The sequence below is a fragment of the Miscanthus floridulus genome, chromosome 5, assembly GCF_019320115.1.
Source record: "Miscanthus floridulus cultivar M001 chromosome 5, ASM1932011v1, whole genome shotgun sequence".
NCBI lineage: Eukaryota > Viridiplantae > Streptophyta > Magnoliopsida > Poales > Poaceae > Miscanthus > Miscanthus floridulus.
In genome coordinates, this window is record NC_089584.1 from 19,654,469 (window position 1) to 19,723,132 (window position 68,664).

A 68,664-nucleotide genomic window follows, 5' to 3' on the forward strand; every position below is an offset into this window, starting at 1 on the left:
GTTAACTCTTCTGTGGGTACAGATCACAGTGGATTCATTTACTCAAACTCCTCCCTCCCTCGTGAAGTTGTCTGACAGCTCTTCCACGAATACATATTAGTCCCTAGTGCTGGTATGGGAGAAGATTGAGGAAAAGGACAAAAACACCTCGCAAACTGTTGCTGAAAGCAGATCTTTCAAAGAAATATATAATAGCGATTCAAACATATTTTGCATCTCTGTATCGAGTATCAACAAAGAGTTTATAGCCATTAGCCCATTACATCTTTACTTTCTGAGCTTCTGTATTTGTAAGTTCATGTACAGAAATGACAAATTTGTAAGTTCATGTACAGAAATTATAAATCATGTATTTCATTTCATAAGGTTCAAGAAAAGATGCATTAACATAACATGACAACAAGATATAACTTCAATAACAATACGAAATAAAGTGACAATTAGAAGAGCGTAAAAAGTTATTCAAATGGGTAACATACCACTAGGAAAATCAGACCCCGCAATCTAAATACAAACCAAACCTAGTATGATTAACAAATGCCCTACAAAAACGACCTAGTATTATGTATTGCTCCACTGCTCCACGCTACTTATCATGTGCTAATTCACACCTAAGCATGTTCCTGTTTATGACTCATGACAGTAAAAGTATATGGTCCCAGGTCAAGAGCTACTCAACTAATTTCCAGTATATTCTGTTAGCATTTAATAGAAGATAAGCACATAGCCATATACATAAGTTTAGGTATAGGTAAACCAGGCATGAGATCTAAAGGTGATCCAATTATTATCTCCACCATTTGCTCTATCAACTAGGAAGTCCAACAATTCTGTCAGAGGACATAAAAGTCTAACAGATTTCACCACCTTAGATTATCCAAGACAATTCAAGACCTAGTTTAAAAAGTTAATCTATAAATTGATTGCAAGATTGTTGTAGGTAGCGTTTAACCATGAGAAAACCTATTCAAGCTGAATCACCGCAGCACTTCACTCTGGTTCTTCTAGATGGTAGTACAGGTTAACAGATGCAAGAAGTTATACTGCCTTTTAAATAGTAACACACAAGTTTTCAATCCTTTGCCAGAAATGTTCAGACTGGCATACCAGAAGAATAAGAAAATAATAATTATATTTCACTTTCATGTCCTTATCAAAGACGTTCTGGGGATCTCCTAAAATAGTTTTCTAAAGGACGACATAACGTAGAGGTTTCGACATCTCTAACCATAACATGTCACACTACTAAACAACTTTACCACATCAAGTTGATGAAAACGAGTTGTACGGACTGAGATAAAAAAATATAGATATGTTATCTCTTTGCTGGGAAACTATCCGAACCAACAAGGACAGATGGTATGTATTTCCAAGGATAAAACCAGAGTTAGAAAATGGGAGAATCAAAATGGTCTATATTTCATATTTTACATCAAACTCAAATGCCTTATCATCAACTTACATAAAAAATGAATATTTTTACAGGGCCTTGATCACAATTAGCCTACTATATATTCCAGTTTCAGTCAATCATATGTTCTCGTTAGGAAAAATATGGATAAAATACTACCTTATGTACACACTGATGAATACTTAATATCCCCAAAACTGCAGGAGCCTTTTGGAAGAAACTAAGTACACTTGCGTGCGTAGTTCAAAACTGCAAATCACCACATCCAACACTTCAAATGATATTGGTGCGTATCAGGTTTCTTGCAGAAGTAAACCCAACCATTTCACGGATCCTCAAGCATTCAAACCCTGTGGAACTTGTACTTCTGCACAAGGTTGAATCTTTCAGTACTCCCACTAAAACCCTTAAGCACAAGGGTTCTCACAGCGTCCACCCCTTGCTCCAGAGCAGCGTCGATCTTCATCAAAATTATAAAGCAGGTTTAAATCAACTATCCAAGAGCAGCTATATCACATAGTTCATACTAAAAAAGGGTGCACCACTACAGAATGAGTAACTCGAGGCTTAAGCAAACAACATTTATCCTAGGGTGATAAAGTAAAGTTTGAGAATCCTAATATTCTCTTTTCCAAAACCAACTTTGCAACCCCCCCCCCCCCCCCCACCACCACCATACACACACACACACACACACTTATTAACAGCAGTTTGATTTGGTATTGTTGCGGACAGGCCTCTAGCTGAGTTGGTTAGGTGGCTCTAGTAGCACTCCTCAGATCCTGGGTTCGACTCCCCGTGCGAGCAAATTTCAAGCTGGGGTTAAAAAAAATCTCCTCGTCTGTCCCACACCAAAGCACAGGTATAAGGTCTGGCCCAAGGTCGTGGTTGTTCTCACATGGGCTATGGTGCCGCTGTGTATGGGTGGGCCAGGGTTCAAGGGTTTTGTTGACCTATGGAGAAGGTCTTCTTAGCAAAATGTCCCGGCACTGTCTTACCCCCGTAGGTCTTTTTTTTTTTGTATTGTTGGCACATGTAAATTAGGATAGTGCTCTGCGCTAATGACTCTTGCAGCACTAATCCAAACAGTGGAGTCTATCCAACATGGAACCAAGTCCTTGTTCTCTGTATAGAAGATATGTTTACTGCCAACGTTTAGCATTGCCTATAGCCAACATTTATATACACCAACTATGATAGCTCAGCCAAATGGTGGAAGTTCTTTTGCTGGAGCCGAGTGAAGATAAACAGAAGATGGTTTTAAATTTTGTCCTATCTTCTTTAGAATAAACAAAAATGTAGCAAAGGCAATACCTGGACTCGTTCCTCTGAACTGAACTTCTGCAGAAGGAAAGCTCGTGGATCCATTTTTCCAGGTGGGCTACCAATGCCTATACTCCAGCAGCCAGCAACAAAATGTCATGAACTTTCCATCAAGCATAGAAGAGTCAGGACACGAATATAGTAGTGTACCTATAGATAAACGAGGAAATTCTCTGCGACCATCCAAATTCTCAATCACATTCTGTAGCCTGTTTCAAGAAAAAATGTTTTTGTGAAGGTAATGAATGTATACTATGGTGATCATAGAGACAGCTACTTCAAAGGTATTATGTCCATAAGTAAATTATAGCATTCCAATCACAAAATGACAAAATTATGAAGTTCCATGACAATCAATTAAATTAATCTTGAGTAGAGAAACTCAAGACTGTTACATAAGCGATGCACCCACATATTCAAGTACCAGAGTTTGATACAATACTGAATTATTAGTTCTTCAGAGTCCAAATAAACATCTCTACACAAATTATCTATCAGATCATACAGGTTCCAATATTAATATTAAGATAAGTATTGCAGCTTACATTTGAGTATTTGGCAAGTAAATCTATGTGTTACATTCGGCAAATACATCAGGCCAATTATTAGTGCATTAAATTATGTCTCAACTTGGTTCTTCTTGATCTCTTACCAAAGAGTGTCACTAAATGACGTGGCTAACCAAATCTTATGTGTTCTGTATGTGAATGACAACAGCATGTTTCTTTTGAGTTTTGACTAATAAGGTAGCCTATATGAATTGGTCAAATGATTTGAAAATCTAAAGACTACCCGTTGTGGCGACCATGGCCACCTTTCTTTTGAAGCCGTAGTACACCATTGGGCAGGCTCATATCATCATAAATCTGAAAAATAAAGGAACTTGCAGCAGTCAACTTTTGAATTTATGATAATAACTGAAAGCTGCAGACCATCAAAAGAACACTGATGATGAGTACCAAGAGGATGTGTCGCAATGGTACTTGATAATAGGCTGCAAGAGGTCCAATCTTCACATGACAACAGATCAGGTTAGGATAGTTAACTGTAAACTCATTATAAATGATAACAGATCTCAACTGGTCTTGACATTTTCTAGTAGCACATTGCAAGACATGAAGTGCTGATGCTTTAGCAAGATTGCAAGAATGAGGGAAACGAGAAATTGTATGTGTAGGCAAGTCAGGATGAAATCATAAGATTATCAACATAATAGCCATGCTTTTTCTGTACTGTGCATTCAACCAAACTAACTATACAAATGATTTCTCATTAATGAATAATATATCCATACAATGGAATAAGCTAAACCTCAACTTCAATCCAATATATAAAGAGCCAATTTGCCTGTTGTGCACTTCATATTAATACTCCTAACAGGCAGTATTTCGTATCAACAGGCATCAAATGTCCACTCCTTTACCCAAAAAAATAAACAAGTTCACAATTGTGCTCATGTTGTATCCACTACTTTCTCAAAGGTTACAAATACCAAAAAAGAATGAAATGAATGTAAATATATTGCAAGTTTAAGCAGTAAGGAATGCAACTATCCCCACAAGTAATCAATCTCCCATAGAAGCATTTATTTAAGTAACTAAAACATCATTGCCCCCTTATCAAAAAAAGAACATCATTGCCCCTTACATTTCACAAGCTAATAATGTCATCTAGAAAGACTAAGAATAACTCACTGCCTCTCCACTGTAGTTCATGTATGATTGCGGTTTTACTACCAAGACTGGCACATCACCAATTGAACCTGCACTAAAATCCAACCCAATGATGGGTTAAACAAATTAATAACATGAATACACAATTGTGAAAGTTACAGTCAAACAGCCTGCAAATTGTACTTATCCTTCCAACAAGAAAATGTTCCGGGACTGGCCATACATCTATGAAGATAGCTTTATTTCATTTTGAAATACATCGCACAGACGCCATTATGCATACCTAAAATCTCTATATTGTACTTTTCTGATGGGATGAATCGACAGACCAAGTTTTAAATTTCAACCAGTACATCAGGGCATTTCCTGTGATGGTCTTGGCAGTACAATAAGGACTAAGTAAACTGCACGGCTTCTCACTGGATTGAATATAACAATAATGGAAACCAAATGGCAATGAACATGAGAAAAAGATATCTCGTTTTCTCTGGACCAACATTATATTTGTCATTTTTAATAAACTTTTAGTTTATATCACCAAGCAATTTGTTCATTATATACGATCTAACCAAATAATAATAACTTGAAGTTCATTTTGCTAAAACTTGCACAAAACAAGTTTCTACAGAGAAATCAAATAATAAAACTTGTCAACCTAATGGTTGGCTGAGTAGAGGTACATGGAGAAATCTCCACAGATTCATCCCTCCAACCACTACACTCCAGCTCAAATCTAAGTTAAAGTTGCTGACTTGCAGCAACTGAAATAGACAACTACACAAAGAGTACAACCGAGATTGATGTCCAATTATACCAATACAATGCTCACCAGCATGGCAAAATGATTGCAATACATATGTTTCCTTCATCACTGTCAATCCCCAAATTATGCGGTAAGGAAACTAAAGATAGAACACAGGCATAAAGAAGGAACGTACAACCTAAGCACACACAATCCAGGTGATAAGGGTTTTAGTTACCAATTCCCAGCAGCGACTTGGACTGGATTGTGTTCATCGTGATCCCCTCCTCCCCCGCGATGCGATCCTACCATCTCAAACCCCACCTAATCAATGACACGAGCACGCGCACAAGGGAACGGAGGAGAGCGAGAAGTGAGAACCACCATACCGAAGTTGCGGGAAATGGGAATACGAACGAACAAGGGTGGCAACGGTTCTAACATTGTGCCGCGTGCCGTAGTACTTGTTGCCTGGGTTGCCGAGGCCGGCGAAGAGCCAAGGCGTGTATTCCACAGGCCCCGCCGCGGGGTCGGGGACGGAGGCGACGACGGTCAACAGCCGCGAACGGCGGATGCGGTGGACTGGGGCGGTGAGGTTCCTGCGGGGCATGTGGAAGGGAGAGAGGGGGTGCGGGGAAGTGGGAGGAAGTGGTGGGAGTGGCCGTGGCGAGCAACGACATGGCGAAGGGGCGGCCGAGCGGTCCAGAGGAGGCGGCGACGGCACCGGCCCCGAACCCAAACGATAGGAAACGCGGAGGCCAGAGGATTTGATTTAGCTTTTTGTTTCTTTTTTTTTTCTGATGAGGAATGAAATTTGGAAGGAGGAACATGAAAAAAAAAATCGATCAGTGAGTCCGAGTAAGGCCGGAAGCACAGAAGTACGGGTCGGACTGAAAGGGAGAGTAGAATGCCAATGGGCCTGAAGCCCTGAAGGAGGCGAGTCATGTTGAGCTGGGCTCTTTTAGTTGTGGGCTAAACTGCTAGGCTATCCGAATCCTAGACCTGTTTGACTCGTGATCAAAATTTGTCGTGCCAAAGATTTGACAGCCAGAACTTGGGCAAAAAAAAAAAGTTGCCAAAGATTTAGCAAGCTAATTGTGAGAAGTTGGTAAGTTTTCATAGCCAACCAAATACTAACCAAAATCATGGCTCATCAAATTCTTGGCTTAGTAAATTTGGAAATGAACCAAGCAAGCCCTTTGTCTTGTAGGTTGACCACCCACTTGAAGCCATTGCTCCCCTTCACACAACTTCTGCGCAACAGTATCTAAGCATCTAGTCACATCCATCTCCAAATTGGAACTCTTCTCCTTTAACCTCTTCTCCATGCGTGGGAATCCTTCAAATTCTTTTGTTATTGTCCTCCTTGTATCCCACTTCCCCATTAGGAGTTGTCTGATTTTATCCATCAAATCATCCAAGTTCATTGCCTTATAATTGTTAATCCAGTTATTGAAACTCTCAACTAGACTGCACATAGTCCAACTTGCAATGAGTTAGGAATTAGCATCTTGTCCATATCCTTTCATGCCATTCCCTTTATGTAATTCACTACGTCCGGTCTAGCTTCATCCATTGCTTGTCAATGCTTCTCAAAACAATTATGGAGACTCATCTAAAGCTTGATCATTTCACATTAACAATCACTCATCATCCTTGACATGGGCACCTGTCCACCATGTCATCTCAGAGGGCCTTATGTGTGCCCTATCCTCATGTAAGACCCACTAGTCAAGACCTGAGCTATGAGAGATCTATCATGGCATACCACATTAAGGTCCAAAACAAGTCGGACACCGTTTGGACATGGATGACACTGTGTGACAAGTTCAGGGACCTAAAAATTCATATTTTGAGAGTTTAGGACCTAGATAACACCCCGACACGAGTTTAGAGACTTGAAATTACATTTTGAGAATTCAGTACCTGTATAACACCATGAGACAAGTTTGGGAACCACCCAAGTGTTTTACTCAAAATACATTAACATATACAATACCATGTAAAAGAACTATCCATACAAATTAAATGGAACTGACTTGACTGTAGATGTCAGTGAATTTTTCTTAGTTGTAGTTATAGAAGTTTGGGTTATGACAAAAATAAAATGACCTATATTTTAAAACAGATAGAGTACCAAGATGCCTCATGTTAGTCTCTTGTTCCTATAATTTCCTATATCCATCCCGTCTCCCCACCCATTCACACACTTGCCTTCACCACCCTATGTTGTGCTCGTCTTCTTCGTTTGGCGGTGTTCTTGCCACTCCCTCGCTAATATAAGGAAAGTACAAAAACTGCGCCTACCACTCCTCGCTAATATAAGGAAGTGGGAAAGTTGCACTTGATGTCAACTATGTCCATCCACTGATATTCAAAATCATGCCATTTCCGTGCACAAGTGAGATTACTGTACAAGTGTATAATAAAGTGTCATGTTCGCTTGGCTGATAAGCCATGGCTGAAAGTACTGTTGGCTGATTTGTTGTGAGAGAAAAATATTGTTCGTTGGCTGAAAAAATACGGCTTATAATCCAAGCGAACAGGGCAAGATCATTCAACCATGACCTTGTGTCAACTCGCACTGTTGAAAACAATGGCAAAGCTAGAGAAAATTAGAGAGGTGCATAGACATGTCTTGTAAGGGATGCATATAGGAATTTTAATCAAACTTACTGTTTTTGTTTTCTTGGGGTGTATTTGCACCCCTACACACTACATACCTTCGCCCCTGGCTAAAAAGCTCCACGATGGCGTAGCCTTGAGAAGGCAACAAACCTGCCCGCACAAGGAAAGCAGAGCAAGCGAAGGAAACGAAAAGGTCAAAGCGAACTCATCCATCCATCTTCAACTGAACTCGTACTAGTAGAAGCATTTCCCTTGATTCCACACGCCACTACTCCATCGTCTTCCAACCCTCGATTGTTTCTTCTACGCCCTAAATTCCCGTGGTGGCGTAATGTCTACCTGCAGCCTGCACGTTCAGCCGTTCAGGTGATCAGATCAGTGATCACTGATCAGCTATGCTATGCTGCTCCCGTGTTTCGTCCGACGGGATGCAACAGGGCTAAAAACCGCTCCGCTGGTGTATTTAAGAGGAATCTTACATGGCAGATGACACGGTCCGTGTGTGGAACCCGAGGCGCACCACGACTTGGCTGCTGAGTGCCGACAGCTGAGAGTGAGACCTACGAACTACGATGATAGCTATTGGGTACAGAACTCCAGCTCCAGCTCACCTGGTCAGTAACATACCTGGCTCGAAACCTGCATGGCCTGTGTTTGTGGACGCAACGTGGTTTTTTCTTTTTTTTCTTTCACGCCTTCTTTTTCTTCAATCAGAAACGTGTGACGCAGGTATCGTCACTCGAGCAAAGCTTCTTTGCCGACGTAATGAAAAAGGACGGAAATGACAGGATAATGATGTGATCGTGGTATATGCATGAGCCTTGGGGAGTGGTGGTGGTGGGGTGTGGGGTGTGGGGGGGGGGGGGGGGGGGGGGGGGGGGGGGGGTGGTACTCGCCTACTTGGTCGATTAGAGGTAGGGTGTGTAAGGTGATTGACTCGACTCAAGTTTATCCAATCAAACAAATTCAGATGTCAGAACCTTTTCTTTTTTGGAACGACAGTGAATTAAAATGGTGGTCCCAGCTTTTCACCCCTCGGCCAAAAGAATGATTGCTGAAAACATTTTCTCGTCCTTGCCTACTCGGACATGGTGGCCATGCCCTTACTAACCGCCCTTGGCCCTCACTTGCGTCCGAATTCGGCGCCGCCGAGTCAACTGTAGCGAAGCATTTCGTTTTTATTTGGTAATAATTGTCCAAACGTTGACTAATTAGGCTTAAAATGTTCGTCTCGCAAAGTACAACCAAACTGTATAATTAGTTTTTTATTTCGTCAACATTTAGTATTCCATGCATGTACCGCAAGTTTGATGTGACGGAGAATCTTTTTTTTGCATAGTGTCAAAGTTGGTATTTTGGATGAACTAAACATGCCCTTGGCATATACACCTGTAAAACTGATCCGGACCTTGAGAAAACTACTCATATAGTATTATGTAAAGCATAATAGCTGAGCCATATGCCGGTTCGGGGAAGCCAGAAGCCCGTACAGCAGGTTTGATCATGCTTGCTGCAAATGACTGATTCATCATTGGACCCAACATATATATAGACGACGACACCCCTGTGGCCTGCCGGCCAGGCCGAGAAGGGAAGTACAAGGTTAGCACATTACTGTTTTCTAGATACTACTCTCTCCGTTCAAAAAAAAAAAAAGCATAACTAGCTTTGAACCTGGACAAACGCTCGTTTGTGTTGTTTTTTAAGATGAAAAATGTACGGATATTTTCTGACCGTATTCGAGACCGAATTTATTTAGAGGGGTTCAAATTTATTCGTATTCGAGTCCGGATATTCAACATCCGATACCGTATCCGTATCCGAATACTCAAATCGCATATTTATAATGTTGATATCCAATCGTATTCTATTCGGCATGATTAACACTATCTGCATTCGAATCCAAATTCAAAAAAATATAAAAACAAATATAATATCGATGATATCCGTATCCGTTTTCATCCACCTTCCGTACACGAGAGGACGGTAACGGCGCTGTCCGGGGTCCGGTATTTTCCAAATTTCCAGACGCGGCGAGCGGGCCAGGAGTAGCTGAGTGGCCCGGAGGCCGGAGCTCTCTTGTCCTGGACCGTGGCTGGCTGACGAGCGACGCGACACGCGAGCATGCCTGCACTCCGACCCAGGGGCGGATCCAACGGTGGGGCGGGGGGCTCGAGCCCCCCTATCCATACCGGAGCAGTAGAACCCCTGTAGAACCCCCATGAATTTTTAGATAAAGTTCTATAGTGTAGGGGGTGCTGAGACTTAAGATCAAACAGCAGTGTTGTTCAGCCCTCCTAAAATATTTTCTGGATCCGCCGCTGCTCCAACCCGACCCAGCGTGTTGACCATGTCCGCTTGATTACTCACTCTCTCTCCAATCAACGTGTAATAGTAATATATAAATCTGTCAGCCCGCCGCCACGGTACCGTCGGTACAACATGGAACGAGACGGAGTTTAGCACGTGCCGTCGTCTCCGAAATCCATACTTAGCCCTTGTTTAGTTCCACCCCAATTTCCAAAAAGTTGCTACAGTACCTGTCGCATCGAATGTTTGCGGCCCATGCATGGAGCATTAAATGTAGACGAAAAGAAAAACTAATTGCACAGTTTGGTGAGAAATTGCGAGACGAACGTTTTGAGCCTAATTAGTCCATGTTTGAACACTATTTGTCAAATAAAAACGAACGTGCTACAGTAGCTCCAAAATCCAAATTCATGGAACTAAACAAGGGCTTAGGGTCATCTCGGTCGGTCTGTCTCTGAACCGAGGTCCGTTCGTCTAAACTTATTAGCTGGCTTATTAGCTGCTATAATATTTTTCTTTTATAATAAAACAGTCTCAGCCGACTTATCAGTCAGCTTTAATACCAGCCGAACAGATTAAAAAAAAATGTATGCACTTTGCCGTGCATACTCAACCATCTTGGCCTTCCTTTCCTTCAGCTGGATTATAGTACAACAAAGGTTTTGCATAGAAGCAGACTTTTCTGTCTGTATATATTAAAAAAAAAGCGCAACAGTAGAACTGTGGATGTGAAGGTCAACCACGCACCCTGCGGTCGTACTGCTACTACAAGACCCAAGTGGCATTCACAGCCAAGACCCAAGTGGTATTCAGCGCTGTAAATTGCCTTGCCTGAGAAGAAAGAAACCTGACAGCCAGACTGCCCGGTAGACTTCTGTTCGTACTCTGGCCAAGGTCGCAAGTGCAGGGAGGCACAGCACTCCCGAAAGGCCGAAAGGGAGCAAGCGGTTGCTGGGCAGAGCGGGGTAACAAGGATCCTCCTCCTCCTCTATATACGCCTAGGCATCAGGCATGATGTCCCAAGGTCGTCCAACCACATCTGCGTGCAAGTGGTCCAGAGCTTTCAGACCAGGTAGGTGCACCGTACGACCGGAACCGTGCACGGTGCACCGCTGATCGGACGGCGGCGGAGGATCGATCACGGGCCATCATTCAAGGGTACATGGAACTCCTCACCACCACTCCACAAGTGATGGCCAGCAAGTTCACGAACAGTTTGGTCCAAAACCGTGGCCACCCAACCCAAAATAACTTTTTCTTGACAAAAAAGACGCCCAACCCAAAACAACTTCTTATCTTATAATTAACAGCTCGTTTAACACATGACAGCCCCCCGCCCGCACGACGTAACCGCCACCGCAATCGCATGGGGGGCGCGTGGACCCGGCCCATGGACCGGCCAGGGGGGGGGGGGGGGGGGGGGTGCGGCGCACGGCCGAGAGCAAGCGTACAAACCGGAGAGGCTTGGACGGTCCACGGCCGGGACCACCACCATGGATCGGATTAGGAGTATGTGTCAACTAACTCTGCCTCCCTGACGCGCGGGCCCTCCCCGGGTGCTAAAAACAAACAGGCAACGAAAAGGCCCTGCCCACTGGCCACTGGGCGAGCGGCGCCAGGTTTTTCTCCAAACTGTTCGGTTCCCGGCGCTGGTCGGGCCCGCGTGTCAACCGAACGGCCGTGAACTCCTCGTGCTCAAAGGGGCCGTGCCTTGCGTCACTGACCATGTGGCTGGCCCGTCAGCAACGTAACCCATACCACCCTAGCCGTTGCCGGTAAAACCTCACCCGGTATGTGACCAAAAACCACCGCTGTCATGAGCCTAATCGTGGTCGTATTTGGTTTATAAGCCACGACTTATCATTCAACGAACGGTATTTTTCTCTCACACCAAATTAGCCAATTGTACTTTCAGCCATGGCTTATAAGCCAAACCAGCCCAAACGAACAGGACGTCGTATTAATCATCTCCAGCAAAACTACAGGAAACTACGAATCAATGTAGGAGCATCAACATCACAGATGAATGAACATATATAGCAAGTATGAGTCAGTTTTCGCCAATTTTGCGCATGCAACGTTGCAACTTCATGGGCACGAAACATCCATGTGTGAGGAGAAAGATTAGCATTAGCATTTTAGATAGAATCCAGATGGTAACAAAGGTACCGTACCATCGAGGGCAAACCAGCACGCACCAAACAAAAGTTACCAAACTATCCCTTACGTACTTATGCTAAAGAAGATAACAAGCTGATACTACAGTCACTTGCTGCTTCCTGCGACTGCTACTAGCATCCTATTCAATCAATTAACAATTACTGATAGCTACTAGCAGCTGATTAGCTCATTAACATCACCAGCAGAAGACGAGTTAAAGAAAGAATGAACAGCACCGGATTGTGATTGGCCAATTTGCCTTTCTTCAGGGTTCCTGCGTCCTCGTCGACGGGACGACGACGGCTCCACGGTGCTTGATTCATGGGCCGGCGACGACGCAGTCTCTCACCGGTCGTCCGGCACCCGGTAGGTCTCGGCGGTGATCTCCGACAGCCACGAGCCGGGGAATAGCATCTGGGGACGCAAGATTTTACGAAATTACAAACGGGTCCCTGGAACAGGGCAAAGGGACGGAGCGGAGGAGGCCGGAGGGAGGAGGGAGCGGGGACTCACATCGAGCTGCTTCTGCACGGGGCGAGGCCGCCGCCTAGGGCGGCGGCGCGGCCGCGCGCCCGTCACGGCGTAGATGTCCTCCTCGATCTCCTCGCTCGTGAGCGTCACGGAGAACCGCGCCCGGTCCAGGGCCTCCGCGCAGGCCCGCGACGGCCTCCGCTCGTGCGGCGGCGGCGGCGACATGCTCGCGGACGGCGCCGCCACCTTGGGCTTGGGGCGCCGCCGGGTGCGCAGCTTCCACGGTGGCAAGGCGGGGGCGGCGGCCTCCGCCTCCGCCGCCGCCACGTGGTCCGCGTCGGCGGCGTCGCTGCTCCCTGCTTCCACCTCGTGGTGATGGCTCAGCGCCGCCTTCTCCTCGACCACGGCGAGCTTCCCAGGGGAGCGCCTCGCGGTGGCGGTGGCGTCGCCGGCGCGGTTTACGTGGGCGCAGCGCAGGGCCCGGTGGCTCCCCCACGTCTTGAGCGACGGGAACGCGGAGAACGCGGCGGCCTGGCGGGCGTTCGACGTGGCCGCGGCCGCCGCCTCCACTGCCGCGGCGTCGGAGGCGACGGGATCCGGGGGAGGCGGCGGGGGCGGCTCCGCCGAGATCACCATGGCCGTGGGCGGCGTGGCTGCGACGCGCTCGGATGCGGGAGCAACCCTTGGCGGCGGCGGGCTGCGGCGTAGAGAGGAGCGTGTGGGACGTGGTGAGGGGGGAGGGAGGAGGCGAGGAGACGAGACGAGAGGGAGGTGCGTCGGCTCGTCCTCGGCTCGGCGATGAAAGTGTGGGGGAAAGGAAAAATAAATGGAATAGTGGGTGTTGGTGATGAATAAATATTGAGGGCGTGTGCGTTGAGGGCTTGACGGTCATTTCGTATTTCAGTGTTGTTGTCATTTTCTTTTTGCTTCTGCGATTTTAGAAGAGACGATGCATACTCTCATTTCTTTTTTACCGGTGCGTGCTCTTGATGTTGACGTAGATCATTGGATGGACGGTGAGTTGCACTCAGCAGCTGTCTCTTTGTTTTTCTATTCTTTGTTTTAGACTTTTTTTCTTAAAAATATTGTAGTCTAAGTTTCATGGTAAGGATGATTTTAATTTTGATGATTAGGTTTTAGAGTTATAGAATCTTTCCAAAATAGGGAAAATCGTCTAAGGAGCCAAGTTTACTCGACGACAATAATAGTGAAGTGTAGCGTAGCATGCTAAGGTGCCACGTGTCGTTGGTGGCATATTATTAGCGTGGGAAGCACGTAATAGAGGATTTGATAATAAGAGTAGAAAGATACAAGATAGAAAAGGGAAGCAATGCGACAGCATTAGGTCACGAGAAGATGATGAGCAAGTTGGAATACATGTCGAAGTAGAGCTCGAGTCACATTATGATGTTTTGGCTTCATTACATTGTAACATTTACTCTTTTATTAGAATTCTATGTTTATCATTTTCCCCTTGCTTATGTGAATTATCTTTTTTTAGAAATTGCAAGTAAGTTTATTTAGTCGCAAGGGACTTTGTTGCTCATTTATTGGTCACAACTCACAAACAAAGAAGTGGGTTTTGGAGTACACAAGAAGAAGTTTTTTGTACCATCGTGACACGTAAAGTTTAGCAAAAGCACGTCTCTTATTATTACTTACCGGGCACAAGCGTAGCATATAGCACATCAAAATGGAAAAAAAAAATGAAAGGGACAATGTTCTAATAACGTAGAGGTACAGTACTACATGGATTACTCATAGCAGTATTGGTTTCCTCGTGTAAGGTGCAAGAATTTCTAGCCACGGCCGCTTGTTTTCGTAACACCAGCCGCCCTGGATGAATAGATCGAGGACGCAACAAAAAGAGAGCGTGCTTGGTATGATGACGGAAAGCGATATGCCCCTGAGGCCTGAGGGGATTCCTTGATGATTGTTGGCAAAGTACCGTGGTCTTGTACGCAAAGAAGCCCAGTGTGAGAGGAGCAAAAGGGGTAAGGAGATTATTCATTATTACTATACTATTATGCTCTGGCCGAGTGGCCGGCTGGGCGGCGCGGTGTGGCGCTCGCTGGCTGAGTTGGCGCTGCCACACGCAACGCGAGCTGCGGATCCATCTGCGAGCGCGCGCCCCGCACAAGCACAACCACCTGCACGTTTATTAATAACGCCGTCACTTCCGGACGGGATGCCCAACCAACTGGCTGACATGTGGGACCAAGGAAACAACAGGCATTGCCTGGCCCCACATGTTGGTTTCGCTTGTACGCAGCGCCCCGTACCGTTTGTGTCGCTGTAGCCCTGTACCAGTAAGCACTTGCAATTTGCATCACCATCATCGAAGGCCAACGGGTTTGGGAGACGGGAACGGAACGACGCGGCGTGCGGGTGATGCCACTGACGCGTGGGCCCTAGGATTCGGGCCCCCCGTGTCAGCATGTATGATGCATGGTGCCATGCTGGTCTGGACTCTGGACGTCTCAGCCAGCCAGCCAGTCTCAGCTTCGAATGTTCACAAATCACAAGGCCGCTGCCGCTGCGGGCGTTCACGTGAGTGACCCGCTCGCCACCGGGCGAGTCGTTGTTGAGGCTGCTCGCGACTGCGTGGCTGTCAGCCAGTCGGTCGCGGCTGCCATGTGGGGGCCCGGCAGCGGCCACCTCATGGGATGCAGAGCACGGGGAGCTTTCGCGATGCGACTGACCGACTGTTGATTCTTCTCTGATTTCTGCCTTTCTGGCCTGCCTGCGTGCCTGTAGTCTGTAGATTCGTTCGTGGTCAGGACTGTTCAACCAGCGTGTGCTTCTCTGCTTGGACGTGTTGTGATGCGACAAACCCAACAACACCTTTTACGAGAAGATCTCTACGGTTGTCCTTGCCGTGTTGCGTGCTTCGGTGCTTGCGTTCTGCTGTTGCATGAAACGGATTCCTCGGCGGCATCAACGAGCAACATCGAATCGCAAGTCGCGGTTTGTGTCGTTCGCTAGGTTGGCCATAGTAACTGATCCTCTTTGCCCTGGTCGCTTGAATTAGAACAATATTTTTCTTTCATAACAAATTAGTTTTAGCATCAGCCAAATAACTTATGTTTACAGTACAGTCAAATAATTCACATCTACAGCCTGTTCGTTTGGCCGTGGCTTGTCGTAAACGATCATAAATTTTCAGTCAGAACAGTATTTTTCTCTCACACAAACCAGCTAGCAGTACTTCTTCACGAACCAGCAACAATACGAACCAGCCAACCGAACAGGCCGCTAACCATTACCCTTATTTCTCAACACCATTTACTGCTCCCTCGCGAGGCCACGTCACCGCCTTCCATGTCCATTCGATTTCGCATCTACGGCCACAGGCGCATCACCGGCCTAGGAACTCCCCTAAACCTTCCAGTAAAAAGGCACAGTCCTCTCTCTCCCCGTCGTCACAATTTCTCCCCACGCAGCGTCAGCCCCCGCCGCTCCCACCCCCGTCCAGCGCCGCCACTGCCTCCGCCGCCGTCCCCGGCTAGCCCGTGCTGCTGAGCGGCGGCGGCGTCCCAAGGTGCACGCGGCGGCCTCCTCCGCGCGCTGCACGCGGCCGGCCCGGCGGCCTCCCGTCCCAGCGACGCGCCTCCGCCTCTCCGTCGCGCATTGCCTTGTATTAACCTCTTACTCACATGGATGGCAAAGGTCACGCAGTATGCTTTTATACAATTCAATCATTTTCTTGAGAAATTATACACTTCAATCAGTGCACGCCTCTAGCAAATATTACAATATTTTTTTGAAATCCACGAATCGGTCAAATGCCTTATAATACCCCCTTCTCCAAGGAATCCAAGCAGGTTTCATATGCACTTTATACTTGAATCTCACAAATATTCATTTTATACGAATCTCAGAGCATATCAAACCTGGGTTCCCACTTCTCACCATCTCGTCCTGCCAGCTGGGCCCTACCGGTCCCCGTACATCGCAGCAGTCAGCAGCAACCGCCTGATGAATTTTGCTTTGAAGCAACCAACCGCTTCAGACTTCAGAGTCCAAAACCGCTCGCGTCGCGCCCTGTCCCTCCATCACCACCACTTCTTCATCCACCCCTGCTCTGCTTCGTTCGAACTCCACGCTTCCCTCCTCGTCTCCGTGTCTCGCCCAACCCACGATCCGACGACGCGATCGCCATGGAGCAAGACGAGCACGAGGTCCCTGACCAGCCCGAGGGGAAGGAGAAGGAGCAGGGAGGCGGTGCTCCGGTGTCGGGCGGGGTGGCCGGTGCCGAGGGCAGCCTGGCGCGCGGGGCCTTGTCATCGGAGCAGGAGGGCGTCTCGGGGGCGGGCAATGACGACTACCATGCCGCTGCTGGATCGGAGAGCGACGATGAGGAGGATGTTGAGGCGATCTTTACTTCGGTGAGGCGAGTAGCGATTCTGCATTACGGAACGCCCCGTTCTTCATTTCGTTCTTGGTTCGTTGTAACAGGAAGCTTTGACGGAGGAGTTGGAAGGGGTCGCTCCGGCGAGCAATGCTGGTCGTGACAATGCGCCGGGGACGGGGAGTGGCCGGAACGAAGACCTTTACTTCGGTAAGGCTTCCGTCACATCCCGAAGTGCTCCCCTGCTCTTGTTTGTCTTCTTGATTCTGGGTTTTCTAACTAACCATGGATTTCTCAGAGCTTCGAGGGTTTCGACCGGCCAGGCGAGCGGTCGCGCACGCGGTGCCGCCGTCGTCCTACCGCCGCCTGCCACTCCGAAGCAGGAAGCAGTACAGCCCGACCCGCTTCATCTTTGTGGGAGACGCGGCGTCGGGCATCGCCAATGCTCATGATCCTGGCACGTCAGAAGCAGCAAGCGGCCAACTGCCCACCGCCAGCCTCGGCTCAACGTCGGCGACGTCGCGATCCGTCGATGTCTCTGCATTGGCCAATGCCGGGCATGGCGCCAAGAACGAAGCGATGGTCTCGACGGCGACGAGACGCTCTGGTAAGGTGTACATAGCCCGAGCGCATTCATTCTTTGACGTCTTTGCGATGCATCTGATCGAACGCATCTGCCAGAGATTGACGTTGCGGTTGACAAGTCGTGCTCCGACGATCACAACACCGAGTCGAAGGATGTGGAAGCGACGCGGGCATCCTCGTCATGCCGCCATCCTTCTCGCGGCAGGAAGCAGCGCCGCCCTGATCGCTGCATCTCCGACCCCGAGGAAGAAGCCGTGGCCACAGCCGCAGCCAGTGCGGCCGTGCCAAGGCTCGTCGGGGTAACGTCGCCCTCGACAGGTTCCTCACTTACCTGGTCCGCACCACGCCGGGACAGAGGCCGGAGTGGGTGAGGAATGTCACGGCCGACGATGTCGGCGTCCAGGGACAACGCGACAGCAATGTCTCTAGGACGGCGTCAGGGGGCGGTTCAGAAGGGCCGCCTGACGGGGGCGCAAGGATTCTCGCCATCGTGGCCATTCTCGGTGCTTCCCTGGCGCTCAGCTTGGTCTCGTGCGTGCTCTTCTACAACGTCGGTCAAAGAACAGCCTCTGGGTTCGACACGCACCAGGAGAAGGTAAGCGTCTCGCTTCGGATTTCAGATGAGTGATGACCGATTGCTGATCTGCTGCTGCTTCTGGGTTCTGACGTGAATATGCTTGTTCTTCAGTGAGCGATCTGAATGGTACTGCTTCAGCGTTCAGAGAAGGCTGCAAACCATAGCTAAGGTCCTTCAAGCTCATGTGTTGTTGCGAAGTAGTGAAATGTGAAATCCTTGGAGTTGCAAATCTGTAATAAGTGGAAGTGATTTTTGTCGGGAAAGTTTACTGTTGTGGGGAATGGAACCGAGTTATTGCTGTTCACTGTATAGTTCATGTACATCTGCTTTTCAGAATGACAGGAAGGTGACATTTTTGTGTTTAAACTCCCAGCTTTGCAGTTTCAGAATTCTTATACCCATTAGTCTATCTATACAATAGTGTTAAAAGATGAAAATATGTCGAGTTTCTCCAATACATTGTTATTGACAATGCCGTTGAGGATCCAATTGTGTTTCCTCGACTTGGATCATTGATCGACACAAACAATAAGTAAATAATTCATGGCTATACCAAAAGATTTCATTTCTTTAAAAAACTAAGGAAGAAAGGCAACATTAAGTGTATATATACAACTGTTCAATTGGATGTATCTGAAACTTTTATCCAAATTATTGAATGGGAGAAAAGATCGACCAACGTAGTATAAAAAGTACTAACTACCCGAGCTGTTTGTGTCAATCATCATGCTCCTCTCTCCATCGTGAAATATAAGGGTTTATTGTAAGTTAAATTGTGAGAATTTTGACTAAAATTATAGAAAAGAATAAAAATAGTTATGATATTAAATTTTCATCGGATACATTATGAAATATATTTTCATAATTTATATATTTGATATGATAGATGTTAATACTCTTTTTTTTGTAAGTTTAGTAAAATTTTGCCCAATTTGATTTAAGACAAATTTGGATTCCCTATATTCCAGAGGGAGTAGTAATTATAGTTTTAGTGAAAAGGTTTTATGAAGCCGGATGGAAGATTCAACGGGTGAACGTTTGATGAGATTTAAAAATGCGGGCTGCAAATTAAAAAAAATTTGGTTTAATTAGTGAACATGTGAGATTTAAAAGACTGGCTACAAAATTCGCAAAAGAAGAGTAAACATGTGAGATTTAAAAGGGCTGGTTACAGATTAAAAATCTATAAAATATGGTTCAAAATGAGTGAAGAGATGGCCCCGTTCGCTGGTCTGAAACTCGGCTGAAACTGGCTGAAAGCACTGTTCTGGCTGAATTGTTGTGAAAAAAAAATACTGTTTCAGCTGAAAAAACAAGTTGAACAAGCTAAATATAAGATAAACCGAACAAGGCCTTAAATAGACTGACGACTGGTTCCTTGATCTGGCGGCTGGTGCAACACAACAAACAAGACCTAGGAATACAAGACCTGAGAGATCTAGAGAGAGAAATAACCGTGTCTTTCGAAAACAATGCATGACTGCCCAGCAAGTGGTGCACTGAATAACAGACGAAGGTTGTGGAGCTACACAGGCAACAAGGGGCTAGGATTTCTACTGTCGACTCCAGAGCATTAGGCTATCTGCACTCGTCGACCTCTATTTTCATCTCTAAAAAGGAATATTTTATCCTAGTCATCAAGATTCTCTACTCTAAACTCATTTCTTCCGCACCCGTGTTATCTCTATCCCATACTCTATATCTACTATTCCATATTTTATTCCCCTCCCTCTTCCTTTCTCTCTCTCCCTAACACTCTCTTTTTTTGCTACAGTGTTGCTACAGTGTTTAGCGTGGTTCACTCGCGCACGCGGTCTGGGGCGCGTTCCTGTAGCGCCGGTACGCTGCCGGGGCCTTTGCAGGCGCGCGGTACGCTACCCCTAGCGTACCGGCCGCTTTAGCGCTCTGCGCTGCGGTCAGCCTTAGGCTGGAGTTGTGTATGTCTAGTAGGTCGCTGACTATAAAGTCGCTATTTGTTTTCTTGTAATTAACCCTGTTCAGCGGTTTAACAAAACCGGCTGCCGCCCGTAACCAGCCCAGTGAAAACCACCATCACGGTTACAGAGCGGCTTGGGAGCCTTATCCGGTCCGCCACCGAAACTCATCGAAACCCGGGGAAACAAAAAATCCGCTGGCGGCGGTGCCGCAGCGCAGATCTAGCGCGAGCGGGTTGCAACTCCGAGCGGGGCGGTGGCGGCGAGCACGCCAGTGTCGAGCCCGGCGGCGGTTGGCGTGAGCGCGGCGCCGGCGAGCGTTGCGGAGGCAAGCGCGGCTCCCGAGGGCACGGCACCAGCGACCACGGCGGCGTGCGCGGCACCGGCGTCCGCGGTAGCAGCGGCGGCGGCGGGCACGAGCTCAAGCGCGGAGACGGGGACGCGGCGGCGGCGGGCGCGAGCTTGAGCACGGCTCCGGCGGGCGCGGCACCAGCGACTGTGGCGGCGTGCGCGAGCTTGAGCGCGGCGCCGGCGACCGCGGCAGTAGCGGGCGCGAGCTCGAGCGCGGCGCCGGCGGGCGCGGCACCGGCGAGTGCGAGCTCGAGAGCTGCACCAGCGAGCGTGAGCTCGAGCGGCGGGGCCGGCGGGCGCGAGCTCGAGCGCGGCACCCATGGAGCAGCCCAGGCCAAACCAACCCAGTAATGAGGTCGAAGCCGCTCTGTAACCGCATATAAACCAGACCAACTCTGTGTGCTAAAAAAATGGGTTGGGTTGCAAACACGTTCAAAGCCGCAAAAACCAAACCGTGAACAGGGTTACTTGTAATAGATTTCCCGTAAAACTAGGGTGACATGGGACTCATAAAGTTGAACCAAAAAAAAAAAAAAAAAAGGGCTGACGTAGCTTGCGCCGCTTATAGGCTTTGTAATTTATCCTCTTCTCTTATAAATGAAAGCCAATAACTCAGACCTTTCGGAAAAAAGACTACTCCTACATAATGAATTTGCAAAAAGAGGAAACAATAGCTACAATTTTGCAAAAAGAAAAAAGGGCGAACGTGTGACATTTAAAAAGGCCGGCTATGGATAAAAAAACATTAAAATATTGGTTGAATGAGTGAAGAGATTTAAAAAGTTTGGCTACAGAATAAATTTGCAAAAAGGAATGAATTTGCAAAAAGAGAAAAAATAGCTAGAAATTTGAAAAAAGAAAGAGGGTGAACACATGACATTTTAAAAGGCTAGCTACAGATCAATAATCAATAAAATATTAGTTCAATGAGTGAAGAGACATTTTAAAAGGCTGGCTACAGATCAAAAATCAATAAAATATTGGTTCAGTGAGTGTGGAGATTTAAAAAGTAGCTACAGAATGAATTTGTAAAAAGGGAAAAAGTAGCTATATTTATTGGTTCAGTGAGTGTGGAGATTTAAAAAGTAGCTACAGAATGAATTTGCAAAAAGGGGAAAAATTAAAAAAATAGCTACAGAATGAATTTGCAAAAAGGGGAAAAACTACAGAATGAATTTGCAAAAAGGGATTTTTTTTAAAAAAAGTAGCTACAGAATGAATTTGCAAAAAGGGAAAATAATTGTCTAAGACCTCCCGCTTACTAAACGGGTGCTCTAACCAACTGAGCTACGAAAGCAACTCTATTAGGTATTTTAAATCTTTACTATTCATGGATCTACGTCAGTGTACAACAATATCTAGCTACATCTACCATTCTGCCGGCTAGTCGAGCAGTCGGCGCACACACAAACGTCATGTTCTACCCAGGAAAAAATATTACAGAAAACTTAAGACAGAACAACTGGAAACTCTGGAAAAAAAATATACCTGCGTCTTTACTAACCAAATCTCCTCTAGAGAAAAAAAAAGCTTTATTTGTTCCGCTGAGGTGCATCACTTTGTGGTATTTCTTTACAAAAAAAATTTCAAGTACAGATTCGACTCAATTATAATGTAGTAACATGCGCAATAACAATAATCTACTCTGATGTAAACAGCATCTTCCCCTGCTAGAGACGAACAAGCCGTTTGCAAACAAACTGCATTTGCAAGCTAGAATAGTATTGCTTACAACATTTCAAAATGTGGTTATAGAGCCTCCCCTTGTTTGGCAGAAATACTTCTAACCTTTGCTATTTTTCTCATCTCACCAAAATGTGTCAAACTAACTGAAACGATATTACAAATGAAGGGCCTCGCCCGCTGTTTGTCTGGATGAAACAAGCAACTCTTTGAACTGTGCTAATGCCTTCTCACTTATGGGCTTAAACGGTATGCGCTTTATCATATGGGCTCCAAAGAAGTATAACAGGGCATCTGTTGCAGTTTTCATGTTGATACCCATGTTGATACCTCTTGCCTGGAAGTAGAAGAGCTCATTTGGATCAAGCTCACCACTGATGGCGGCACCATGAGTACACTTCACATCATCAGCAATAATCTGAAGGTTCGGTTTGACATTAACAAGCGCCTTTGGTGATCGGATAAGACACTTGGTTTCTTGCCCCGCATCAGTTTGTTGTGCATACCTGTGAATCAAGACCATCACAATATTAGGATGCAAATCTAGGATTGCAGCTTTAGACACAGGTGTGTCATGACTCATCAGTAAAACAAAGATGGTGGACGTCCTAGGAATTATATAACTGCATCTATGTATCACCGATACACGATACGGGTACGGGTACGGCAATACAGCATTTGTCCAAAAACAAGGATAAGCCGATACGCCCAATTAAAATAATTGCATTTACATCCCCTCAGAGAGAGAATCTAAATGAATGAATCAATTTCAACAAGACGTGCGAAGGAAAGAGAGGATCTAAATGAACAAGCAGGCAGGAACTGACTGGTCACCATAGCTAGAGCGCACCTATCTCTGAACCTTCAGCAGCTGCGCAAGACAATCTCCCAAGTCCCAGAGCTTCAGATCCAAATTGGTGGTACTCGCTCACAGGGGCACGAGCACACCCAGTGGCGACATGGCTCCCAGCAAGGTGGCGGTGCTAGCTTCTGACAGCATGCGCTCCTAGTGAGGCGGCAGCACTACATCCTAGCAGCAAATGCACCGTGCAAGGTGGCAACCCTCGCTCCCTGTCCGTGGCGGCGTCGAGAAGCAAGAGATGGGAGGTGGAGATGAGACACCCGGTGTTCTGGGGTGAGGCTTGAGAATGGATGGGCTCATGCTGTTGGGCTTGCGGCTGTAAAATGAGGTACTACTATTTGGTTGGCACGTATGGGCACAGCGTATCTCGCCGTATCGCGAGCTAAACCAAACGATTTATCTAGTTTTTCTGATACTTGGTAATATGTGTATCACGCCATATCGCCGTACAGATACATGTATGGCGACCTGGCGAATCAGTAATACACAGAACTGCATAACAATATAACTATAGTTGAAACAAAATTCAACAGTCAATAGGTCGTAAGTACAGAAGGATGATAAAGCAGCTTTGTACAAGGCAATAAGTAATGTTTGTGTGGCTTTCTGCTAACTTGTCATGAAACACACCAAACACCTTATACAACTACTCATTCTATATTATAGACTTCAAGTTAACTTAAATCTATCCAAAACAAATATTTAATCTTAGGATAAGATATATTCAGTTACTGTGAAATGTGAGCAATAAAAAGGTTTCTGGCAAAGGCATGAAACTAGAAATATTTTTATGCCACGAACACATCATACGTGTTATGCAACTATATATTATATTCCAGATTTCAGTTAAAACTTAAATCTATTCTGAACAAATATGTAATATTAGGATGCCATATATTCACCTACTGTGAAATATTGAGCAATAAAAAAGTGTATGGCACAGGCATGAAACTAGAAATCTATGCAATGCTGGTCAGCTAAATGACCGGAATAGATAACATTTCTCCAGGAAGAACAAAACAACAAAAAGAAAAAAAAAGATGATAAATATACCTGTTGACTTTAATATTGCCACCAAATATGCTATTTCCTGTGCTACAAGCAATGCATTTGTGGAGCTGTCGTGAAAAACCTCTAGGGCGATCAAGTATCAGTCTGCTGTGCAGATCATGTATCTGCTTATTCTGAGATGTTAAGTGAAGTGTTGACAGTTCTGTCTCTGTCTCAGGACCTAATTGCTCGATATGGAGATTGTGCCTGTTCAATTTTGCTCCAGTGCTGGCCTCAACAAACTCATATTTACTAGTTGTATCCTGCAAAAAGAAAAAAGAAGTTTCAGAACAAATAAAACTGATTTTCCCTGTTCAACCAAGCTTCATTGATCAATGCTAACACCGACAATGACTATTATCACTAGAAAATTGGAGGCAACTGTCTTGAGTCATGAGGTAGATCAAACAATGGGACCCTGGAATGACAAATGTCCCCAGCTCAGAATCAATCTGAGTAACTCCAACAATCTCTTCCATAATTTGATCAGAGTTGCTTCTCTTATCATCACTATCCTATCCCATTTCAAGAGCATATAACACTCATTCATAACTGCAATCACAAGTATCTTACAACACTTATTTATCTAAAATTCAGACCCACCTGCTTCACGACTGTCCATTTAGTATGTGCTGCAGCAAATGATTGATGTTGCACGTATGAATGAACCACTCTTGCGCCCTCGTCGATGATAATCTCTGCCACTGGATTGGCCCAATAGCAACCACCTTCTTCTCCAGCCCCAAAGTGCTCCTCCACTATGGCCACCTCTGCTGCCTTCTCGGCCACGACCAGAACCCTTGGATTGGACATCAGCATACTCTCAGCACCGCTATTGGTATAGGCGAACATGATGTGGATTGGGTCGTCAGCCACCTTGACCCCCTCAGGCACGTGCACGACAACGACGTCCCTCGCCCCAACGGCGTTGAAGTCGTAGAAGAGGTCCTTATGGGCGAATTCAGCGGAGGCGGCGAGCGCGGCGGCGGCGCGGTCCCGAGCGCGGCCAGGGGGAAGATCGGCGAGGGTGCTGACATGGGCACCAGAGGGGGATAGGAGGATTCCATCCGAGAAGAGGTCGTGTGAAGAGAAAGGGGAGGACGGCAGCGCGAGGTAGGGCTCCCGGGAGGGGAGGGAGATGGGGAGGGAGCGGAGGTAGGAGATGTCAGTGAAGTGGAAGGCCTCGCTGGAGCGGCGTGTCGGCCAGGGCGTGGAGAGGAGGGAGAGCGCGGAGGCGGAGCGGAGGGGGTCGAGGAGCGGGGAGGTGGAGGTCACCGAGTCCTCGAGCTGCTCGGCGATGCGGAGGACGAGGTCGTCGGAGACGGCGGGCGCCGTGCGCGCCACGGAGGCGGATACCGGAGCGGAAGAGCGGCGGAAGCAAAGGAGAGGCGGCGGCGCACACCGGCGACGGCGAGGACATGGCGTCCGCGAAGCTTCTCCTCGTCTGCCCAGTGGCTGCGGTGCGGACTGCGGAGGGGCCCTCGACCCTAATCCGAGATCCTGAACCTACCTGACAGGTGGGACCAGGAATGAGAACTGACAGCCCAGCCCACTCAAGAAAAAATATGGACCGTGTTGGGCCGGCTCATGTGGGCCTAGCCCTGATCCTGTGGAGCTGCGCGTAGCCTTATCCGCTTTCGTTCCCGCAGCTGTCGTTGGCTTTGCCTTGTCCCGGCAAAGCAATGGCGCTCCGTCTCTCTGCTCCGTTCCTCACCTCGCGCTTTACGCCGTCGCAGGCGTCGGTCCCGCGCAGGCTCACCCGGGCCCGCTCTTTCTCTCCGTCCGCCGATGCGCGGGCCGCGTGCTTCAGGAGACCCTACACGTCCGTTCTAATTGTCCCCACGGGCGTCGGCGCGGCCGTCGGGGGCTTCGCCGGCGACGCCCTTCCGGTTGCGCGGGCCGTCGCCGGCGTCGCCGACTGTGTCATATCCCACCCAAACGTAACGTCATGGAGCCCGTCATCAACATTATGCTGCTGTACTTATGTTGCTGTTTCTCCATTTGAATTTGGTTGCTCACTTAGAGATGGAAATTTCATGTCGCAGGTGCTGAACGCTGCGATGCTGTACTGGCCGATGCCGAATACACTTTACGTGGAAGGGTACGCCCTTGACAGGTTCGCAGAAGGAACCTGGGCACTCCAACCTGTTCACCAGAACAAGGTTAGTGTTGCATTGACCCTCGCTGTGGGGATTACTCCCACCAACATCCAGATCGGCTATAGTGCTGCTATACACTATTGTTAGTTTGTTACCGAAAGAGATAGCCAATGACACATTGTAACTGATCACACCTAGGTAGGCTTGGTGTTGGATTCTGGAATCGAGGAAGACCTCCGGCTGCGCCACTTGCAGGTTGCAGATGCCACTAGGGCTTCTCTTGGCTTGCCTGTAGTGGAGTACATTGTCACAGATGCTCCTCTGGAGGTGCACACTCTGTTCTGATACTAGTGCTGGCAGTTGTTATTGTAAGCATAATTAACTGCTTGCATAATCTTGATGTTTACTTGGGGCATGCCCATTTTTGGTGTAGATCAAGACATGGTTTGATCCCAGGTGTGGGAAGTCGACAGGGAGTGTTGGTAACTCTGATTCTCTTCTGAGAGCAGTTGACGCACTAGTGAATCATTCAGATGTGAATGCTGTGGCGGTAGTTGCACGCTTTCCAGATGATGACCCAAAAGATTCAGATTGTTACCGGGAAGGAAAGGTAAACTCTTGTCTGCTCAAGTAGTTCGTTTTATTTTTATTTGTATGATGTCTTGTACCATTGACATTTGCATCAAATCATTTTTATAGAGAATCCGAGTCTAGACGTTCAATTTTAGAAGTATGATAGCTACACGGATTCTGGTCTAAAGTTTAGTGAATAGAGAGCTACTGCTATCATTCCCCTAGAACATGGAGGTCATTGCCCCTTTATGGCACTGGATCTTTATATTGATGGGTCTGAGTTCTATTGAGTTGATGACAATTAACAGTACGCTGAGGTTATCATTTGTTGGCAAGTGTATCTTTCATTTTCTTCATTTCCTAGGTAGTGAATGTTTTTGTATTTTTCATCATTTATGTTCTTGACTGATATTTCATTGCAGGGTGTTGATCTATTGGCAGGAGTTGAAGCAATTATCAGTCATCTAATTGTGAAAGAATTCAAAATCCCTTCTGCACATGCTCCTGCAGTGTTACCCCCACCACTCAGCCCAATAGTATGCCCTAGATCTGCTGCTGAAGAGGTATATGGCCATGTGTACTCGTGCATAACTTAGTTAAGTAATTATCAATTTACTAGTGACATGTTTCACAATCACACTACCATTACAAGGCTTATATTAAACTAGTGTTATGTGTTCAGTTTTTAGTTACAACGTTTTCAGCCACCTTTTTGCCTCTTTGGTCATATATATAGATATAAATCCTGTCCTATGTCAAACTTAGTGCTTTTTCCTTTTGTTTTTAACCTGATTGCTTATTACTTCTATATGTTGTTTGTTTATTCATGTGTTCATCAAATAGATTGGATATACATTTCTGCCTTGTGTGCTTGCTGGGTTAAGCAATGCTCCACAGTATGTCATGAGGAAAGGAACCTTGGACAATGGTTGCATAGTGGCTGGTGATGTTGACAGTGTTATTCTTCCCAAAGACTCTTGTGGAGGAGATGGTACACTTGCTTTTGCTCGAGCTGCAAGAAAGAACAAGGTATAATGTCCATATTAATTAGTGATTGAAAGATGAAGTATGTATCCACTTTGACTGCACAGTGTGTTAGATAAGTTCCTCAATGCAAGTTATGTTAGCATCATGATTGGAGCTAATTGCAAAAAGTGTTAGTCATAATTAACTAGGTCAGCTAAATTACTCATTTCTTCTTCTTCTTTTTTGCAGCCCTTAATCATTACCGTACAGGAAAATGAGACAGTGCTTGATGATACTCCAGACAAGTTCAGCATAGAAGCGGTACACAACATACGGCTATAATGTTCTGTCGCATTCTCTTTGACTCTTTCTGATAAGCTCATAGATCTAAGCAATTATTGGTAACTTTGAATGCTTTCTCAGCTGAATGTCCGGAACTACTGGGAAGCGATTGGAGTCATTGCTGCTCACAAGGCAGGTGTCAATCCAAATGCTCTTAGAAGACAAGGGATTGATCATCTTAAGAGGTCTAGACAATTATACTCTGCTCACTCTTCAAGTCCTAAGCCATCTGCCCGTCCTCCAGTGCACGATAAAGTACATATACAGCAGCTAGTTAGACAAATTTAGTACTAAAAAGAGCACCAGTAGTAGTAGAAATCGCTTTAGATAGGTCAGGATTAGGAGCTTCCAAAATTTTGAAGCCCAGGTACATATTTTTCCAGACCGTGCCGTGCTGCAGTGGATCCTACACATAGCATCTACACCGAATTTTGTTGTGTCATCCAGTCTGGACTTGGCTGGCGGCATGCATGAATCTTTCTCCACTGCCTTACATTTCTCCAATCTCCAGTCGGTTTGTCAATCATTTACATCATTATTTCGCCAAGGAAAACACATCGCTTGTAATCATTTTTCTCCGACAATATTTTAGTAAGTTGGGTAGAAGCAGCAGTACTGTTTTGTTTCCCGCTGAACATGAAAGTTTATGCTGAAATGCCAAGCTGTTATGACCTGGTTTATCACATGAATGGTCTCAGCTCATTTGGCTGCTATGCTGTTGTCCGACTGCGCATTTGCATCTACTTTAGACATATTGTCAATCAGAATTGCATTGGGATGGCCTGGCTTATACTTCCTCTGTTCTAAATTATAAGTAATTTTAGATCTGTCCTTACTGGCTCCTGTGTCAAACAATGCTAACTTATCTACAACATAAAACAAGATTGATTAGATACAACATGAAATATATTCGATAGTGCGTTTACTTGGTATTGTATATGTTTATATATTTGATTATTTTCTGTAAACTTGATCCAAGTTTAGACAAGTTTGCCCCTACCTTGTTCCTTCCGTGACAAGTGGAACAGTGAGAGATTGTGTTCAAGGTGCCAAAGGCCACCGCGGATTCAGGAACCGACCGGACCCCATAACTACAGAGCAGCACGGGCGAGATACTGCCAGCCAGGTAGAACAGTGAGCAACACTGCGGAGGAACAGTCTGTGTCTACGAGCCTAACGACGACTGCACCACACGACCAACCATTTGCTGATCTCTTCAGGTCATGCATGATGGGCTGGCTCTGGAATCCAGTGACGGTGCTGCTCCAGATGCCCCCTACTACTCCTCGTCCTTGACCGCTACCGCTTGGTGCCCTAGCTACTAGCTAGCCGAGCTTGTCTTCATGAGCAATTCAGGATGCTGCTGACATAACAAGATGGTGGATGTAGTTGTACCAGCCTACCAGGTGTCACTCTAACTGGGCAACATTGACTGCCATATCAGTCACCTGAATTTACACTACACCAGCCACCAGTGAGACGACATTCTTCCTGACTGCCAAATGTTGCTACTGACATCGATGCAAAGGCCAAATCATTTTGCATGCATTACAGTTGCAGCGCACAATAATTCAGCAGTCCATTGATCTGGTCCAGAGTTGCAGAAAAGCGAAGGAAGGCACGCATGGATGAATAATTGAGCGTGTCCACGAGGCAGCAACTATGATGTGTTGCGCATTTTCACGACACGTCACATTCAGAAAAAGATGAAGAGCCTCCGTTACACAAGTAGCAGCTCCGATCCATTGATTTCATCAAAATGAATCCTTGCTGAGTTCTCGATCTCATTCTCACCCGTACAGACCACGATGAACTAGCAGTAGTTTGCGGTGCGCCTTTTCGATATTCCAGTTGAGTGCTCCTCTCGCATTGTATTGCGTTGCTATCCTTTTCGCCGATGGGAGAAGGAATTGAAGGGAAATGGGTAGAGCTTCCTTTCTGGATCTTCTTGCATGCTGCCATGGCTGTATGTCTGACAAGTACCATGATTTGGAGGTCCTGCTGATCCCAATGTTCATGAGAGAGATTGAGCCGAAACATGGGGCTCCCATTCCCATCCCCCCGTGTTTTTGTGCTGGTTCCATCCGTCGAGTTCGAGAGATAGTGACCAGAGAGGCCCCTCCCATCATATTCTGCTCCCAACTACAGTAGTGCTTCAGTCGGAATCCCTGTCGACGTCTCGCCATACAGCGTAAACAGTGGTATAGTGAAAGCAATCTGAGTATCAGACACAGAAATCCTCTCTCTCTCTTTCAGCTCAAAAGAACTCTTGCGTACGTCGAAGCCAACTGAGCTCCGTACATCTGGAAAGCCAGCAGCAAAGTTTGTTTTGAAGGGAAACCTCTAATAAATCCTATATCAATCATATGCCATGCATGTGCCCTCATGAATTACTGGGCAGGTCTATTCATGGAGATCAACAAAGAAGCACTTGAAGCTGGAGCAACAATGCTGAAGATCGCAGCTTCTCTACTGGGCAAGAAGCTGGGAAAGGATGGACAACTGCTGTCGAAGGATGGCGGTGATGACAACAAGCAGGGATGACGGGTCCTTCTGCTCTTATCTTTGGGAACTAAGTATTCGCAATGTCTTTTGGAAGGTGGCTCAAGTAGTTAACCTTGCGTTAGAGCTGGATTTAGCTTTGATGTCCTGCCAAGATGGCATAGTTTTCGTTTCCTATCAATCATCTAGACCAAAACTGTCTGTAATAGGCTACAGTAGTAAGTCTGCCTTTTGCTTATTTTCTTTCTTACTCTGATATTTCTCAAAAATGCTGTATTTCCGTTAGTGATAATGGAAATGGGGTTACCTCCGGTTCAAAAAAAAAAAAAAACTGAGCTCCGTACGGTGCCGAAGCCGAACCCATCACATCCATCGCCGTTACGTACTTCAAAGCAGTCCGATGGGGTTGCGAAAAAGATTTCGATCGATCGAATTCTTGATCCTAACAGCACGATTACTGACTGGTGGCTACACGCCTGCACCGTAAAGCAAGCCGGTCTGGAGGACTGGAAGTTTCAGGTCTGGTGGAAGGAGGACTGGACGAGAAGACGAGCGTAGGTAGGTGACCGACCAAGGGACCGGGCGCGAGTGAGACCGAATCAACCTCGCGAATTCGGGTGCGAAATTTGTACCCCACGGACCACGGTCCCAACCTGTCCGGGACCGGGCTCTCGGCTCGATCGGCAGCTCTATTCTATTTATGGCCGTTTCCCTCCCAAGTCCCAACTCCTCCGTGCCGGCCTCTGATCTCCCACTGACATTCCCGCCAATGGAAGACGAGGAAGCCCCGGAGCTGATCAGCCCCAGGATCTCCTTCTCACACGACCTAGTCGCCACACCACCACCGCCTGCTGCAGCCCTCGCCGGGCGGCGGTCGGACGCGTCGCTGCTCGAGTCACGCTTACGCTTCCCGGCGGAGCCGGAGTTCGACTTCGCCAACGCCGTCGTCGCGGCCGCCGCCGACGACGTCGCCCCGGCCGACCGCCTCTTCGCCGGCGGCAAGCTGCTGCCAATGCCACCGCTGCCGCCGCCCGCTCCGAAGCCCACCACCCCGTGCAAGCCACAGGCTTGCCGTGTCAAGGCGCAGCAGCAGGCGTGCAAGCAGCAGATCAGGCGGCCGGGTTCGTCGTGGGCGTCCCCGTTCTCACGCAGCAGCAGCGTCAACTCCGGCACGACGACGACGACGGGCGCGCCGCGGTCCGCCGGGAGGTTCGGCTGCCCGCCGTTCCCGCTGATGCGCAGCTGGTCAGTCGGCTCCGCAGCGGCGGCCGTGGCGCGGAATGGTGCCGCTGCCGCCTTGGGTGGTGACGCCGTCGTCTCGGACGCCGCCGGCCACCGGCCTCATCATCATCAGTACTACAAGAAGCTTGGCGGCGCAGGGGCAGCTACTGGTAGTTCAAGAGCTTACTACTACGGAGGTAGCAGAAAAGGTAGCAGCTGTAGTGGTAGCCATGGTGGTGTTAGGGTTCGTCCGGTGCTTAACGTGCCGTTCATCGGCACGAGTGTGTCCAACGTGCTCAGCTACTTGCTTTGTGACTGTAGCCACAGCAGGACCAAGAAGAGTAGGGAGTTCTAGAGTTAATTAACTGGCCTGGCCTGGCCTGGCCTGGCGCCCAGCTAATAAGGTGAACAATTTCCTGTGAAACTCATAAACAAAGAGCTTGTGAATTAACGTACTCACGCATTCCAAATGCATGGCTACAAGTTACAGCCATGCTTGCATATATATGAAATTATAAGAAAACTTGCTGCTCAGCTCGGGCTAGTTTTAGCAGGCTTGTGCCTGGTTGTTCCTGAGCTGTGGGCGCAAGCAGGCGCAAGGAACTTAGGTTGTCTTCTAGCTACATAGTCGACTAGCTTCCTTTGTATTATTCTAGGGAGGGCCAATACTAAGCTGTAAAACAATTTCGCCCCCTAGAGCGTCTCAAGGACGTGCGGTAAACAAACAATTCTCTCTTAATATAAAAACACGCAAATCTTTTGCGTGATCGAGAAAAAAAAATATGATCGAATAAAATTGAGAGAATGGGTGGTGCACGACAGGGAAAGGTGGCAATGATAGAACAATGGTCTTTTTTTCCTTAAAAGATCCCTTTTGTTTGCTTGGCATGGGATCGGATGGAGGCGCTTTTTGGTTGTGTTGTTGTTGATTACGGGTTGCTTGGCGGGGCATGCATGGAGTGTGATCAAAGTATGCCCATGTGTTTGTGGGGAATGCTTGTTCGAGGGAGCCTCATCAAGGGTGGCGTGCAGGACTGCAGTTGCAGCGGGAGCGTCCCGGCCGTCGGCACCGTGCTCGCAATCTCGCATCTGTCATCACTACTGGACGCAGGGTCTTTGCCGAGGGCCTGAAGGGCCTGAAGCCCTCGGCAAAGGCTCTTCAGCCGTCGGCGAAGGATTTGCCGAGGGCAGCCCTCGATGAAGAACCCTCGGGAAAAAAAACGCCGGCGAAGGACTCTTTGCCGAGGGCCTTTTATCGGGCACTCGGCATAGTATTTGCCGAGGGCTAACGGCGGCCCTCGGCAAAGTAAAGTAGTCGTTAGGTTCGCGGTTATTTTCCACGGTGTCTTTGCCGAGGGCTGACATACAGGCCCTCGGCAAAGAGCTTTTTTTTAATTTTTTCTAGGAATTTCTTTGCCGAGGGCTATGGTGAAGGGCCTCGGCAAAGAGCTTTTTTTTAATTTTTCCTGGGAATTTCTTTGCCGAGGGCTATGGTGAAGGCCCTCGGCAAAGACCTGTTTTTAATTTTTCCTGGGATTTTCTTTGCCGAGGGCTATGGTCAAGGCCCTCGGCAAAGACCAGTGAAAATTTTCAACATTCCACCTGTTTCTTGCTTTCCATGCAGACAAAATATATATATATATATATTCAACAGCAGAAATATCCCACAAATATCACAATCATCACATATATCTCACAAATATCACATATATCTCACAGATATCACATAGATCATCACATGTATCATCACAAGTCCAAATTCAACAATTCCATAAGTCCACAATCTAACTCAAGTGTCAAGTCCACAAGTTCAAATCCGACTGAGGCTGGCCAACCTCTCCAACCGTCTGGCCTCTGCGTCACCAACCTTCCCAACCGTCTGGCCTCTGCGTCGAGGGTGGTGTAACGAAGCCGCCAGAATCAGGTGACGCACGAGGGGGGTTATTGGAACCCGCCGACTGAGGCTGCACAAACAATTATATGCTTATGTGAGATTGCAGTAATTATTCTAGGACTATAGTTTTAGTATTTAGACAGAAACCTATCAAATTTTTTATAGCTAGTGTTGTCTGGGTTTCTATGTCATACAAGCAAATCAGTAGCTAGTGTTCTCTGGGTTTCTATGTCACACAAGCGAGAAGTGAACTTTAACGCTTACAGGAGTAGCTGCAAACGCGTGCGGCACCTGAGGCGGAGGAGCTGACATCTGCACAGGCACACCCGTCTTCTGCCCAAGAGCTTGCATGATTTGCATCATTTCTGCAATCCTGACCTCCTGGGCCTCCCGAGCGGCCTGCTCAGCCTCCAGCCGAGCAGTGAGGGCCGTGATCTGCGCCGTCTTCTCGTTGTTCTGGGCCTGTAATATTGCACTCCAATATTTCAGTAATGCAAAACTAACTCAAGTGTGAGAATATTAATTTACGACGAGTAAAACAAGAATTACCTCGAGCGCATCGACCCGCTGCAGTGTTGGAGTAGGCCGTGAGCGTATGGGCTGGCTGGAACTCGTGCTCTGTGCTCGGAGCTGGCTCAGAGTGGGAACAGTGGTGGGGTCGATGGCGGCGTTCGCAATCCACGTCCGGCCGTGCTTCCTGCCGCCACCGAGCCTCATGATGGCCTCAGCATCAATGGGCTCGGTGCGGACGTCGTACTCTGGCCCGTGCCGCTGCTGTACCGCCGACGTGTACTCCTGGACTTTAGTGTACACGTTAGGGTCGAAGTATGCCTCGCGAGGGGCAGCCGGGTCCCAGGTGACGTCGCCGGCCACCCTGGTCTGGTGGGACATAGCCCACGCCGTGAACATCGAGACATCCTCGTCCGGGTGCGCAGCCTCCTGCGAGAAAGGCGGCAGGTGGTGAGCAATCAGGCATACGTTAAGCGTGAAACTAAATAGAAGAAAAATCACTTACATATGCCGATTTGAATCCGGGGAGACTCCTGCTGCCTTGATGGTGAGTGGCAGCTGGCCTGAGCATACGCAGTGCTCGCTGAGACTCGTGCTTCTCTATGTAGGCCGGCGTGAACCACCTAGCCACGATCATTGTCCAGGCGTCGGCATGCGCTCGGCACCACCAGGGAATCACCTACATGTCAACGAGTGTTTGACATATATGAAGATGAAATTGAACATATTTAATTCAAAAACAAAACAATATCAATGTTATTCATGTACCTCAAGGTACTGCTCCTGGGTCAGCGTCATCTGTCGAGCCTCCCTCTTGGTGACTGTCATTCTACGAGCCGACGCGTAGTAGTCTATGTGGGCCTAGACGCGCGCCTCGTGAAACATGTCGGTGACATACTTCCTACAGGCTGCATGCGCCACACGATCAGCGAGGCCCTCGGTTCCTTCTTCGGCCCTGAAAAACCTTTGCATAAAAGATGATATATCCAATCGTTATTTGAAAAAAATAGAATTCAATGTGAAGGATTGATTAATGTTGTGCGAGAGGAACTTACCCAAAACTCAGCAAGTATCCGCTCCTGCTTGTTGCGGTACTGGTCGTCCTCGCCCAGGGCGTACCTGTCCCACGTGTAGGCTGGCTCTCGGGCCTCCGACGGCAACTCCACAATGCCGGGGAACCACTTCCGACACAACACACCCAAGACGGTCGCGGGAGAGCGCAAAGGAGTACCTAACAACACCTCCCAAGCCCTGCACAAGTAAGAAGAAAATTTATCAGTTTCTCTTTCGATTTCAAACATATCATATGAAGTAGTTGTGGTATCATTTATATTTACTTACTTGGGCGGCACAGGGCGAAGCACTAGACAGTTCTAAGGAAGCGGAAACGAAGGGAGCGTCGCCGGGCCTCGCTGGTAGACACCCGACGCCTCGCCTCCCTCGTCCTCGGGCGCCGCACCCTGCTTGGCAGCCGTTCGCAACTTGTTTCAACTCATCACTCATGGACGAATCGGTCTGGGCCTGCAAGCTCAAACATGATAGATCGTTATATTCGAATATCGAATGTACAAGCTAAATTGGACATTACTTTTCGTTTAAACCAAGAAATGAAATCAGGCCTATCCGCTCCCGCGCCCCGCGATAGAAGGGTGTCTTGTTCCTGCGGGGTAGGATCCCTAGGTTCATGCCAGGATTCACGAACAAATTCCCTGTTGGAGCGAGAATCAATAGGGTTGGACGTTGAATAGTAACGGCGTATTGAAACAAGATCATTGAGAACTTACTTGATGAAAGGTTGCACCTCAGTAAGGTTATTCAACACGTATAACATGATACTGCGCCACTCTTTATTTGTCAAGATCATAACGGTCGATCCACTTGTGCTACCGAGTTGTCCTTGGAAAAGGCCGAGGGTCGATTCATTTTCATCAGCATTGTAATGAGGGAGTGGATTTTGATTGCTAGGAAGGTTCGGCTTGTAGTACAGCGTTGTGAAGTTTGCCACCTCCTCCCGCAGGTATGCCTCTGCAACGGAAGCCTCAATTCTGGCTTTATTTGTACATTTCTTGCGAACAGTCTTTAGTCCTCTCTCGACTGGAAAGCACCAACGAAACTGCACAGGCCCCCCCAAATGTACTTCAGTGGGAAGGTGCACGATCAGATGCTGCATCGGCAAGAAAAAGTCGGGTGGGAAGATCTTCTCCAGCTTACAGACCAACACAGGTGCCACCTTTTCCAATTCCATAGCGATGTTCCGAGATATCTCCTTAGCACACAGCAGGCGAAAGAAATAGCTCAACTCTGCCAACACTTTCCAGACATGCTCAGGGACGTAGCCTCGGACCATTGCAGGGAGAAGCCGCTCAATCCATATATGGTAGTCATGACTCTTCATCCCGTTGACTCGCAAAGTGCCTAAGTTCACTCCCTTGCTCAGATTAGCGGCATAGCCATCTGGGAACATCAAGTTCTTGATCCATTGAAGTACTTCCCTCCTGGCATCTATTTTCAAGACGAAATCCACCTTAGGCTTTTTCCACTTCTTGTTTCGACCACTAGGAGGTTGCATCTCTTGTTTTTTCCTATCACACAACGTCGCCAGGTCCACTCTAGCCTTAACATTGTCCTTAGATTTCTCTGTATTCATGAGAGTTGCCCAAAGTGCCTCAGCGATATTCTTTTCGGTGTGCATTACATCAATGTTATGTGGCAGAAGAAGGTCATTGAAATAGGGTAGCCTGGTCAAGCCGGACTTATGAGTCCACATATGTTCCTCACCATAACCCACAAAACCACCTCCTTCGTTGGGCACGAGAGCATCTATCTGAGCATGAACCTCGGCACCACTCCTAATGTGGGGTTTAGGGTCTGTCACTGCAACACCTTTTGTAAAGTTCTTGATGTCTTGTCTGAATGGATGTTCAGAAGGGAGGAATTGACGATGCTTGTCGAACGACGAATACTTGCCACCCTTTTTCAACCAAATAAACCTCACAGCTTTCTTGCATACTGGGCACGGGAACTTCCCGTGAACACACCAGGCGCAGAATAACCCATACGCCAGGAAATCATGCAGAGAGTAGTGATACCAAACGTACATTTTGAAGCTTGACCTTGTAGCTCGGTCGTATGTCCATACCCCTCCCCAAGCTTTTATCAATTCGTCAATCACAGGCTCCATGAACACTCCCATATTACTTCCTGGGTGTCCAGGAATTATCAACGACAAAAATACGTTCTGTCGTTGGAAGGCGATGCCAGGGGGGAGGTTGAGAGGGATAGTGAACACAGGCCAACATGTGTATGGGGAAGACATCAATCCATAAGGATTGAATCCATCTGTTGCGAAGGCGACACGTACATTCCGAGCCTCAGCTGCTTTCTCAGGATGTCGATCATTAAAGTACTGCCATGCTTCAGCATCGGATGGATGAACCATCTTGTCTGGATTGTACCGCTTGCCATTCTTGTGCCATGTCATCTGTTTCGCAGTTTCCTCGGTCATGAAAAGTCGTTGGATCCTCGCTATGAAAGGAAGGTGACGTAAGACGATCGTAAGCTGCACCTTTTGGCCATCACCAGATACTACCTCTAGGTATCTGGAGGATCCACACTTCGGACAGTACTTTGCATGCTCGTGTTCTTTCCAAAATAGGACACACCCTTTTGGACAACAATGTATCTTATCATATGGCATCTTGAGCGCACGAAGGAGTTTTTCTGACTCGTACAAGTTGGGGGGCAGAATGTGGTTCTTCGGTAGCATGGTGCCAAACACAGTCAACATCTTATCGAAGCCTTCTCGACTCAGGTTTAACTCGGCCTTCAGCCCCATCACACGCCCAATGGCATCCAGCTGAGAAATATTTGTATGCTCGTGAAGGGGTTTAGACGCCGAGTCCAACATTTTGTAGAAGGCTTCTACGTTTGCCTCCATCTCCTCCTTGTCACGTCCTTCAGCGAACTGAGCTTGGTGAGCGTCATCTATCATGTCTGCTACCCCAGCATCATCATCAAAAGGCTCGAGACGTGGTCTCACCACCTCCTCTCTGATACGATCGGCTTCACCATGGTAGATCCACCGGTGGTAGCCCGGCGTATAACCATGGTACACAAGATGTTTACCCATGGTCTGCTTGTCCACCCTTCTCCTGTTGTCACAGTGGCTGCACGGACACCAAACTAGAGAATGCCCTTTAGCTACACCCTCGCCAAATGCATGTTTCAAGAAGTCATCTGTCCTCTTCACCCAATCCACGTCGTAATCGTTTCGACTTCTTCGCCCCGTGTACATCCACTGACGGTCCTCCATCCTTTGACAAATACATCACCGAGTAACGTAACCATCAACTGCACCTAGCCGGTGTTCCTACTGTCTAATAGGTGAGGATAGATCCTAATCCCACCCGCGTATGCGTAGATGAGGTCAGTTTTCATGCTCCGCTCCTATCCGAGACAGAATTTTGGCAGCACCTCTCCGATGTTCTCCCAATACATGTCCTGCAAAGAAGTTTGTGTATTCGGAGAACAATGGGGAGGTGCTGCCGAAATTCTGGCTCGGATCGGAGCGGAGCATGGAAACTGACCTCATCTACGCATACGCGGGCTGTCCAAAAAACGTGGACAATCCGAAACAGATACGGTCAGATACACACAGTGATCTGCATGCCTCCAACCGTATCTCTTTCGGACGGGAGACGCCTAACTGGTTTACGCAGTCTACGACAAAGATACAGGAGTAGAGGTTGTTTATACCTAAGGTGGCAGTGGAGACAGGGTAGCGGGGCAGTGGCGAGTCGGGGCAGTGGAGAGTCGCAGCGCCGACGAGGACAATCGACTACTCTGAAGCTCCTTTGACGTCCTTTGCTCTGCAAAAAAAAAGGGTATAAGTTAAAAATTTCGGCAGAACCTCCCCTGTACGGGGAGGTTTCCAAAACCTGCAAAAAAAATCGGCTCGATGGCCAACACCCACATTCATGACCCAATGACCTACAAGGAGTAGAGTTATAGATTATGCACTCTGCAAAAATAAGATATTATCTTTATACACAAGGCAGCCAGATCAGTACTTGCAGGACACAACTATAAAATCTGTACAGACCTCTTGCACTCGTTTTGATGTAAATTAGAGACAAATAGGAACAAACAACATGAGGGACGGTATGTGTACTTGCAGTTCCCAGTTAGCTACTACAGAATGTATTTGGAATAAAGGGAAATGGAAAGAAATTCAAAGGAATTGAATGTAGCAAGAGACAACTACTTGTAAAATCCACCAAGAGACATTGTCAGTGTGGTCTGCTTAGTCTGGACTATGGAAAACAGACATTGGCCCATTATTTTACTTCGAACTCTTTTCATTTCACTTCAAGTCTGATACTTCTTAGATAAAGATATGTTGGTACAGATATTTTTGCAAGTCATTCATTTTTCATTCCTTTCTTTCCTTGTTAAATTGATCAGATACTACCTTAACTTGTTAAGATCTTTTGCTATCTTAAGATTGGTAACAGGAAAAAGAAAAAAACAGTTGCACAAATGACTTTTTTTCATCCTATTTGATTATCTGTTAACAACACTAGTGTTAGTGTGACCAGCATCTGTAAATCCTACAAAAGGAGCAACTACTTTTGTTTCTTGTAGTTCAAGAGCCAACTGAGTAAGATATCGAAGTACTACTATAGCTGCTGCTTTAGCTGAGCACAAGCATATCCATAATATTGCATAAATGATAGATGCAAATATTTGCACACAATTACCCTTGCGATACTTCCCTGCAAGCATATTAGGAACCGTTGCTGTAAATTGGAGTGTATGGAGCAAAAAAGGGAGTTTTGTAATTAACAATGTGCCGTTACTCGCAAAAAAAGGGAGGGAAAAGCTACACATAACATCAGTCTGAAATTAGACTGGCCGGGCAAGCAGTAACGTGAGGAAACACAAAAAAACAGGAGCAACTAAAGGCTATTGCTGCACAATAGAAGCATGCACAAATGAGACGCAAAGGCAAAGCAAGATATACCTACAAAAGGGAGAAACCTGAACTGTTGGCCCCCATCTGTAGGTACAGTAGCAGCACCTGAAATCTGAGGGCAGGAGGATGGTGAAGATGACAATGAAGTTTTGACACGCTCACAATTGCAGATTCTACCTACTTGGCCAACAGCTAAAAAGCCAAATGAAAAATATCAGACTTACTTTTTAAAAAAAGGGCCCGCCCTTCATCAGACTTACTTTTTAAGATAGAACAAATTAATTTATGCCACTATAACAGTAATTAAGAAAACAAAAACAAAGAGGAGGGCAAATAAAATGCAGTTGGCTGCTGCTTCAGGTCACAAGCATGTGCTAATATGCAGTTGGCTGCTGCTTCAAGTCACAAGCATGTGCGGCAGGGTAACAGGTATATGTGAAAGTTTGTTAAATACTCGACAGCGGAGAACGGTCAGCTGCCAAGCATAGAACCAGAGATGATGCACAATTAAGTTGATAAGTATGTCATCGCCGTGATGTAATCACAAGCTATTGGTGAGTCGTGCAAGCAATACATGAAAGGGAAAGCTAGCAGTCATAATTTGCAGCATGGAAGACACAATGAAGGTGAACAGAGTTCGGACCAAATAATCACAGCAGGAAGCTTATACTACCTGAATAAGGCGAAGGGGACAGGGGGTCTCAGATCCAGCCAACAGACATGGATGGTATGGAAGATTCGGGCATGATCTGAAATTTGTGAGGAGCATGGTTAGACTAAGAAGAACCTTTGTGTGTAGCAGAAGGGTAAATAGGCAAACTGGACCCGTTATGAACAGGCGGCTCACCGTGGAGTCGATGTACTCCACGAACGGCTCCCAGTACCTGTGGTAGAGCTGCTGCGACTAGTCGTGCGGCGGCCTCGGCGTGCACACGCTGTATATCTTCCTGCGTCAAGGGGACGAGAAATGTAGATCAGAGCCGGATCGAGAAGGGAAACCCTAGAGCTGCCGCGAAGGAGATGGCGGAGGCGAGGAGACGCCGGTTGACGCACCGAGGACGGCGGCACCGTGCGCGTAGAGCACTGCGAGGAGCAAGATCCGGGAGGGAGAGGGTGCGGAGGGCGAGATACTGCGGTGGGGCGAGCGGAGGCGGCGATGCGGCTGTGGGGCGACGGGCCGCCGCCGTCCGCGCCGAGCACTGTGAGGGTCGCGAGGCTCCGCGCCCAGGACGATGTGCCGGCCCGTGGGCTGCAAAGGCGGACGCGGTGCTTGGCAGCAGTAACCTCGCCGGGGGCGGGGGCGGCTGCGGCGCTCGGTGGGGGTGGGCACGGTGCGGAGGAGGGACGAGAAGCGTCGGGAAGGAGCAGAGAGTGGGGAAGGAAAAGCAGAAGCTGGAGTATTTTTTTTAATTTTCTTTGCCGAGGGCCATTGGCCCCATGCCCTCGGCAAAGATCCCCTTTGCCGAGGGCCAGGCTAAGCCCTTGGCAAATTTTTTTTTTTGGTTTTTTGAACTTAGTTTTTTGGTGGTGCTATAATACATTATTTAAAACTCAATTTTAAAATTTGGGTCAATTTTGACTTTTTTTTTGATATATTTCCCTAATTTATTTCTTTTCGTTGATTTTTTTTGAATATTTCAAATTTGAACTGCAGGTGGATGGAATAATGCAATTTAGTGATTCAAAAAATGTTATTCATGGTATTTGGTGTATGTTGAGTCCCTATCCACGAACTCGCATCAAATTTCGGGCATCTTCTTCACGTAACATGACGAGAAACTTGTCGAAAAAGTGTTTTTAAATTATATAAAATACATACGAAGTCCAAAAATCACGAAACTTGTCGAGTTGTCATGTTATCGCATGTGTAGGCTGTGGTAAAAAATTGAGAAGATTTCGAGCGAGTTGCAACGTCAGATGCCTGAAACCCAGACATCTCCACATGAGGGGGACTAAATGTGATGTGGATATGTCTGGGTTTCAGGCATCCGACGTCGCAACTCGCTCGAAACCTTCTCAATTTTTTACCACAGCCTACACATGTGATAACATAACATCTCGCCAAGTTTCGTGATTTTCGGACTTCGTATGGATTTTATATAATTTTAAAACACTTTCCCGGCAAGTCGGTCGCCATGTTACGCGAACAAGATGCATGAAAATTTGATGCGAGCTCGTGGATAGGGACTCAACATGCACCAATTAACATGAATAACATTTTTTGAAACACTACATTGCAATATTCCATGCACCTGCAGTTCAAATTTGACATATTCAAAAAAAATCAAAGAATCAAAATAAATTAAGGAAATATACAAAACAAAATCAAAATTGGCCTAAATTTTAAAATTGAGTTCAAAACAATGTATTGTAGCACCACAAAAAAACTGGGCTAAAAAAACCAAAAAAAAATTGCCGAGGGCCTGACCCGTGGCCCTCGGCAAAGAATTTTAAAAATAAAAATAAAAAATCTTTGCCGAGGGCCTGGTCTGGGGCCCTCGGCAAAGACTTAAAAAAAATTGCCGAACCTTTGCCGAGGGCCTAACGGGTGGCCCTCGGCAAAGTTTGACGGGAAATGGCCGCCGTGACCAAACGAGCCTACTTTGCCGAGGGCATCTTTGCCGAGGGCCTAGGCCCTCGGCAAAGATTTGATTTGCCGTGGGCCTGTCTTTGCCGAGGGCCGTACCCTCGGCAAAGACCTCTTTGCCGAGGGCCGTTCTTTGCCGAGGGCTCCTGTGTCTGGCCCTCGGCAAAGAGTCTCTTTGCCGAGTGCCCGATATTTGGCCCTCGGTAAAGCCTCAGGCCCTCGGCAAAGTACGCATTTCCCGTAGTGCATCTAGTAAATGACGGATACCGGGTTCGCACTAGATTGTCTACGCGGTGAATCATATATAATGGGTACTGGGATACTAAGTTCTAATAAAAAATATTAAAAATAGTTAAAAATTTGAAGCGTATACTAATACTAATATCATGTTTTCCAAAAGAAAAAAAGAATTTTTTAAATAAATTATTATATTCAATGACATTAAAACCCAAAAACACACAAATGGATAAATTATAAAGAAACTAGGTGGACACATATTATCTTAAGTTCTCGTAATAATTGAAAAATATATCATTAACCATTCCATCGTACTTTATCATGGTCCAAATCACTGTCTTAACATTTTTATTATCACCGAACAGCGAATAGCAGCCCAACAATAACAATAGGTCATGTTCGACATGACTTATTGTTGTTGCCGCTGATCTGTTGTGAGAGAAAAAACACTATTTTCATAGCTGAAAAGTAGGGCTGATTCTGGCCGATAAACTCAAATAAACAGAGCCATATACAGTGAATGCTAAGTGCAACAGCAGCAGCCCCTAAGTTCCAATTCCAACACGCTATACCTTATAGCCTAGCGGTAGGGGCCGCTATGCTATAGTGGTTACTAACGTGGACGCTACCAATACTATCTAGTACTATATGCGACGTGGTGAAAACTTGGCAAAATGCAATATAGAGAGATCAATGAGCCATGTGTTCGACGTGTAGTAATCGTCGATCACTATAGCACCCGTGGGCTGCTCCATGAGGGCCATGGCTGTTACGCGTGTGGTTGGACGAGCCTAAGACGAAATGTATACCCAAAATAAAAATACCTGACGACTTTCATACTCAATAATAAGAAGATGGATATGGGGAGATTTCGATGTCCGTAGGTATGTTTTTCTTAAAGTACGGTGAAATCTTTTGCTTTATTGTGAATGTTGTTAGCAGAAAAGAATTAACTAATTTACAAAGAAAATCTGGCCCAAAACCATACAACCAATAGTATAAATACCGCACAACTTGAGACCATATACCGCACAACTATAGAGTCCACCGATCGTACAACTAGGGATACATAAATCCGAGCCAAAGACCAAACAACTAGGCTGACGATCTCATCGCTCGGTGCCACGACCTGTCTAAGGAGACAAACAACGAGTATGGCTATAAACTATCTCTACTCAACAACTTCACCAACCTAAGTACATCGGGACAACAACTTTGTCATGATCGTCGTTCCAACACTATAACTTATATAGAAGCACCTGCACAAGAAGCACTCAAAGAAAAGAAAAGAAATAAAAGCTCCAACGTACAAAACCAATCAGGAGATGCAGAATTGTCTAGCGAAGCCTTCTGGAAGATAATGATGCCAACCCAAAGTGATTAGGGTTTTCGGCTCTGTTCGCTTGAGCTTATAAGACAGAATCAGCCCTACTTTTTTAGCCATGGAACAGTGTTTTTCTCTCATAACAAATCGGCTCTACAAATCAGCCGCAGCAGCAATAAAGTCCTGTCGAACAGAGCCTTGAGCGACAAACACTAGTATTAGAGTAGGGCAGAGAGGCATAGGGAGGACACCTCAAAGGAAGTAAGCAGTCTCACCAGATGTTGTCGTCCAAAGACTTTCATCCTGAGTAGTAAGCGATTGGCTTGTATCTTGCATATATTTGTGTTAAGCTTTACTTTTCGCTTTTCCACATATACTTAGCTTGTGTTTTGCAAAAGAATTGTGCTAGTTGTCTTGGTCAAGTATATTTAATTTTATTGTTCACTGGGACCATGCCTTTAGTGGACCCTTACTATATAACCACTCGATGTAGATAGATGTGCCCTTTCTCTAGTCTCTAGATCAAGAGAAACGTTGTATATTTGATTGTATTTGCTTAGAATCATATTATATATTAGTACATATAAGACGATCTAACCCATGGACCGTATTGGTAACCAGGACGTGATGAAAACCGTGTATGTTCTTTGGATTCCACCATAATCGAATAGCCTCGTATGGAATTATATTGCAATTAATTGGTCTCCTCTCCTCCAAAATACACCCAGTTTTTCTATCTGCAGCTTTTTCTGGCTATGCTTCTCTTCCTACTGTTGTCATTTATACTAAAACGTGAAAGTTGTGTCATATGCTTCATGTCTAAAATAGAAGTCATTCTCGTTTTTCGAGAAGTCTATTTTTTTAACTTTAACTAATTATATATAAAAGAATATTAATATTTATAATACATAATTAGTATCATTAGATAGATCGTTGAATATACTTTCATAATAAACTTATTTGAAGATATAAATGTTGCACGTATTTTCTATAAATTTAATTAAAGTTGAGAAAGTTTAATTTACACGCATAAAGACTTTTTTTTTGGACGGAGGGAGTATATTTGATTCTCCTGGTACTACTAAAGTATTTTTGCTCTTTTTTGTGTAGCTCCTTAGGTGGTAACACTCCTTCCATCGATCTACCAAAATAGATCTTCCATGGAGGCCGGCCAGTGAGCGCTCGGACCCGTTACCCAACCGGTGAATGCGGCCCGGCCTGTTACGTAGAGTGGCAATGGCAAGAAAGAAAGCGGCCTGCCGCTCAGGCTCAGTCGTAGCGCCCTGGCCATCGCGTGATATGAGCGCCACATCAAAATCTCGAAACTCGCTACCAACCACTGGACGGCTGGACCGTTCACGCGACGCACGTCGTCGGCGTCAAACCGGTGCCGTATTTTATTTCCCTCCTGAACTGGATCAGTTCATCACCAATAGCCGCCTCCAGGTCCACAAGGCGACCAAAATGAATGCAGCTACTGCTGAATCGTGCATTCGTACGCGCAGTAGTGTGAAAACGCTTAGTCGATAGACGGTCCCCAACAAGAAATTTATATAGACATCCAAAACTAAAACAAATAGCAAGACATCCAAAATAAGTTTTCAACAGAGTATCTATACGGAAGACCTATATTAAGTTGTCTGAGAGGCACAACCTAAATATAGATATCATCTCTCTTGAAAACCCATTTACATAAAAGATTCTCTTTTGAGTTTTGTGGTTGAAGAAGATGTCGAATAGATATTGAATATTTTGCATATAGCACTATAAAAAAAACAAATATGCCTTGTATTTTAGATGTTGTTGTTGAAGATAACCTTAGCCGACGAGGGGAGAGGAGACCGGGAGAGCGACGGCCGCCGCTCGGCAGCAGCAGCGGCGCCGCGGCGTGTCATGCTTATTCATACGCTTGCTCCTTCGTTCTTGTTCCCTAGCACCTTTCTCTCTGTGCTGTCTCAGTGTCACGGACTCAAAGTAACTGCACTTAACTAAATAGTAACCAATTTTTTTGACAGAATCAGTGATCATTTATTTTCACAGATAAAAAAAGATACTCCATTCTTTTTCCCTTTTTTTAAAAAAAAGAAAGAAAGAGCAGATCCAAGAAACTACCTTTATGTTGAGGAAGTAAAAGTTAGATCAAACTGAGCAGTACAATCATCAACAATAACAAAGAGACACTATTGAGTACTACTACTCAACAGAAAAAAAAAAGAGGATCTCCTGTTGACTGCTGTTTTTCTGTCTGCTAACTAGTACAGTAATATAGTTTTTTTAGGGAAAGCTAACTAGTATAGTTACTAGGACACGTCAGTCTTCAGAAGTCGGTTGTTTTAATTTGGCCCAACAAAATAAAAAGGCAGTATGTGCCTGATTAGAGAATGTAAGAGTATAGATGTGATGCCCCAACTTGACAGCTTTTTTTTGTCTGAAAGAATTTGACAGTTTTCTCCGCCCTAACCATACCAAATGTACCAATAGCAGCTTAAGCTGCTTAGAGCATCTCCATTAATCCCCCAATTCTCATCTTCAATGAGAAAAACCTGTATTTTAAGGGATTTGAGAGATCCAGCAAATCTTCATTGTAGCCCCCAATGAGAAAAAAAAAATCTCGGTCCCTCAAAATCCATGCTCCGATCCCTCAAAGATAAGGGAAACCTCCCTCCCAAAATACTTGAGATTTTTAGCAGGAGCTCAACCACCGGCGCCAAGGACGACGAGAAGATGGTGGCCAGGGGTAGGGAAGAAGGAGTAGCGGGCACCATGGCCAGGGGCCGGGGCGGGGCGCCATGGATGGGAAGAGGAGCGGCGGAGGAGTCGCAGCGTCGGATCACTCGAAGGAGTCGCGGCGGTGGGTCGCTCGGAGTGGGGAGGGAGAGAGAAAGAAGCGGTAGGGGAAGTTAGAATAAGTGTACCCCACACATCAGACAATATATTGGGGATGAGATTTTCTCATTCTACTGAAGATTGTGCCTTTGAGAACCGTCAAAAAAAAGTTTTATAGCTCCTCCAATAACTAGTTTTGGGATTGAGATTTTCTCCTACTGCTGGAAATGCTCTTAGGGCACATACAACTCTACACACGACTGTTGCAGTGGTAACATATTCTTACCACTGCAGATATATGAATATACATTACTGTGCATTCCGATTATTCCATTAATTTACATCCGGTTGAAATAGCATGCACGGTCAAGGTTAGGATTAATGCATACCGTATTACTATAATCCAGCTGCGCCTTAGCCACAAAATTATGCTGATATACGTAAACGTCACACTTCCGTCCATTTTGGACTGAATATATATATATATGCTGATGAGGATGACTGGACATGATCATGAGAAGGAAATGGGTTGTTATACCATACGACTCGCAGCCATGAGTCAAAGTTTCGCCTAACAAATAACAAAATGCACGAGTTGGAAGCATATCCATCCATCGTCCCCAGAAGAATATGCGATTGCAGGACTACAGCGGCAATGCCATGTTCTGATCTCGGCGCCTATAAGTAGCTTCTCCCAGCGCTGTCGTTGGCACCAGCAAAATTAACACAGCAACACAGCTTGCTTCTACGAGAAGAGGCAGAGAGGAAAAAGAAAAACAGCTCGTCTGACGACCACGTCGCCGACCGAGACCATGAAGAGCAGCACGCTCCTGGTGATCCTGTGCCTGCAGGCCGCTCTGGTCATGGGGATCTTCGCCGCCGTGGCTAAAGAAAATGGTGCGTTCCTTTTTTTTTTTTTTTGAGGGAAAAAATGGTGCGTTCCTTGATCGACGATCTTATGATTCTAATCATCATATACTGGTTGACTGATCTGATTGAGTCTATGCATGTGTTACCATGCATGATTATTATGACGCATGGATTGAAAATTGATGCGTGCCTGCATGCAGCCGTGGGCGAGAGCAAGGCCATCGACATCAACCCGGGGCAGCTCAAGTGCTGCACCAACTGCAATTTCTCCTTCTCGGGGCTCTACACCTGCGACGACGTCAAGAAGGACTGCGACCCCGTGTGCAAGAAGTGCGTCGCCGTGCAGACCTACTCGGCCAAGATGTTCAAGTGCACCGACACCTTCCTCGGCATGTGCGGCCCAAACTGCTAGATGAAATGAAGAATGCTTCATTCAGTCTTCGCCGCCGGTGCATGAATAACCTACTGTGTGTCATTGTGCTTGTGGGTTTGTGTGTTCGATTCTTGTTCTCGATGACGTTGCACGCCAACAATAAGCCGTTGTTTGCAATAAATAAATAAAATAAAGTTATTCACAAAAATGGTGATGCTATGGGCATGCGTGGAGACTGGAGTTTGTTTGTTTTTTCCCTTATATATATAATCCCTCCGTTCCAAAATAAGTTCACATTTTGACTCCAAGAACTCAATCAATCTTAAGTTTAACTAAATTTATATAAAATGGCATTAATATTTGCACTTCTAAATAGATTTACTATGAAAATATATAACATGATTAATCTAATTAATTAATGATATATATTTAGTATTATAAATATTAGTACTTTTTTATATATACGTGATCAAATTTAAGATTAATTGACTTTTCAAAATGTGAGATGTGCATTTATTTTGGGATAGATGGTGTATATAATAAGAGACACGGAACCAATCCCGTTCGGCTGAGCTGGATTAAAGTCGGCTGGTCGTTTTCGGCTAATTTGTTGCGAGAGAAAAACATTGTTCTGGCCGTAAGGTGAACAATGTTTTGCGAGGAGGAAGCAAGCCGGCTCCAGCCAGCCGAACGGGAGTTACAACTCGAGATAACAAAGAACACTACACACTATGAATATGATAGATATTCCCACGAGGATAAAAATCCTAGAAAACTTTCAGTCCCTCTTCTGTGGAAAGAAAACAAATGAACGCGTTTGCCTGCTAGCTAATCCCGAATGATCATCCATCTACATGCATGATGCGCGTCGGACCAAGAATGAATAATATTACTAGCAGCTAACCAGAATGAATAATATATAATATATACATAGTTGCTATATTTCATGTGTTTGAATTTGTAAGAAATTGTTTTCTCGAATATGCACGAGTGTGCATATCTTTGTATTAAGATAGTAGAAAGTTTATGATACAAAAATGTCGTGTTTACAAAGGATTACATCTTGAACGAGAACAACCATGGATTCAGAACTAGAACCCAGACTAAGAAGCCGCTAACGCCGGCTGATGAGTCACGAAAGCACCTGGCGTTGCGCTCCTCCCATTTTGTAAGAATTTATAAAAAAAAACAATCTTACACAATAAATTAATATAACTAAAAAAACGGTTCACAAGAAATAATTATATTTTTCTGTATATTCAAATAATGAAAAAATTATATGCTAACCAGAATGACGTGCGACGAACGTTCACGTGGACGATCGATGTCGATGATTGTTAGGTAGCTACGGAGCCGTGGCCCGTGGATAGATACATGATTGGGTACTCGCAAGTCGTAATATGTCGTTTCGCCGCTCGGCGTGCACGTTTTTTTCGAGAACGTGAGCTGCACATGTATTTCATTACGATAATACTCCAACTAAGACGTTAGGACAGACGGACGCTTCACTCTGGTCACTCTCGCACCTAATCCCTCGCCTCCTCCTCCTTTCCACGCTCGTGCCCCACCCCACCTCGACGTGCGGCCATGGCCGCCCTTACCCACCCCGACATGCGCCCTCTCCTACCCTGGCGTCCTCCTCCCCACCCCAGCGGCTCCTCCCCAACCTCGGAGACGCCCCTCTCCCCCCCCCCCCCCCCCCACACACACACACCCCGGCGTTCTCACCCACCGAGAGTGCCCAACGCCTGCAGATCCGGTGGTCCTCTCCCCTACCCCGGTGAGATCCATAGAGCACGAGCAAGATCCATAGAGGTAGCACTACAGTGTTACATAGGAGTGGGCAGGTCACCCCCACCCCGGCGCGGCGCCCTCCCCACCCCCAATGGTGCCCTCTCACCTGGCGACCGAGCTCCTCCCACCCCGGCGGCGCTGAGCCAACCCCGGTTCTGGTGGGTGTGGTGCTCACGTGTAGCCGACCGCCACCGTCTCCGACCCCGACGACCATAATCGATCGGACCAGCCTTCCCCTTCCCTATATTGCATATGTATGTTTCAAGTGTTTTAGGTGTTACAGGTGTATGTTGTAATTATTTTATATTGATGTCGCAAAAGTAGATCATGAGATGTTGCACATGTTACAATTATTTCAGAGGCACGTTGCAAGCGTATGTTTCGAGTGTTTCAGATGTTTTAGAGGTATGTTTCATCTGTGTGTTATCTATATGTTGCATATGTTTCACACATACGTTTTATTTGGATGTTGCAATGGGTTTCAAGTGCTTCATAAATATGTTTCAAATGCCTTTAGACGTATGTTGCAACTGTAGTATTCGGATGTTTTAAAAGTAGATCCGGTGTTGCACCTGTCCCCCCCCCCCCCCCACCAGCTTCTGTTGCATCGTCTCGGTGTGTCCTCCTCACGGCGCCGGCAGGGCATCCATACGACGCCACGGCCGGATCCTTCTGAATCGAAGGCGCTGTGCCCCTCCCCCTCTTGTCGCTCGGGTGGCGCGGGCCCCACGTGGAGCACGCGAAACGGAGTGCAGCGTGCGGGCATCCATCCGGATGTCCAAGCGCTAGCACTACCGATTTCATTAAGGAGAAAGTTTGGAGTACAGCAAATGGCTTGCCATGACGAGATGCCAGGCGCCACCACACCAGCAAACGGCTTGCCTGCGCGTGCACGTGCCTGCATCCTGCATGCGGGCACGGCCGCACGGGGCACCCGTGCCACACAGCCGCAGGGTTTGCCGAGCCACGAGCTCCGTCGCCCGCGGCCTTACATATTTCAGCGCGTGGTTGGGCCGTCGCGTTCACGCATCATGCATGTAAGGGCTTGTACAACGCACACACATGGCAGGGCGCTTAATTATGAGCAGTTGAGACTTTTTTATGCCACGGTGGAGGATAGGGAGGCGCTTCAGCCCGACATCGCCGCTCGTGCAAGCGGCCGACGCCCCAGGCGCCTGATGCAAGGGGACGTCCCTAGGATCTCGGTTTAAACAGAAAAAAAATAAAGTTAGTAAGAGTCCGTTGCGTTGTAGAGTAAAGCTCTTTTATTGTTTCTCTCTCTTTAAGCGTCGGCACAAGTAGCTCTGCATTATACATGGCCTAATGCGGCCGGGCGACGGAGCCACGAGCGGCCGGCCTACCTGCATGCGCGCGCGCCCCGGCCCTGGCACCCTGCCGGCACGGCGTATGTACGCTCGCCATCTTGATTTCGACACCACTAATGAGCTCAGTGGAGCTAAACCTAACAGCTTCCGAGCTTCGGGTTAAGTTTTGATTTCCTTTCAAGGTGGCACGATATCACAAACACTTAGAAAAGTATAATAACCGGCTGTAAGTAGGCTAAATGTTGGATACAACCAGCTTAGACACAAAAACCAAGAAACATTATAAAAGAGATAAGTTGGTTATGTATTAATAGTGAAGAGCTAACTACATAGGGTGGGCTTAGAGGCCGCAAAGACCCTTACAACCATCAACCGGCTATATTATTAGCCTTTCTCTTATGGCAAGCCAGGGATTATGGTTTTACTGCTTTGTCATGGAAGGCTTTAATGAAATCTGACACAACTAGTAGCCACCGTGGATTAATTATGCTTAATAGATATCGCTGGCTCACTCCTGTGCGCTTGGCTTGGACCATGCTGATGAGGACGTAGAGCCAGCATTAATTAAATGATATAGATGCATGCCTTCCACAACTAGTCGCCTCTAGTCAAACGGTCGCCTAACTGGAGTTTCCGGAAAGATATTTGATCAGAGGTATGGCAGATGTTCGGCTAGCATAGATCGGCTGGTTGGTCTTTTTTTTTTCTAGCTGGAGCAGTGTTTTTCTCTCACAAAAAACCAGTATAAACAGTGAAAACCCGCATGAATAGTACTTTTTTTTAGTCCAGCCGAACGAGCTAATGGTGACATGCCATTTTCCCGTCTATCTGGACGCCTATATATAGAGCTGCTCTACCGTGCTTTGGCCACCAGCAGCAACACAAAACATTCTACGAGTAGAGGCAACAAAGTCAGAGAGCTGTGGGGAAAACGTCTTACGTACAACTAGTGAAGATGAAGAGCAGCACGCTGTTTGTGATCCTGGTTCTCCAGGCAGTTCTGGTCATTGGAATGTTTGCAGCTGTGGCTAAAGAAAACGGTACGTGTAGATGCTGAAAATTTTCACCGAGATTACCAATTAGTTCGCTCGTTTCTTTTTTTCCCTGAGAGTGAGAGACCAATGGTCTGTAGTTCCGTGCGTTTTAACAATGTATCTATGGGAACAACTAAAAAGTACGATCAGATGTTTTGTGCATCAGTTAGATTAGTTCTGCCAAATTCGCATTGGAATCATAACCATACGACTTCCGAAAACTGGATTTGGCAACTCGTTTGTCAACTATACCAGACAGAACACAAACATAACCCATGGCGCATTGTCACCTCTGTCCTCGGTACGCTATTTTTCTGCACTGATGCAATGCACTAGAGCTCAAGGGATGACCAATGAGAGGATTATACCCTCAAGATTTTTCTCTTAGGCCCGTTCGGTTTTCTAGGATTGGCCATAGGAATCATTCCAGCTTACCAAGATTATATAAATTAGTAAAGCATTTTAACTAGGAATTGTTCTAGGAACCCTTACTGAAGAACCGAACGAGCCCTAAGACTGGCCACAATGTATGGTTTTACCGGTGCTTGAAAAGGAGAGAGAAGGTGCAAGCCCTGGTGCCCACCACTGCGGCCGATGCCGAGTTGGGAAAAATATTCGGCACCGGATCATGTCCAAGCATCGATGCCAAATCAGGCTCTCTCTCCCAGAGCTGGTTCTGTGATGTGGGGTCCGCCTAGCAGAAGGCACCGGTGCCGACGCTGTGAGGATAGAAAGAATTGTGGCATCGGTAGAGGTGGCAGAGAGAGAATTTTTTGAGCACCGACGACGCTGTGGCTAGTCTAAGCCGGCAAGGCCATCAGTTTTTCTGCAGTTCCCATCAGGTAGATAGACTTGTAGATCTTGCCATATTAGGGTGGACCACTCACTGTCACTGCCATTCCACTTGCTATGCGCAAACAAACCCAGGCTATAGCATGATTGGATCCAACGTACCATCCTGAACCTGATTGTAGATGGCAATCCGCACCAGGCACCACTAGAAAACAATAGAGATCGCCAAATAACATCTATCCCAGATCGCCGCATATTTGCTAGGTGCAGCTACGATTAAAAAATGGCGAGCACGTAGAGAAAGATTGTCATGCATGAGCGAGATTCAAACTGATGTGAACTCAAACGCGTGGATGCAGCTGCCGTGGGCGAGAGCAAGGGCAACATGGAGACCAACGGTGGCAAGCTCGGGTGCTGCACCAAGTGCAACTTCTCCTTCTCCGGCCTCTACACCTGCGACGACATCGTCGGCAAGTGCGACCCCGTCTACGAGGTCTGCACCGTCGTCAAGAAGTACTCCGTCAAGCAGTTCCAGTGCACCGACACCTTCCTCGGCATGTGCGGCCCACCGTGCAAGAAGAACTAGGCTCGGCACGGCCTCCTGAGCTAGCTCACCTCACGCAAATGTTTTCCACGCTACACGCCATCAATAAGCCGGCGCGGCTTCCATCCATCTATCAGAGCGTCCCTGCTCAATCGAGCATGGGTGAATAAAAATAATCGTCATCTGTAACTCCGAACCACCCTCTGATGTTCATTCAATGCTTCAGCGCTTGATCGAATATCCAAAATATTTCATACGCAGCTGTCAGCGCTTACTGGAATCAGACCTGCGTTCGTCTAGGCATCAATTGTGGATGCCGGATTAGAAAAAGGGTTAAATTAGAGGATTCTTCCCAGATCAATAAGCTTTTCTTTCAAGAGGTATAGGAGTCAGGCAGTGTGAACTCCGAGAGCGCCATCCGATCTCTGATCATGGCACCAGCATTGGGCATAACATGCCAGTGCAGAACAAACCGAACCGTCTTCCCGCGCAGACTGCTACCCTGAAGTGAGGAATTGCATAGTATTGTCAAGAAAAACTCAGCTCAGGGCGCAAGCCAATGAAAAGCAATACGAAAAAAAAAACTTTACCTGGTCTATCAGGGGATACTTGCTCTTCACCTCTAGTTGCAGCTTTGCAAGGTCCTTGTCAGGTATAATATGGTCCCACAACGAAACCTGCCGAACAGATTAATTTGAAGCATTGATCCATCAGCCACTCGAATACAAAGAGGAGTACTTGATCTAATATTCAACTACGTAGCCTCAGGATGACCTAAAAAACTAATGGAGTGTTTGGTTTTGTGGAATTAACTCATTCTAGCTGAGGTGATGCATCACATGAGCCTATTCCTCAAATTAGTGGAATGACCCCCATTCCTCATACTAGTATACTAATTATACTTGTGAGGAATGAGGTGGTGATGGATCAACTCATTATATTCCACAAACCAAACAAAAAACTAAAGAGTGAGATGACAATGAAATACTTCGTTCCACAAACCAAACAAACCCTGAATAGTTTTAGAAATGACTTGCTAAAATAGTTCAATAAGAAATTTTACTTTTTTAGCAGTCACTGCAAACTAGATACAAGTGCCAGATTATCACAAGAGTTCAGCCACATGCTCATATTAGTGTCAACTGTCTGGCATATTACATAGAACAGGACAATTTCCACAAAAATGAAAACGTTAGTAACAGGGCTAAAGAGACCCTCCTAAACTATAGACCAAACATGACAGTATGGCACTAGTGTCCACATTGTGATGTGGGGGCTCAAATATGAGAGGTGCAAGAAGAGGAAGGATCGCAAGCCTGTGCTGGACCCTGACGCAGCTGCACCACAGGGAAGTGGCTGAAGCAGGACAGATTCTGAGCAATTCTGGTGTTCAGTTCGAAAGAGAAATTCAGAGCAAGGGCAGGTCGTTCAGAGTTAGTGCAGTAGTAAGCAATTTGGAAACTGAGTTTCAGTTTAGATAAATAAACTATTGGTTGTTAGGAGGTTCGCCAGATCCGTGTGCTTGTGTACCCCAGCCTATAAATGGAGGTTGTGAGCATTTAGATAAGTTAACCAATAGGCAATAGATCGAATATATCTTATCCTCCCTCATACTGTTCCTGCCTCCAGGTCACAGTGTGCCATTGCTGCCCCCCAAACCACGGCCTAGAGCCCAGAGGTCCAGGGCCACATAAGGATACGTTGCAAGACTGTCTATGCTATTGTCCACCCACTAATCACCCACCGCCATCTCAAGACAAGCAGTAACTTGAATTTTTCATGTCAGACTGTCGCTTGTCATTCATGGCAAGGAGATTTCCCTGAATGAACTTTGCCCAACTTGGATAGCAGGAACATATGTTCACAAAAAAGCCAGTAGCATCTAAAAAAGACCAGTACATTAGTTAATTATGTGATACAATTTAGTGATGCTTAGATGCTACTACATTTTTACTATACACCAAGATGGACACCCACCTACAAGTTATTAATTTATCCTAAGGTGACTAAGGAAGATTTCAAGATTCAAGCAATCATTGATTCCAACCAGTTCTATGTTCTCAAAAAGACTTATACAGACAGGATGCATGTCGAAAATGTTAAGTCATGAATGGCAGGTTACCTGGTTCAGGGAATTTTTCGCGTTTTCGTACTCAGCTGTCAGAAAGATAAAGACCTGTATCAAGAAAACAATTCAATTACCGTCTGTCTATAGAGGGCAATAGTCATGACACATGGCAGCATGTAGTGATTGTTGAAATGATATGTGATTTGGCAGTGTTCCTGAATGAGCATTGCTACATAAATTGTTCAGTAAATATGTTTTATAAACTGCCTCAAATATTTCTTTTTAATGAAATGACATGCAGTTCTCCTGTTCGATAAAAAAAACTGCCTCGAATATGCCTAATCTTTTCATTTACATGGGTACATTCTAGTACCCATGTAAACCATTATTTGTTGGACACAGCAATTTTAGTATAAAAGATATCACCAATAAATTTTTTAAATCATTATTTGTTGCTGAACTGAAAAGATAAAAAAGGGTTTATAATGGCATACAACAGTATGGGAGCAACGGCGGAACCAGGGGGGCCAGCAGGGGCTGTGCCCCCCCCCCCCCCTAACACAGTGAAAAGTGTTTAATAGCATATAATATATAGCATAAAAATTATGATTTCATACATTTTTTATGGTAATACTGTGATTTTTCGCTATGAATACTAAATATATATGTAAAAGTATTGAAAAACTATTGAGATATACACTTGATACATATATTTGTCACATTTACGAGGTGTTATCATATTGTTCAGCCCCCCTTAATAAAAAATCCTGGTTCCGCCTCTGTATGGGAGGACCACAACTAGAAGTTTTTCTTATATGATGCTCCCTCCAGCACACCAGCACTTTGATTTACTGACACTGAGTTTCATGGAACCTTAATGTAGTTAGAAATATTCATGAATATAGTGTGGAGTGTAACACAGATACTGCAAGAGAAATTGGTAGCACTGATGTAGTAGCAAAGTAGCAACTCAAGCAATTATACACTCTTGTCACATGAACAGCATTTGGATTTGACATGCATCTATTTTATTCACTGTTAAAGTCGTTCTAAATGTATCATGGGCATGTAAGCAATTTTCATTTGTGACGTACGCTCATCATTTTTTAGTGGGCCCGCAGCAAAAGTGCTCAATTTTGTGCTTTATACACATTCATGAGATAGTTTGCTATTCCGTGCTGCACCACAACCAAAGTATCACCTGTTTTGTGTTCCAAGTGAATAGTGACTTCAAATCTGCAGATACATTGAAAGTCAATGTCACCTGAAAGACAAATTTACATGTTTGTCATTTGGAGTGGAATAGAATATGTATGCGATGCATCTGATTGCAGCATGTGTGAGGGAAATATATCCCTGTAATGGTACGAATGACTCCATTTGAGATATGAATTGATATCTTGGAGAAAAATAGATGGTTTTGAAAACCTATTATTTTATAGGATATGCAGTAGAATTAATGGAGTTAGTACTTGACAATTTGTTCAATAGGTGACTGGAACAAGTAAAAAATGGCCCGCATTCAGTAAGAAAAGGCATCATGTACAAGAAAGTTTCACATCTTATCAACTAGAAAATATTTCTTGTTTCCAGAGTCTAATACAGGTTTACAAGAAAAGGAGAAAGTAAGCTTTGCTTAAGTTTGTTGAACTAGAAAAGCCCATTAATTATCAGTGTGGAAAATTGAAGGGAATTGCTTTGCTTAAGCTTGCAGTGTGCAATTTATCCCATAAAACTGAAATATAATCATGCTAATTCTCTTAAACAAGATATATGTACAATGAGAAGAGGGCTAAACCTTGCAGGATAAGTATGGAACAATTTGGCAAAAACAAATAGATTGCAACAACATAGAACATGCTGGTATGCTATTTTATTATATGAGACCGCTCTTAAGCAGTAGATTTGATATCTGTAAACCTAACCCTTAACTAGATGAAAGAATCATGCTTCGATCATAACCTTTCTGGATGAGAAATATGGTTGGAATTAGATCAGCACCAGGCACAAACCTTGTCGTTGCCATTGATCTGTTTGTGGAACCGGTTGATCTTTGTAACCTACAAGATAAGTTACATAAGAATACTGATAACACAATAAGCAAGCATGTTGATTGAACCATGTTTCTCTATGTCCTCAATGCAGAATTGCGGCCCAAAAAAGGAGATTCGTATGTGAGCATAGGCATAGCTACATTGGTGTAAATGATACTGCGAGAATAGCTTTACAATTTCTGCAACTGTCAGAATCATATTCGCTCGCAAAGGTTATCTACTGAAATCAGTGTCTAGAAGTCTAGATACTTGATCTAGCTAACAATTGCACAGTCCAGTCAGCTATAGCATACAAATAAGTCGATGATATCAACGAATATCCTAGAATCCATGACTTATATACCGTTTACCACACTAATCGCCCCGAAAGACCCTCGAAACCCTTCGCCGCAAGGGTTTCAGTCGCGAATCGCACCAAGTTCAGAATAGTTAAACAAGCGAGGAGAGGATGAGATCGATACATGAGCTTGGGCTTGGACGGCGGGGGCGTGGAAGGCGTCGAGCGCGGAGGCGGCCGCGCAGGCGGCGGCCAGGAGGACGCCGGCCGTTGTCGCCGCGGCCAACAGGCGCTGCGTCCAACTGTGCATCGCTTTCGACCCGCCTTTTCCCCCCTTTTCCGAACTATTATTATGTTTATTAATGTTTTTCCTCGAATTTTTATCTGGGGCTGTTTATGGCGTGATGACGCCACACGTGTCAGTGTGTGAGCTCTGGCAACCGTTCGATTGGAAATCGATGGCTGGCCAAGGGTCACGTACAGCGGTTCTACAACTGCCGTTGTAAAGCACGGAGTACGCATTACCCGTGTAAGCTCCTACTGGAGTACGGCCAACTCTTCATATAAACCGCAAAATTCGTTGATGTCGTGCAAAATTGTTCGTACACCAAGCTCCTCATCTTAATCAGCGAATGGCGAATTCTGAATCTGCAGTTCCTGAGCTGTGAAGATCCAACCTGACGTCCCTTAAATTTTCTTATGTGAAATTGTTCGATCATAGTAAATAGTAAAAACAAAGAATGAAATTGAACGATGAGGGGCCAGTTTTGTAGCATCACTGCATGAGGCGAATAGGAGTTGGCACTAATACGTTGATTTCCCTTCCTGATCTTCTGAAATGGTCTTCCGCGATGGCATTCCCAAGATGTTGTGGGGCCTGGGAACGGGAGTGGTCTCGGTGACTTGCGAGTGGTCCTTGTGATGTGATGCGACATGAAAACTGAGGAGGGAATTCCATATTAACCATTATAAAAAGATTGTAATTATGTGTGAGGCACCAAAAAAGTTTGACGAACTTTAGCGTTATTGTTTTATTTTTTTTCTCCATGCCACTGTCGTTAGATTGAGCTTAACAGTGTCAAACTGTAGATGTGAAAAATCGAAAATATCATTAGATCTAAATATATCATTAATTTTTTTAGCATCTTAACGACTTTAAATTAAAAAACTCAAAACTAGAAAGGTGTAGATTTTGTCGAGATCTATAATTTTTATATAAAATTTATCTTCATTTAATTCCACAAAAAAAATTAATATGATTAATACATCTTAGAAAAATCAAAAAAAATTATAATATTAAATAAAGATAATTTTTATATAAAAATTATAGATCCCGGGTCTCCGGGCACTCCACTCGTCGTCCCGTCCTCCCATCCATCGTCCAACTTGGCTGGCCACGGGCGGGCCTCCGGTCTTTTGACCCCGGGGTCGGGGTCACAGCGTCAGCGTCTCACCTAGAGCGAGCGAGGTGGTGCTCACTGTCACAGTGTCACTGGCTCACACTGCTCTGCTCCGCAGATCCGCTCCGCTGCCCACGTGGTTGCATGAGTGAGAGCGACCGGCACTGAGCAGACCGCGGCTCCCCGGGAAAAACGTTGAGGCCTTGTTTAATTTGATGAAATTCGAGAATTTGGTTATGGTAGTACTTTTGTTTTTATTTGGCAAGTAGTGTTTAATTATAGACGAATTAGGTTTAAAATGTTCGTCTCACGATTTTCAATCAAACTGTGCAATTAGTTTTTTTCATCTATATTTAATGCTCTATACATGTATCATAAGATTTGATATGATGACTATTGTAGCATTTTTTGACAAAACTTTTTGGAACTGAACCAGCCCTGACAACGGGCGGAGTTCACCATGTCCGCCAGCTGCCGATTCAGACGCTGTCGCCTGTCGTGGAAGAAGAAAAACATCTTTGTCCCGGCTCGCACGAGCTTGACCTGAGGCGATGTACCTGGATGGATCTCGTTTCTTTGGAGCTTCTCCTTGTTCCTTCGGAGTACTTGTCCTCATTTGTAGCATAGGGCACGCTGGTGATTTCGATACCTTCCTTTCTTCGTCATAGTATCAGCCCAGCTATCATCAGTGTACTCGGCCTTGTTTAAATTGTAAGTTTTTTCACTTTTCATCATATTAAATCTTTGGACATATGCATAGAGTATTAAATGTAGATAAAAAAATAATTAATTACACAGTTTGATTGTAAATTACGAGACGAATCTTTTGAGTCTAGTTAGGTCATGATTGAACAATAATTGTCAAATACAAACAAAAAAGCTATAGTGTCAGATACTGATTCCTAAGCTTAATCTAAACAAGGCCCTAGTAAATATGCGGTAGTGGTAGCAACTACTCCATAGTTTACCCCCTCAAAACCGCTCTGAAATCGGCATTAGTTTAGAGTCCACTTTGCCGGCCCAAGATCCGTCGTCCATCACCTCACCTCATCCGAAAAAACTCCGAACGGGTGGAAAGAGCTTGGAAGATCGAGCCACGACTTTGTGTGGAATTTTGTACGGGTTCGATACGGGACTGGGATGTCACCGGCGATGGGGACTGTCTACTTGCCGGGGACACGAGTCATCGCATTGGATCCCTTTAAGGTCCCGCGCCCGTTCATCATCAGAGCCTGTTGTTGTGAGCTGTGACGTGCAGGAGCGTACTACTACTGCCTCCTTTTGCTCAGTCCTCGCTGTCGCTGTGCCGCGCGTCACGCTGCCGGCCGATTTCTGTTGTGATCGGCACCGAGCTGAGCTGTGATAGGATAGGAAGCAAAGCATGTCGATCGCCCGTTCGGCGCGGTGCGAGTGCTTCGCGTTGCTGGGGTTGGGCCTCGGATCGCCATCGGCAAATAGGGGCTGGGGCGGAGGATTCAACGGACCGGACCGGCGGCAATTACTCGTCAAACACGCAGCCCGCGCTGCTGACGCCGCCGCCACCAACTGTTTTTCGGCTGCTTGCAATTGCGCCAAGCGTGCCATGCCATCCATCCATCCATCCATCCATTTCAGGCTCGCTCCAGTGGTGTGAGTGAGGCGCCGACCCAGGAAAGCGAGCGTATGTACAAACGAGAGGGCGGCGATACGCGAGATGAATTCGCCGGACAGATATTCGCGAGGATTCGTGCTGGATGACGCTGGCTGGATTCCGTATCCGAACGTTCAGAGAAGCCTGCCATGTCGTTTTCAACCGATATGACGAATTCGGACTGTGGTTTGCACGATGCATTCGCTGGTTGATTTTTAGACTAATAAATTCAACTGGTATCTGTTCGTTACGAGAGAAAAATAATATTGACTAATCAATAAGCTCTTACTGAAACCAACCAACGAACAGCTGATTGTTTGAGACAAGTCACGTCTCACAGCCAGCCTCACTTTCCTCTGACGAAAAAAACATACTGTACGTTTTCAACTCAGGTTCAGCGTTCAACTCCATTCACAAACATTCAAAAGGACAGGTCCGATATTCTTCAACGCAAAATCTAGACTACTATCCGAAATCCCAAATTTCAACTGCAATTCCTCCGGATCCTTCAACCATCTTCAGCTTCGAGTTTTAGAGCAGCACTGGACTACAGTACTGCTGCGATGCCCCTGGGACCTGGGTGCTCCGTAACCGTAATAGACGCCGCTCGCGAAGATCACCGGCAAAGACATCGAAATCAATGGCACATAAGGGGGCTTCCATAATTAGTCTTCCTAATTACGTGAGACATGGAAAAGGAGAAGCGACAAACTTGTGAGCTCCGCAGAAAATCAAATATTACGTGGTGTCGGATATCGATATTAGGATATCCAAAGCAAAAAAGTTAGCGCGTGTTTAGTTGGCTGAAGTTTGGAATTTGGGCTATTGTAGCAAAAAAGTTAGACATTGACTAATTAGGCTTAAAACGTTCGTCTCGTAATTTTCAATCAAACTGTGCAATTAGTTTTTTTTCGTTTACATTTAATGCTCCATGCACGTATCGCAAGATTCGATGTAATGGGTACTGTAGCACTTTTTAGGAATTTGGATGGGAACTAAACACGGGCTTAGCGTCCACGCTTACTTTTCCGGATTGCTCGAGACGTATTCAAAGGTCTCACCTGACCCAATGCCGTGGGCTTCGTCTCGACTGACGCCTTGGGTCCGTGGGCTCCGTCTCGCCCGACCCCAACGCCGCTGGCTCCGTCTTGTCCGACGCCTTGGGTGCGAGCTCCGTCTCGTCCGACCCCAAGTACATGGGTTCCGTCTCACCCAAGGCCATGGGCTCCGTCTCGTCCGACCTCGAGGTCGCGGCCTCCGTCTTACCCGACCTCGAGTCAGCGGGCTCCGTCTCGTCTGACCCCTTGGGTGTGGGCTCCGTCTCACCTGACCCTAAGGATGCGGTTTTCGTCTCGCCCAAGGTCACGGGCTCCGTCTCACCCGACCTCGAGGACGCGGGTCCCGCCTCGTCCAACGGGGACCCATACCACCGTCAACCACTACAGGTCCAAGCGTATGGGCCTGGATCAAAACTCTGACGCCGGGGAAGAGGCTGGCACGCCGCGATATAACCCGTGACCATGACGGGCCATACCTGGGGATTCACATGAAGACCAATGTCGGACGTGCTGATGCTGTTCTGCCTAATCCTCGTGCCTGGAAATCAGGCCGTGCCACTTGGACAGATCGATCTGCCCGTCACCTTCAGGCATCTGACCAATTATAGGATGGAGACCCTTACCTTTGAGGTGATCGGGTTCAATGGGACCTACCACGCCATCCTAGGACATCAATGCTACGTAAAGTTCATGGCCGTCCCCAACTACACCTATCTAAAGTTGAAGATGTCAGGTCCATGCGGGGTCATCACCATCGGCACCTCCTTCTAGCGCACCTACGAGTACGAGGTCGAGTGCTGCGAACACGCCGCGACAATTATCGCCTCCAAAGAGCTACGGCCATCAGGGAGGAGGTTGTCAAAGAAGCGCCCGACCTTAAGTGGTCGGTCGGTTCTTTTGAGCCTGTAGAGGGTGCCAAGAAGGTCCTCATGGACCCCAGTGGCTCCGAGGGCAAAGTGGTACGCATCGGCACCACGCTTTCCTCCAAATAAAAAAGCACGCTCGTCGACTTCCTCCGCGCCAATAGAGACATCTTTGCATGGAGACCCTCGGACATGCCATGCATTTCAAGAGAAGTCACTGATCATGCCTTGAAGATCAGGCTAGGATCTAAGCCAGTGAAGCAGCGCCTGCGTCGCTTTTACGAGGAGAAACACAAGGCCATCGGCGAGGACATTACAAAGCATTTGGAGGTTGGGTTCATCAAGGAAGTATACCACCCTGAGTGGTTAGCCAATCCCGTTCTTGTACAAAAAAGAGTGGAAAATAGAGAATGTGTGTTGACTACATGGGTCTCAACAAAGCGTGTCCAAAGGATCTGTTTTCTTTGCCACGCATATACCAAATAGTCGACTCGACTTCAGTGTGCGAAACCCTTTGCTTCCTTGATGCGTACTCTGAGTACCATCAAATCATGATGAAAGAGTACGACCAGCTCGCGACATCTTTCATCACCCCATTCAGATCGTTCTGCTACGTCATAGTGCCATTCGGCCTGAAGAACATGGGGGCTATGTACCAACACTACACGCTCAAGTGTTTCGAGGATCTCATCGGTTAGACCGTTGATGCCTACGTGGATGACATCGTGGTCAAGTCCAAACAGGCTGACCAGGTCATAGCCGACCTAGAACAGACCTTCGTGAAACTTCGAGCAAACGGCATCAAATTTAACCCTGAGAAGTGCGTTTTTAGGGTCCCAATGGGTATGCTGCTGGGTTTTATCGTCTCCGAACGTAGCATCGAAGCCAACTCGGAGAAGATCTCGGCCATCACGAGGATGGAGCCGATTTAGAATATAAAGGGGGTACAACAAGTTATAGGGTGCCTTGCCATGCTCAGTCACTTTATCTCGTGCCTCAGTGAACGAGGTCTCCCCCTCTATCGGCTTCTGAAGAAGGCCGACTGTTTTGAATTGACGCTCAAGGCCTAGGAGGCACTTGACAAGGTCAAGCAGCTCCTGACGAAGGCCCTGATCCTGGTCCCCCCAACCGATGGGAAACTACTTCTGCTCTACATTTCGGCCACCACGCAAGTGGTCAGTGCCGCCCTGGTGGTAGGGCAAGAAGAAAAGGGACACGCCCTCAAAGTGCGGCATCCTATGTACTTCATTAGCGAGGTCTTGTCTGATTCTAAGACTCGCTACCCCAAATCCACAAACTCCTCTACACCGTCCTTATTTCCAAGAGAAAGTTGCGTCACTACTTCGAGTCATATCTAGTGACGGTCGTGATGTCCTTCGCTCTCGGTGAGGTCGTCCAAATCTAGGATGCCACAGAAAGAATCTCAAAGTGGGCACTCGAGCAGATGGGTCAAGACATTTCATATGACCCATGGACGGCCATCAAGTCCTAAGTGATGGCTGATTTCGTTATAGAGTGGACCGAGATCCAAATGCCGCCAGTAGTCATCGACCAGGAGTATTGTATGATGTACTTCGATGGATCGTTGATGAAGAATGGCGTTAGCGTGGGGCTGGTCTTTGTTTCACCCCTCGGGGTACGCATGAGGTACAAGGTTCGCATCTATTTCTCCTTCTCCAACAATGTGGCCAAGTATGAGGCACTCATTAACGACCTACGCATTGCCATCGAGTTGGGTATCCGACGACTTGACGTCCGGGGTGACTCCCAGCTGGTCATCGACCAAGTCATGAAGGAATCAAGCTGCCACAATGCCAAGATGGCTACATATTGACGAGAAGTCTACCAACTGGAGGACAAATTCGATAGTCTTGAGCTCAATCACATCATGAGGTGTCTCAACGAGGCGACCGACGCTCTGGTAAAAATGGCGTCCGACCAAGAGCCGGTGTCGACAGGCGTCTTCGCCAATGATCAGTACAAGCCCTCGGTTCACTACGAGAAGCCAAAATAGACCAGTGATGGGCTGCCTGCCCTAGGCTCATGGCCTAACCAGCTAGCGGCTCCATCCAACCCCAAAGTCATAGAGCTTAATGAGGATCCAGTGATAGAGTCCGATCCTCTGGCCCACTAAAGGACGTCTTACCTTGACTACCTCCTTCGTGAGGCACTACCGACGGACAAAACAGAGGCTCGACGGCTCATGCATCACGCCAAGTACTTTGTCGTTGTTGAGGGTGAGCTCTACAGGTGAAGCCACACCAGGATCCTATAGCGCTGCATCCTGTCGGTGTTTCAAGTCACCACCGACAAGTAAATTTTTAATATTACACGTCTAGCTCGAATGGCGTGCTTAGATGATATAAGGTTTATACTGGTTCGGGCAGAATGTCCCTACGTCTAGTTCATCGCTGTTGCTCGTATTACTAGCAATGAAAGTTTATAGTAGGGGTTACAAACGGGTGAGGAAGGGACCGGTCCTTAGTCTCTGGTGGAAAGAGTGAACAGGTGTCGAGAGCTTGGTTGCCGCTTAGCCGTGTGTTTAGGGTTCGATGGGTTCATGATGGTTCAATCAGATCTAGGCTGAATCGATATGATGTGTTGTGATGCCCCTTATAGGATGCCCTACTTTCCCTTTTATAGGCCAAGGGAAAGCATGGGTTACAACAGAGGAAAAAAAAGAATGAGAGAGAGAGAGACGAAGGCCTTCAGGATCACCAGGTCCTTTTTCTTCTTCATGTGGGTCTCACCGCCCCTACCGATATTAATAGGGACGGCTTCGTGTCATGGTCCTATACGTCACTAGCGCCATGCGCATGCATCATATGCCGATCATGGTGCTCCACTCTGTCCTAGCGAACGTCATGGTGAACTAACACTAACATGTCTGTTAGTGTTCATACGAGGGTTGGGCAGAACAGCACCGGTACGCCCAATGTTGTCCTTGCTGTGAATCCTCTGGTATGGCCCGTCAAGGCCACGGGTTACATCAGGGCATGCCGGTCTCTTCCCTAGTGTTAGAGCTTTGACCCAGGCCCATATGCTTGGAACTAGAGTGGTTGGCGGCGGTATGGGTCTCCCTCGGGCGAGGTGGAGCCTATGGCCTCAGGGTCAGGAGAGGAGGAGTACTCTCCCAGAGGTCGGGTGAGGCGGAGCGCAAACCCAAGGATCAAGCGAGGCAGAGTGTAGACCCAAGGGTCAGGCAACGTAGAGTCCTCCCCCATAGGCCAGGTGAGGGGAAGCGTAGATGCAAGGGTCGGGCGAGTCGAAGCCCATGGCCTCGGGGTCGGGCGAGGCGGAGCGCAGACCCAAGGGTCGAACGAGGCAGAGCATAGGCCTAAGGGTCGGATGAGGCGAAGCGCAATCCCTAGGGTCAGGTGAGGCGACGCCCACGACCTTCGAGTCGGGTGAGGTGGAGTCCTCCCCCAGAGGCTAGGCGAGGCAAAGCGTAGACCCAAGGGTTGGGTGAGGTGAAGTACAGGCCGAAGGGTCGGGTGAGGCAGAACGTAGACCCAAATGTCAGACGAGGTGGTGCCCTCTCCTAGAGGCCCAAAGAAGCGGAGCTTACGCACCGGGGGGTCAGTTGGAGCTATAGTCGCACTCTTGACTGCTCGGATGAGTCAATGTTGATGGTCATTAGCTCTTTATCTTTGGGTATCCTAGTATTGGTCCCCGACAGTAGCCCCCAACCCTATGGAGGAGTAGAAAACTCCTTCAAAGGTTTTTCCGAGTGGGAGGACTCCGATGGCATCTCCTTGATAGAGATTCTATGGGCTTGACTCGAGGTCAGGATCGAACGAGAAGGTTGAGATGACCCTATCCACTTCTAAGCGGGTTGGGCGAAGGCCACTGGGAATATTTGTGTTTTCTCCCCTGGCTCTAGTCAACGCGAGGCAGCCTCGAACCCTTCGTGGGTCAGCTTTTGAACCCCGAACAGTTGGATTCCTAAGTTAGGGTTGGGCGGCTCGAGTCCCCAAGCCTTGTTGGGCTCGGTAGGGGTAGGCCAAGTTTCATGCATCACCCCATCCATAGTTTCTGCAATAGAGGGATTGAGCTAATGACACTTGCCTCAATGGATCGAGTGTCGCACTCGGTGAGCTCGCTAACAGGTATGTCCGAGTGGAATCTGGGTTCATCGTTCGTTGATGGGGTCGGCATAGCCCTCATGTGGCATTCCAATGCTCCTTAACCAGCCTCCTAGCAGATGCTTGTGTCACTCTGGAGAGCGACTCAGGTGGCCCGCTGGCCTCTCCTCGATGGAAATTCTGTGGGCTTGGCTCGAGGTTAGGATCGAACGAGAAAGGTCTAGATGTCGCTGTCCACTTCTAAGTGGGGTCGAGCAAGGCTGTTGGGGCTCTTCTATGTTTTTCTCGCCTAACTCTATTTGACACGAGGCGGCCTTGAGCCCTTTGTTGGCCGACCTTCGAACCTCGGTCGGTCACCGCTCATATCGAATGAGACGACTATCGCTTTGTAACGCAAAGCGTTGTGATGCAGCAATTGCATATGCAATGCTTGGATGTATGGGATGAATATATGGAATGCATGCATGAGAATGGATGAATGAATAATCATGTAATGGAAACAAAAAGTGGGGGTTGGTAAAGTTACGTCGATGGCTCGAGTGATGGGTTCAGGGAGCTTTTACAGGATATGTCTGTGTGGGGTCCGGGTCCGTCGTTCATGACGAAGCCAGCATAACTTGCATGGGGCATCCCACTGCTCCCTATCCAGCTCTTGGCTATGGCCCGAGCCGTTCGATCGACTTGGGCGACCTGCTGGCCTCTCCTCGATGGAGATTCCGTAGGTGGGCCCCTCCAAACCCTTCCTGAGAAGGCAGAGGCTAAAGCTCGGGGCACGAAGACAAAACTCTTATCACGCTGGTGAGCAAAAACACCATAGCCACTGGGGCATAGGTTTCTTGCAGTCCGACCAGTTTTACTTAGAGTTTGTTTTCGCACACCTTGCTTCTAGTTTTTTAATGTGACAAGGGGTCGGGCATAAAGAATGTCTAGCGAATAGATACTCTTGCCAACCTCCGAGTGAGGCCCGATCCCTTGTCGTTGCTAGGGTCAGGGGCTCAATAGTGAAATTGATAAAAAAAATGTGCATAAATTAAGGGTGCCCTGCTGGTGTAGGACCTACCTTTATGACATGGGTGACGTGTTTAGGGAGCTCTTATCGGACATGTTTGAGTGGAATCCGAATCCGTTGTTCCTAACGAGGTCGGCATAACCCGTGTGGGGCATCCTGTAAGTGCAATCAAGCCCTATTGTGGGTTTTGCCATTGATGACCACCAAATTAGAGGACTAATGAGGTTTATTGAGATGACAAGCAGGAAATCAAAGAATGAGGATGATGTACAGGTTACAAGTGTCCAAATTACGAAAGGTGGCTAAACCCAGCTCAAAAGAA

General features: G+C 46.6%; 8 protein-coding genes, 1 long non-coding RNA gene and 1 pseudogene across 10 annotated transcripts; 5 read left to right on the forward strand and 5 right to left on the reverse strand.

The window, feature by feature from the left end:
* Nucleotides 1–1,535: 1,535 nt before the first annotated feature.
* LOC136451694 (chloroplastic group IIB intron splicing facilitator CRS2, chloroplastic-like) lies at nt 1,536–5,927 on the reverse strand (annotated as a pseudogene).
* Nucleotides 5,928–12,195: 6,268 nt separating this feature from the next.
* LOC136451695 (uncharacterized) lies at nt 12,196–13,523 on the reverse strand. Its single transcript, XM_066452381.1, has 2 exons — nt 12,761–13,523; nt 12,196–12,661 (listed from the first exon to the last, which is right to left on the reverse strand). The coding sequence occupies exons 1-2, from the start codon at nt 13,352–13,354 to the stop codon at nt 12,593–12,595; spliced, it is 663 nt and encodes a 220-aa protein (XP_066308478.1). The 5' UTR covers nt 13,355–13,523; the 3' UTR covers nt 12,196–12,592.
* Nucleotides 13,524–16,160: 2,637 nt separating this feature from the next.
* LOC136451697 (uncharacterized) lies at nt 16,161–18,589 on the forward strand. 2 transcript variants are annotated; one of them, XR_010758629.1, is made up of 5 exons: nt 16,161–17,106; nt 17,177–17,279; nt 17,368–17,676; nt 17,751–18,249; nt 18,343–18,589. XR_010758629.1 is itself a non-coding variant. In XM_066452382.1 (4 exons), exons 1-4 carry the CDS (start codon nt 16,879–16,881, stop codon nt 18,023–18,025), a joined length of 915 nt encoding a protein of 304 aa, XP_066308479.1. In that variant the 5' UTR covers nt 16,161–16,878; the 3' UTR covers nt 18,026–18,589. The 2 variants fall into 2 exon arrangements, 1 of the variants encoding a protein (XP_066308479.1); XM_066452382.1 differs by having other exon boundaries at nt 17,751–18,589.
* Nucleotides 18,590–22,157: 3,568 nt separating this feature from the next.
* Nucleotides 22,158–25,700, reverse strand: LOC136454358 (protein ABCI7, chloroplastic-like). Its single transcript, XM_066454805.1, has 4 exons — nt 25,683–25,700; nt 24,715–25,617; nt 24,115–24,374; nt 22,158–22,705 (listed from the first exon to the last, which is right to left on the reverse strand). Exons 1-4 carry the CDS (start codon nt 25,698–25,700, stop codon nt 22,357–22,359), a joined length of 1,530 nt encoding a protein of 509 aa, XP_066310902.1. The 3' UTR covers nt 22,158–22,356.
* A 60-nt stretch (nt 25,701–25,760) lies between these two features.
* On the forward strand, nt 25,761–28,774 carry LOC136449630 (uncharacterized). Its single transcript, XM_066449736.1, has 8 exons — nt 25,761–26,051; nt 26,157–26,273; nt 26,409–26,537; nt 26,644–26,820; nt 27,206–27,346; nt 27,627–27,812; nt 27,999–28,070; nt 28,173–28,774. Exons 1-8 carry the CDS (start codon nt 25,794–25,796, stop codon nt 28,377–28,379), a joined length of 1,287 nt encoding a protein of 428 aa, XP_066305833.1. The 5' UTR covers nt 25,761–25,793; the 3' UTR covers nt 28,380–28,774.
* A 2,558-nt stretch (nt 28,775–31,332) lies between these two features.
* On the forward strand, nt 31,333–32,443 carry LOC136451698 (uncharacterized). The gene has a single exon (XM_066452383.1). The coding sequence runs from the start codon at nt 31,363–31,365 to the stop codon at nt 32,167–32,169; it is 807 nt and encodes a 268-aa protein (XP_066308480.1). The 5' UTR covers nt 31,333–31,362; the 3' UTR covers nt 32,170–32,443.
* A 1,031-nt stretch (nt 32,444–33,474) lies between these two features.
* Nucleotides 33,475–34,282, reverse strand: LOC136451699 (uncharacterized). The gene is made up of 3 exons (XR_010758630.1): nt 34,258–34,282; nt 33,973–34,170; nt 33,475–33,778 (listed from the first exon to the last, which is right to left on the reverse strand). It is a non-coding gene; the product is annotated as an uncharacterized lncRNA (long non-coding RNA).
* A 13,598-nt stretch (nt 34,283–47,880) lies between these two features.
* LOC136451700 (Bowman-Birk type wound-induced proteinase inhibitor WIP1-like) lies at nt 47,881–48,624 on the forward strand. The gene is made up of 2 exons (XM_066452384.1): nt 47,881–48,063; nt 48,237–48,624. The coding sequence occupies exons 1-2, from the start codon at nt 47,979–47,981 to the stop codon at nt 48,446–48,448; spliced, it is 297 nt and encodes a 98-aa protein (XP_066308481.1). The 5' UTR covers nt 47,881–47,978; the 3' UTR covers nt 48,449–48,624.
* A 3,859-nt stretch (nt 48,625–52,483) lies between these two features.
* Nucleotides 52,484–53,941, forward strand: LOC136451702 (Bowman-Birk type wound-induced proteinase inhibitor WIP1-like). The gene is made up of 2 exons (XM_066452386.1): nt 52,484–52,568; nt 53,714–53,941. Exons 1-2 carry the CDS (start codon nt 52,484–52,486, stop codon nt 53,938–53,940), a joined length of 312 nt encoding a protein of 103 aa, XP_066308483.1. The 3' UTR covers nt 53,941.
* A 139-nt stretch (nt 53,942–54,080) lies between these two features.
* LOC136451701 (signal peptidase complex subunit 3-like) lies at nt 54,081–58,648 on the reverse strand. Its single transcript, XM_066452385.1, has 6 exons — nt 58,482–58,648; nt 57,979–58,026; nt 57,168–57,230; nt 56,021–56,074; nt 54,489–54,575; nt 54,081–54,400 (listed from the first exon to the last, which is right to left on the reverse strand). Exons 1-6 carry the CDS (start codon nt 58,605–58,607, stop codon nt 54,272–54,274), a joined length of 507 nt encoding a protein of 168 aa, XP_066308482.1. The 5' UTR covers nt 58,608–58,648; the 3' UTR covers nt 54,081–54,271.
* Nucleotides 58,649–68,664: the final 10,016 nt, after the last annotated feature.

Excerpts from the sequence above, each read along its gene's own strand:
- LOC136451695 (XM_066452381.1), bottom strand. The coding sequence starts at position 13,354 with ATGGTGATCTCGGCGGAGCCGCCCCCGCCGCCTCCCCCGGATCCCGTC. Across the intron at positions 12,662-12,760 it reads CCGTGCAGAAGCAGCTCGAT|ATGCTATTCCCCGGCTCGTG; the intron begins GTGAGTCCCCGC and ends TTGCGTCCCCAG.
- LOC136451697 (XM_066452382.1), top strand. The coding sequence starts at position 16,879 with ATGGAGCAAGACGAGCACGAGGTCCCTGACCAGCCCGAGGGGAAGGAG. Across the intron at positions 17,280-17,367 it reads GAACGAAGACCTTTACTTCG|AGCTTCGAGGGTTTCGACCG; the intron begins GTAAGGCTTCCG and ends TGGATTTCTCAG. Across the intron at positions 17,677-17,750 it reads GACGGCGACGAGACGCTCTG|AGATTGACGTTGCGGTTGAC; the intron begins GTAAGGTGTACA and ends CGCATCTGCCAG.
- LOC136454358 (XM_066454805.1), bottom strand. Across the intron at positions 24,375-24,714 it reads AATGGACAGTCGTGAAGCAG|GATACAACTAGTAAATATGA; the intron begins GTGGGTCTGAAT and ends TTCTTTTTGCAG. Across the intron at positions 22,706-24,114 it reads GGCAATATTAAAGTCAACAG|GTATGCACAACAAACTGATG; the intron begins GTATATTTATCA and ends CTTGATTCACAG.
- LOC136449630 (XM_066449736.1), top strand. The coding sequence starts at position 25,794 with ATGGCGCTCCGTCTCTCTGCTCCGTTCCTCACCTCGCGCTTTACGCCG. Across the intron at positions 26,274-26,408 it reads AACCTGTTCACCAGAACAAG|GTAGGCTTGGTGTTGGATTC; the intron begins GTTAGTGTTGCA and ends GATCACACCTAG. Across the intron at positions 26,538-26,643 it reads TCACAGATGCTCCTCTGGAG|ATCAAGACATGGTTTGATCC; the intron begins GTGCACACTCTG and ends TTTTTGGTGTAG.
- LOC136451698 (XM_066452383.1), top strand. The coding sequence starts at position 31,363 with ATGGAAGACGAGGAAGCCCCGGAGCTGATCAGCCCCAGGATCTCCTTC.
- LOC136451700 (XM_066452384.1), top strand. The coding sequence starts at position 47,979 with ATGAAGAGCAGCACGCTCCTGGTGATCCTGTGCCTGCAGGCCGCTCTG. Across the intron at positions 48,064-48,236 it reads CGCCGTGGCTAAAGAAAATG|CCGTGGGCGAGAGCAAGGCC; the intron begins GTGCGTTCCTTT and ends GCCTGCATGCAG.
- LOC136451702 (XM_066452386.1), top strand. The coding sequence starts at position 52,484 with ATGAAGAGCAGCACGCTGTTTGTGATCCTGGTTCTCCAGGCAGTTCTG. Across the intron at positions 52,569-53,713 it reads AGCTGTGGCTAAAGAAAACG|CTGCCGTGGGCGAGAGCAAG; the intron begins GTACGTGTAGAT and ends GCGTGGATGCAG.
- LOC136451701 (XM_066452385.1), bottom strand. The coding sequence starts at position 58,607 with ATGCACAGTTGGACGCAGCGCCTGTTGGCCGCGGCGACAACGGCCGGC. Across the intron at positions 57,231-57,978 it reads AGATCAATGGCAACGACAAG|GTGACATTGACTTTCAATGT; the intron begins GTTTGTGCCTGG and ends TTTGTCTTTCAG. Across the intron at positions 54,576-56,020 it reads CGAAAAATTCCCTGAACCAG|GTTTCGTTGTGGGACCATAT; the intron begins GTAACCTGCCAT and ends TCTGTTCGGCAG.